At 41.6% G+C, this 72089-nt stretch overlaps 2 protein-coding genes and 1 long non-coding RNA gene across 4 annotated transcripts; 2 read left to right on the plus strand and 1 right to left on the minus strand.

Annotated features, from left to right (window-relative positions):
• Positions 1-5671: 5671 nt before the first annotated feature.
• topaz1 (testis and ovary specific PAZ domain containing 1) lies at positions 5672-20814 on the plus strand. Of its 2 annotated transcripts, none has more exons than XM_034892653.1 (20): positions 5672-6713; positions 7936-10705; positions 10815-10852; positions 11095-11189; positions 12158-12204; positions 12299-12366; positions 12524-12579; positions 12978-13070; positions 13357-13414; positions 13673-13824; positions 14007-14099; positions 14202-14308; positions 14467-14530; positions 14633-14804; positions 14955-15055; positions 16585-16750; positions 17993-18145; positions 19387-19590; positions 19745-19931; positions 20016-20814. In XM_034892653.1, exons 1-20 carry the CDS (start codon positions 5861-5863, stop codon positions 20212-20214), a joined length of 5676 nt encoding a protein of 1891 aa, XP_034748544.1. In that variant the 5' UTR covers positions 5672-5860; the 3' UTR covers positions 20215-20814. The 2 variants fall into 2 exon arrangements, with proteins under 2 accessions (XP_034748544.1, XP_034748546.1); XM_034892655.1 differs by having other exon boundaries at positions 5672-6155.
• Positions 20815-22400: 1586 nt separating this feature from the next.
• Positions 22401-54986, plus strand: trim71 (tripartite motif containing 71, E3 ubiquitin protein ligase). Its single transcript, XM_034892045.1, has 7 exons — positions 22401-24270; positions 38186-38353; positions 44550-44684; positions 47823-48065; positions 48276-48773; positions 49673-49813; positions 50375-54986. Exons 1-7 carry the CDS (start codon positions 23518-23520, stop codon positions 50945-50947), a joined length of 2511 nt encoding a protein of 836 aa, XP_034747936.1. The 5' UTR covers positions 22401-23517; the 3' UTR covers positions 50948-54986.
• On the minus strand, positions 27201-40800 carry LOC117956790. The gene is made up of 3 exons (XR_004659367.1): positions 40787-40800; positions 40288-40290; positions 27201-27297 (listed from the first exon to the last, which is right to left on the minus strand). It is a non-coding gene; the product is annotated as an uncharacterized LOC117956790 (long non-coding RNA).
• Positions 54987-72089: the final 17103 nt, after the last annotated feature.

Below are 72089 nucleotides of genomic sequence, written 5' to 3' on the forward strand. Positions count from 1 at the left end.
TGCTCATAATAATTACAAAACAAGACCATAAAAGAGAGAAGGTCAGAAATGCCAGGGTAGAGAATTTTTTTGTTGTTAACCTATTTAATTGGAAACATATTGATGTCCAGGGAACATGAGGACAGCGGTCTGCGTGCGTGCGTGTGTGTTAGACCTAAGTAAAGAGGAATTGGATGCTTGGCAAAAACTCAGCCAGTCTCTTTATCACTGCTGCTCTCAGAGCTGACCTCCACAGCTTCCCAATAATAGCGAACACAAAACACAAAGTAATTTCTATTCATGCCCTCCCTAACAACTCTCAGCCTCCCAGTGTGTCGCTACAGGTAATACTAATGCACAAAATAATGCATCCTGATCCTGGAGACTGTTCATTCAATTAACAGTCATTTATCATCTGATTAAAAGCCAGCGAAATAGGCGATGCGGCACACATCGAAAGGGGAAAAGTAAAACGAGAGACATTATTAAAGCTTCTGTCTTTCTCAGCATGATGCTGAATAAAGGAGAATAGTGATTTGACACAAGTGGCGGTCTGCTGGTTAATGGTGTGGGTCTAAAACACAGAGATGGGCAGGATGTTCCCCACAGCAAAAGCTTTTTGCCTCCCTGGCTTCCATCACGAGTGCAGACAACAGCCGTCGTTTTCCAACTCAATTTACAGACGCATTAGGAGATGCTGAGGCGCGCCCAACTCTCTCAAATGCAATCAGCCTGCCTGTGTGTTTTAAGAGGAAATTGAGGGTGCCATCTTTATCAACCTCTTTTCGACTTCTCGTCTTTTGTGGACTCCTCATCACTAAAATGAATTCAAAACATGAACCGCTGCATATGGATTTTTGTTCTTGACCACCCTTGTACTGATTTGTCTCCCTTTTAGGCTGCGTGAAAAAAAGAGAGAGGATCCCTGTGAGGACTGCAAACTAATGTCATCTAATACACATTTAGATAGATTTCCCGAGGTAAATTCAAAATATATCCGGCTACATATAGACTTTGTATTTAGACCTGTGTCTGCCTGGTTTGTTTATCTACTATATTGCTAAATGCGCATGGTCTCCAAGTGTGTGCAATTTCTTTATTTTTTTATTAAATTTAATGAAGTTTTATTTTTTGAAGCACCTTTATTTACAGATTATGCAGGTTTTAACATATTTGGATATCGGGTACTTTTTTATGAATTTATGGCATTATTTGACATAAATTAAAATAATGCTATTGATGGGATGGCAGTAGTTCCTGTAATTTTTGTCAATCAGAAATATCCCACTGTAGACAGTTCTTGTTCTATATTTGCTTGTTAAATTGATCTTCAATTCAGTTCCAGGCAGCATTAAAAAAGCTCTTTAAATACGTGGAACCTGCTGATACCGTCTGCCTCCGCCTCTCCCCCTCGAATTGATTCCACACCTTTAGGCCTAACAATAGTTTCCTAAGTGCACTTAGGGAAGAGATTCAGGACAAAGTCAGCTTGTGAGGTACATTCATGTACGTGCCGCCTACAATCCTGCACTCTTAAAGTCCCGTTTGACCCTCAGTTTAACATATGCTTGGGTAAAATCCGAAGAGAGAGAAGCAGCAGGACAAAGGATGGGGGGCTGGGAACGGCAGGAAAGAGAAGAGGAGATGGGAACGGGCTGGTAGAAAAAGTCAGGGCGATGGGCGTTATTAAGAAAAGAAAGACCTTTTTGACAAGATTGCCTTATGCTCTCCTATCTACAGCTTTCTTTCAATTCCTTTCATTAATTTCCCACATTCCCTCAAAAATGTCACGGATCATTCATCCTCTTTTTCACCCTTCATTTCTCTCTGTATCACTCCATTTCTCGTACCAGCTGTTCACTTCTCTGTTTCCCTTTTGATCTTGTCTCAGATTTTTTGCCTCATTTTCCTTCTCTACCTGCTTAACATTTTCTTCTTTCCTCCCTCATATCCTTCAAACAACATTTTTTTTCCAATAAGTGCATTGTTTCTTTCTTTCAATCACCCAATGAGCGAAGCCGCCACGACAGCCGATGCATAGCTCATATTATTGATTATTTCCCACACCGTGGACATGTAGACACACAAAACATTATTCATATGTGCCATTAAGTGGCTGCATCGCTTCGGCAAATCCCCCCCCCCCCCCCCCCCCCCCCCCCCGAGCAGCAGCGTGGCTCTATAGCATTCAGGTGGAGGAGGTGTCTCGAAGCATGTGGACGTTATCTTGAAACGAGGGGCTGGCTGCCATAGCAACCATATGATGAGGCAGGCAGGGCTATTTAAAGGAATTCAGTTGCTCGCGTTACTGTCAGCTTCACACCGGTCCAGCGAAAGACAAAGATGTAGACGTGAATGCAAGAAAATATAGGTCCTTATAGTTCCACCCCCACAATCTAATGCCTGGTATTAAGACTGGGTGACTGAAAAGACTGGGATGCAACAAATTCCTCAGTAAGGGTCTAAAAAAAGGGTTACTTACATTACACAAATGAACAATGCTTCACACGTTCTGCTTTATGCTTTGACAGGAGTCTGAATATTTAAACTGCCTCAACTCCTAATTTCATAAAGATGCACATTGATAGAATATTTCAATGCAACATAATATACTGTATATACATATAAATATATGCAAGTGTGACTTAGATAATGTAGCTAAAGCTTGCTTGCACAATTTCTTTTTTACAGTGATGTGCATATGCTTGAATTATCTGCAGAAGGGGCCACTGTAATGCAATGTCTAATATTATTCGTAATAAAATTAAACGTACTTTTTCTCTAGAGAGGCATTTCTCAGTGGACAGCAACACAGAAGGAGGCAAGTGTGCGAGGATGAACAACTGATGTGTTACATGCCAAACAGAAACAGAGGCAGAACACGCGAAGGAAAGCATGATGTCTTATTCATATCTTTTATAAACATATTTCTCTGTCAGGAAATTGACATTAATTTCCCATCACCTACTGAGTGCATAGTTGGATTTTAACTTACCTCCCCATGTGTCTCTGTCTAGCTCTGTTAATAATAAGCATTTCTTATTTCTCCTATTATTTTGTTTGACAGCTATTCACTATTTTTTCTTTTTAAAGATTATGTTTATGAGCATTTCCATCTTTTAATAGACAGGACAGCTAGATGAGACAGGGGGAAGACATGCAGAAAATCGTCCCAGGTCCGACTCAAACCCTGGACCACTGCGTCAAGCCATAAACCTCCTATGTAGGACTTTATGCTTCTCTTTGTCTTTTGTGACACATTGTTTTCTCTTTTTTTCTGACACTGTAGAGGCTAAATATGTAGATGATTAATGGAGAAAATAATCAAAAGAAGAACAGTTCATGATAATAGCCATTAGTGGCAGCCATTAACAGACTTCTAGCTAGTCTTCTGTCCCCGGACAGACACTGGAACCCTATACCTTACGTCAATGCTCCTGATTTATTTCTCTCCTTTCATCGTGCTGATATTCTACAACATTTTAATTTGAAGTGCACACTTATTGGGGAAACTGCCGGTGTTCTTTTATCCCTCAGTTGAGCCCAGTGTGCTATTGCAACGCCTGTGAGCGCAGTCAAGAAGATTTAAAGTGCTTCATAGACGCAGAATTATGAGTGACCTCTCTCGTTACGCTCCCTCTGCTCTTCACTCGACTCTTTATCTCATTCTAATCCCAACTCATTTCATATGTTAAGTAAAAGCTTATATCCCTCTTTACTGTACGTACACACACACACACATCCCTCATTGCTGTGGTGTGATTATAAAATTTGCATAAAGGATGTTGTTGGAGCCGCGGAGTGCAGAAGCACCGGGGAGCTGAAGCAGGGGCTTGTGGGTGATGGGTGGTCTAATGTCTTGTCAGGTGGAGAAGTGGGGCTCCCAAAATCCCCCACGTCTGGATGTAGGATGAGTACTCAACGTGAGGAACCCAGAGAAAGTTCCCACATGCCTCGGTGTCTCTCTCCTCCCCTCGAATGGTTTCCTCGTAATCTAATTTGCATGTTCTCTTTTCACAGTTGTCACAGATGTTGCGAAGATTAGGAGAGAGAGGAAGAGAGGGAGCAGACTCTGCCACCCCGAGGAGGACGCGATGAGATGGAACCACTTCTCTGCTTTCCAGTGGAAAACCTCTTCCTCCGTCAGGGTGACATCTGCTGGCTCGGTGGGGCGGGGCAGCTGGTGTTGTGAATCAGGCCGCTGCAATTCAGGGACCGGCTACTTCCCAACACCAGGGTCTCACCCTCACCCCTCACGTCCTCACATGCTTTTGCCGCTGGTTTGAAGGACTTAAATCTGTGCTTTATACTTTCTTATGTCTGATGTAACAGTGATTATTTACCTGTAATATTAGGACTTTGTCCAAATCTGTGTGAAATATATTTGTATTTGCATCATCATCCTTGTAAATTCAGACAAAAGGTACCACAAACAAAACTATATCACACCCCATAAAACACATAGACAACAAGGATGCTGGCATTTGTGATTAGAATAGTATTTTCCCCAAATAAATAAAAAGAATACTTCAAAAATATGTCTGTGGTTATTTAAATGACTTAGAAAATACTGTACATGTTAAAGGCTGATACTGTGACTCTCTGATAAAGTCTCTGCAAAAACTGAACCTCAGATTGAATTGCTTTTGCATGTATACGTATAAATTAGTATATTGCAAGTTGTTCTCCCTCCATAGACTCTGTTATTATTGGCTTCAGCTACAGATACTTAACGTTTGACTTTGAACACAATGCATAATGTCAAATATTCTCTTGTTTTACATTATTTTTATATTATAATTGAGTATTTCTATGTAAAGGAAATGTTCCCCCAGAAAAAATACCTTAATGCATCATATATACTGTATATACAGTATACACACACATACACACCATTTGCTAGCCCTGCTGCATAAACAGCTGTACAAACAGCCTGTGTGCGTGGTGTAGCAATGGTGTATGGTCAAATCATGCTCCGGGGCTACAGTCGCCATGATAAATCAACTCCAATAACTTCAGGATAATAATATTTGATTTACTTTGTTCAGTAGAACTGAATCCCAGGCTGACTCATTTGACTGTGCATCCATGTTTATTCACAAAATATTATATATATATATATATATATATATATATATATATATATATATATATATATATATATTATATCTAACAGGCTGCCCCTTACCGGTATGTGCAATGGTTTCATAATTCAAGTGTAGAACAGTCCTACATTTTGTGTTTCTTAATACAGTTTCAGATTTCTTTCAAATCTGTGATTAAATCTCTCTATAAATATTTAATGACAGGAATTAAAATAATCCATAAAATATACCATGATTTATACTTTTTGTGAAATATCTATATTTAGTTTATGTGCATGTTTTGTTTCCTATATCTGCATCTGTAAATACTTTTATTTTCACTTTAATTTCCTATGTCCCATGGTTTTATTTTCTACTTCTACAGCTTTATTCTAAAGAGTTATTTAGATTCTGTCTTTACGTCTTGTTTATTTATTTATGTAGTTAATGTATTTATTAGTCATACACTACAAACACACAGTGAAAGTATTGCAACATTACATCCATAATGTGCATGGGCTTTATGTATAGAAATAGAAAGAAATATCCTCACATGTAATAGCGTTTGACACCTCGCGCGTGCGCACAGTGACCATCACACCTTCGTTCCCTTGTCAATTTGTAGTTAATCAGAGCAGCAGGGAAAGATAAACGGTAGGGTCGCTCGAGACTAGTTTTGACGTCGTTACGCAGGTTTAATCACAGCGAGTTTGCCTTTTTCTTGAAAGCACTTTTTATTAAGCAAGTATTATTTTATTTTTTTTTAGCTTTCGATAGTCATTGTTTTAAATGACAGCATGTTATCATCTTCTAACAGAATAAAACTTAACCGAGTGGCGTTAAAAAACCCTGTTGGTCAGCCAGTGCCGCGACGGAGACGACTCTCAAAGTCGTTGAATAATTTTACAACTGACTCCAAAATACAAGTGGAAAACCAACAAGTTTCTGAACCAGTCCCGAAAAAAGACACGACATCCGTCCCTAGCAGCAGTGAACCTGTCCAAACCTCTAAAACAGAACAATTAGGCCCTGAAAATGTAACCGATACAACCGGTATTATCGCTGAAGGAGAGTCGGAGGAGAATTGCGTTGGTACGCAGAAGCCAAGGAGAAGAAATAATTATCAGCCATGCAAAGGGAATGGTAGTGTGGTGGTTGATACACAACAGGGGCCGTACACTAGAGGCAAGTATCAGCAGAGCAAACCAAACACCAGGAGCAAGTGTAGGTTGCACAGCCTCAAAACGTTCTGCAATCTCAGACTGAGGTTTACTTGTTGGCTGTGCACTGACTCTGCTTCAGACGGTGCTTTATTTAAACGGACAGAGATCCACCGCCGGGTAAAGCCGAGGCGCACAGTCTCCTCAATGTCTTGTCAAATGAAGTTAAGTAGCGGGGCCCCCTTGACCACAAGCAAGGTTACAAAGAACAAGACTCTAGTCGATCTAAAGGCTAATGTGGACACATCTTCTGGTAGTTGTAAATCCAGACAAGGGAATACTCGTGTTGCTGAAAGTGCCAGGGACAGAGGTGGAAAGGGTAGGAGCAAAGTGAAGGCCAGGCCCATTGGGTGTGATCCTCCTCAGCCTGCTGTTGCAAATGCAAGACGAGTGCCGACGGGAGCGCGGTCGATACCCACTGGACTGTCAAGTAAGGTGCACTTTAGCTTATGTCTTTAGCCGTGTTGTTTGCTTCTATTTGGTTAGTTGACTATCCATAAGGGTGTAAAATAACAGGCATAACTGTCCAGCTAAGTTTTCAATTGAGGATATTTTGGTTGTTAAAAGCTTTTAGCTAACTTTGGCTAATTGCGTGCTGGAACGTGTCAGATGCTAGCTAAGCTAACGACGCGGCTAAATCCTATCCTCACTTAAAACTACTTCACGTCAGTGGATAACGTAGGGATAATTTATAATAAGTGACTTAAAACATCAAAAAGAGCTAGGTACAGACCCCATATTCTTTTTTTGAATACTGAATTAAATAAGATACTAACTTGGCAGCAAATAGCAGTGGGGTAGCTAACCCCCTTCATGTTAACTCACATTAACTGCCATGTTCTGCTGAGATTCTCTGCTAGCTTAGACCCTTGGGGGTGTTTACTTCAAGTACTTTTGGTAACTGTGCTACATTGTTGGTTTGTTGTGTCACAGTCTGAGCTGGATTTACCAATTTGATTATATGGCTAGTCATTAAAAGGGTAGTTAGCCTAATTATTCCATATTTCCAATGGGATGGTGTCATTTTCTCCACTCACCAAAAAGCTGATTTAAAAACATGGTTTATTGGTGTTGCCCCATTTGGGATTGTCTTAGCCACTGTCCAGAAGACAGACCCAGATAATTGATTTGCTAAACCAACAAGTTGGGAAACTAAAACCTACATTTTGACGATGCCTCCAAGAAAGCATAAACCTCACCTGTTGTGTGGCTTGTCCAAGTTTGTTTTGGACTGTGGAAAGGGCTCATTGCTGCTCCTTGGTGAGGGGATGCGGGGAGAACAACCACTGCAGGTGGATGTTTTCCACGTTATAACACCTAATAGTGGAGAGTCAGGAACCCCATTACAGCTTGGCGGATCAGAATGAAGTGAACAAGCTGCTGCACTTGAAAAAAATGCCACACAAAGGGTGAAATATATGCTTTATCAATAGTGTTATACGAGGGAAAGGTCTTCACGTAGGCGGATTAATAGGTTGATTTGGCAAATCTGTGTCTTGGTAAGAAATGAGAAACAACTGATAAAAGCTGCTCCTCCAAGCTTTTCGTCTCATCTACTGTCTACCATAACCCCCAAAAAACACCTTTCTGTGCTGATAGATTACAGATAGGGACTGATGCTCTACCTAACAATTGTTTGTTTCCACTTGCAGACATCGATAGAAATATGCACCCAAACCCCACGGGAATTCCTGGTTCAGAAGGATCTTTGAGAAGAGCTGTAAGAGCCTCCAGCTGTGGTGACTGTAAATACATTTACTCTCAGCAGAAGACATTTGGTGAGCAAAGACTAGAAGGCAGTGGCCCAGGGCCAAAGCAGTCTACGGTTGATTTTAAGATCAAGAAAGCAAATGCATTCACTGAGACCTCCAGGAAGATTATCATATGGATAGACAAGTATCCAAAAGTGATGCTTTGTGACATAGCTAAAAAATGTGATGCTTTTAGTCATGATTGTGGCTTTGTGTTACCGGATGTTCTCAAAACCAAGGTTGTGCGTTGCTTCAAACGGGACATGAACGCTTGTCACAGAATTCAGTCTAAGAAGAGCGTCTGTCTGTCTCAGAGTCTGACTGAACACCAAAGACACCGGAAAAAATGCACAGATGTGCAGATGTTATCCAGTCAAACCACTTGTCATTCCCTCAACAGTTGGACAAGTGAAGGCTCTGCAACTCTATCTGGGTCTTTTTTATTAGGTGGACATATACAAAAGGGGGAGTGCAGGACTGGCATGTTTGACAGAGATGTTGAGGAGGATCCTGGGCCAGGATCTTGCCTAATGGGATCTGATATTCACAGAGACAAAAGAATAAAGCTTGGGGATAGTGTTAAAGATGGGATTTTACCATCCACTCCAAAGTTAGAAAGCATCCGTCACAAAGACCCAGGAAGAAGTGACCCTAGGCACAAAGAGAAAACACGCACTTGGATGTCTGATGACAGTCAGTCATGTTTAGAGCATGAGGTTGGGGGCAAAAGCTCTTTTGGCTCAGCTGTGAAAGAAAACTGTGTCCACAAGAAACCTTGTTGTGAGCTTGACAATCCCACAAAAAACGATGCAGCGCAAATGTCCTCAGAACTGTTCTGTCAGAGTGACAAGGTGGACACAGTTAACCTAGAGTCATTCACATGCCAAAGAGTAAGGGCCTATCTCGGAAAAATTACATTTTCATGTGCACGCACATACATGTCTTGGCCCTTCTCTAACAGTGGCCAGACCCTTACAGTGCCTACTAGTACCACAGTCTGTCCAGCCGATCCATCAGCTGGACATAACGGCAACTCCTCATTAGATCAAAATCAGCCATGTTCATCTAACAACCGAACCAGTGACTTGCTCCCAGATACACCTACAGACACCTCTTTAGGCAAAGCCCACCAGGTTTCTCATCAAAACGGAGAGAAGCGAGAAGAGGATGGAGAGAGCATTTTAGCAGGGAGGAATGGAAAAACACATGGTAATATGTCTTCATACTCTTTGGAGTTTGCACCTCACGTCATGGGGGAAAAAGAATCATTAGCAGGTCTTTCCTCAGATACTGCTGCTCTTTCCAACCCAAGTCAGCATGGAGGAGAGTCTGACACAGACACAGTCTCAGCCTCATCTTCACCAGTTAATGAACCTGAAAGTGACAGCTCCATGTCTACCCCTTCCCCCTCCGCACTTGGCCTGGTTGACTGGGAAACTGCCACTACTTTGTCTCCCATGTCATCTCCATTTACACATGGTTTTAGCAGCCTGACGGCCACACCATCCCCACTCCCAACTTCATCATTCCTACTGAAGAAAGTCGAAGGTGTTGAGTTGGCTGAAGCTCATTCTGCAAGCGCGTCACCCAAATGTATATTCAAAACTGTAGAAACAGCATTGTTCTACTGTGAAGAAACCCAAATGACTTCATGGACTCCTCCAAGCACCTCTGACGCCTTTGAATCATGTGATTCCTCTCTCCTGCTCCCTCAAGATGAGCAACAAAGTGACCAAGGGATTCTCACAGACACGAGTCCACCAACACTGGAGCCATATTATAATACAAGCCCCTTTAACCATGCTCTTTTAAAGGAGAGATCATTGCATAACATCCACACAGAAAAGTGTGTAGAAACAAGCTCAAGTGAGTTTATGCTTCCACCACTGCTCTCTCCTGTCACTTCACCACAAGGGTGCCCTAGAAAAAGCCTCCTGCCCCAAAGCTCAGACTATTCAGATGAAGAGAAGGAAATCAAAAACACCAGAAAACACAAAATATTACCTAGATGTCACATGCTCCAAATTGTGAGTAGCAATAATGAAAACTCATATTGCACAAATTATCTTAAACATGGTAGTGAAGAGATGGAAAGAGTCTCAACAAATTGCAATACTATTTTAAGGGATCCTCAGTCTTCTCTAAGCAGTGCCGAAGATGTGGATGATGGTGATATTGAAAAGGAAAGCCAGGCTGGAACTGGTAGTGAATATGATGTGGAACAGGGTAACAAAAAATCTGGACAAGTTCCATTCGACCCAAAAATAAAGGAAGCTCTTACCTCGGGTGCTCTGAAAAACCCCAGCTCTTCTCCCAGCAGTGATGACGATGATGGTGGAGCCTTCAGTGATGAGGGTCAGGCCTGTTCTTCTAGAGAAGAGGGATCTAGTCCATCTGAAAAAGAAGGTAGTGAAAGGGATGAAACAGCCTCTGCAGAGGCAGCTGGTGATACTCAGTGCGGCATTTTGGATGAGTTCACAGCTTACGAGCAGGATATCCTGCTTGTTGATGTGATCCAGGACGACCCAGAGCTGTTTGAAAACGTGCCCCAGGAAAGATTGCTGAAACTAGGTCCCATCAGAGTTACTGAGGCCCCTAAAACCAGACCTGTTGGAGTGGTGAAAACACTGTCACCCAAGAGAGGTGAAGCATTTCTACAGTTGGATCAAAGGTAAGCTCTCATATTTGATAGCATCTCCTTACACTTACAGATTAGTTATGTATTTAACAATTACAATTATTACAAATGGAATAAAAATGAAATCTTATTTGTGTTTCAGCTTAAGCCCAGTTTACTGCAAGAGTCCTGAAATCACAGGTATGACGAGTGCACCAGTAAGAAAAAACAGAGCAATGATGAGTAATTTTAGAGACAACACAACATGCAAAAAGTTATAAATCTCTTCAACAGAAGATGTATTTAGTGTACATTTCTGATGCTTAAATCTGCTTGCAGATATAGCTAATGTGCCTTCATCGTACATGTGCGCGTGTGTGATCTAATATATCCAAAGATCATCTCATGAGTTCCTTTTTTTTTTTTCGGTGTGCATTTTACAGATGAGAGCGACAGCCGACCATGGAGACCCCGGTGTAGCAGCACCTCTTCCGAAACGCTAAGCAACACATGGCCTGCAACGGACAAGAAACCCAAAGTAATGTAGTATAGATAGAATAGAATGCCTTTATTGTTATTATACACAAGTGCAGTACTTGTGCAACGAGATTGAAGCAACCCCTTTCACAGTGTCGACTCAAAATATAAAAATATAAAATATTAAGTAAAGGTAGTGGAGAACAAAGAGGGGGGGGACCTGGTGCACAGTCCCAAGAGCATATTTATACATATATAAAATAACTTTGGATACACATGATGCAAAAAAGTTTAGTATTTATAGTGGGTTTAAAGTTGTGTCATGTAGTGGACAAGTTCCCTGGGACTCTATTTCAGCATGTTAATGCAAGGCAGAACACATATAAACAGTGTCTTTTCTGCAAAAATGCTCCCTGTGCCTCCCCACATTAACATTACAAAACTAAATAACCAAGAGTGTTTGATACCATTCAAAATAAATGTCGTAGCTTAAAGCTTTAGTGCGTAGGTTTTTGATATTAATAAATGTCCGTTACATTAAAGTCGTTGCCAAATGAGTTGTTGATCTGTTCCACACAACTCTCTCTGGATTTCTCAGCGTAACTATGTTCAGAAGATTGTGTCGTCCGGTGACTTTCCTGCGCAGAAACCTGAATGAAGATGATTACTTCTTCTGAGGAGTCCATGTTTCTTTAATCCTCCGTATCTTCCTTGGCTACTAGCAACTGCATGGAAGAGGGATGGGGGAGTGGCGGTGCGCGTTCACGGGAGGCTGTATCATGTGGACTCGCCGACAGTTGTATTGTCGTTACTTAGAATTCCTCATGGGGACGGCAGAAACTATGCACAATAGATTTAATCAAAATAGGATTTTACAGGAAATTATAATACCCTGTACTTCTACAGTAACATTGGGACTACTGCATTAAGAGTAGATGTCCTGGAAGAAGTAATGAACATAATGCATGCAAGAGGATTGGTTACTACAACAACTTCTTCATGTTAAGTCTGTTATGTGTTTTTGAACAGTGTCAGCCTGATGCCAACAACAATCATGTCAACGGAGGACTGGAGAGGTAGCTGTTTGCACACGTCACACAATGAAGCATTTCTTCGGCCCACTTAATCGGTCTTTGTTTTGATAACCACTGTATCTATGTCCTGTAATAGGAGCCTGCCCATCCAGAATGTAAACTCCTTCCGTAAACACATCCCTCCTCTTATGACCACAAGAGATGGTGAGGGGTTTAAACTGGTTTCCCTTGTATCTTGTTTGCATGGATAACTCTTTTTGTGATTGTGTCATTCATTTGCAAATGTTCCCTCCAGAGTTCCTTATTTAAAACTTGAGTTGCTGGGTATGACTGTTCTTTTGCTCCACTGCTCTCTCCACAGCGCCATGGATCCCAAACCCAGTAAACATGACAGCATTCAAGAGACACAAATCTAATGTAAGTGTTCATCAAATAAAGAACAGTCACCAACTTTCCACAAGAAGTCCTGATTTATAAACGCATTTATTGGCTTTAGCATGGATTGTTTTTTCAAATTATTCCTAAGAATCTGACCAAAATGAATCGGTACTAGACATACTTAACATAAAAATCTTACTAAGTGCCTAAAAGAAGGCAGAATGATGGAATATAGTTTCTGTTGTATTACCTTGTTTAACAGTCATGTAGTTTTATCTAAAAAATGTGCATCGATGAAGGCAGGCTATGAGTGTCTACAAAGACGCTCAGGTTGTTAATATTATATTTAATAAAAACTTGTTGAATATTCTCCTGCCAGAAACTTTTAGTTTTAAATTTTATTTGAGTAATGTTACAACTTCTCTCCCTCTCTAAAGCCTCAATACTGCAGGCAGTACTTCAGCGAGACGCTTTCCTGCGGGTTCAAGAAGTGTCGCTTCCAGCATGTGCCTGTGGAGGGGGACGAGAAGGTACGCCCAAATAATATTTTCATAGCTTGCCAGAATCATGCCAAACACTGAACACATCGGAGCACTGTAAGGATCTTCACTCTACATTTTTCACTTTTGATTTATGAGTTATACTGTAGAACTGATGTGTAAAGCCACTGGCTGGAAAGAGGAGGTATTCTTTAATGCTAAAAGTTTGCAGTTGGGTGTTGATCACAAAGGAAAACCCATCCTCTGCTCTGCCATAGCTGTAATTCCACTCTTAATTTCAGAATTGTGGAGTCACCTCCCTTTTTCCCTCTTTCAGTTGTGCATTGAAACAGTGATACGGTTCACCAAAAATCTAAAGTGTCTTCAAAAAGCAGGTGAGTTTTCAATTCATCCAATAATTAAAATCTAAATGGGCACAGTTTTCACTGTGTTCATGGGGGAGTGTATGTATAGAGTGTGAATGTTACTCCTAAGCAAGTGCCTCTGTTTGAATGTCCGTAACATCTCATTCCCTAAACTCAATGTCCTAATTTACCTTTTTTTTTTTACTTTGCTGCATTATCTATCTGCTCTACCTGTCTGACGCCATGGGTATCTTTTACATGAGTCAACCCTTCGCCTTTTGTTTCCAGGAGCTGTTTTTACAGGCTACTACCGGAACAACCCACCCGGAGCGTACTTCTCCAAGCCGGTGCTTCTGACACTCCTCTGGGCTCTGCTCAAAAATGGCATGGTGTCTGAGGTCTTCTCAGTCCTCAGTGTCAGCTTGGATCACAAGATTGTGGTCAGTGTGGTTTTCATCTGTCTTTTCACAATGCCCTGCTGCAGTACACTGTGTATTCCAGTAGAGGGCTATTTGGTATGTGCAGAGAAGCACTCAATGGTTACATAGGGTTGCATGTATATTCAAATTAGCCATTTAATAGGCATTAAAATAATAATATGCCCCTCTTCCTCTCTTGCTAGCCTGGCCATGAGTTCTTGTTGGCCCTCTTTAACGTTGTGAGAGAAAAGGGTCTCATCGGTGTTGTACCTGAACTCATGCAGCTCACGTTCAAGGTATCTCGACTCCTACACTCGTAACTTACCGTAGGGCAGTAGGATCTTTATAGATTTTTGGAAAATTATGTGGAAAAATTGATTGTGCATATATGTTTACAGATGGCCGGTGCCGGCCTGGTGCTGAGTTTGGACTGTCTTGACTGTGTGAAAAACACTCCTGAGTTCCAGAAGACAGTCAGTCCAAACTCACTTACGTCTGGTAACAAGTAAGTGGATCTTCACCTCACATCGCTCTACAACAAAAGTAGTTAATTATCATCCATACTTATTTATAACTCTCATTTCTGAAATGCTGCATTATTTATCTTTTTGAATAACTGACTTACTTAACTTAATAACTCTATCTTTGTATGTATTATAAAAGGTTATCTACCAGTGCACGCTTTCCAGAGTACCTCAACTTGGCCCATTCCATTGTGGAAATAGAGGTTTGTTCTTCTCTCCAGAAGAGTACTTTTGTCAACTTAATCAAGGATTAAATGGTTTGTGTTCCATCTGTCATTGTAGTCAGACCTGCCTTTATGTTTTAGCTTTGTACCAAGCAGGAGGACTGGAGGCGGATGGGGGTGGTGTTCAGGTCCATTTGCCTATCCAGCAAACATCCCAACCAAGTGGGGAAAATCAGCGGTCGCATTGCTATAGCGCTCCTGTCTGAGAGCAAAGACAAGTTGTCACTGCCCTTTGTTACCTTTGCCGAGACAGGTTAAACTAATGACTTTATATTTATATGTATACTATTTTAATTAATATTTATTTTATTGCATTTGTTTCCAAAACATGCTTCTGTCTAATTGCTATTTTCCTAGAACATTACATAGTAATTGCTGATAATTTGATTATTCTGATTTTTAGTGTGTCAGAATGAAAGTGAGGACAGCCTGATCTCGAGCTTTTTAGGCAGAATTGGAGTCTCTCTGATGTTCAGATACCACAAAACGCATCAATGGGCTAAGGTAAATAAACCGTCTTGGTGTGTTTTCACACCCTTGTCTCTTATCAACATCTGGGCCTGTATTCACAAAACCTTTTATCTTAGCACTCGGAGGACTCCTAAATGGCACTGAAGGTTTCTAGCGTCACTGATTTAACATTAAAACAAAAAGTAATACACGCTACTGACTTGGCATATTTTTACTACAGTTTAAACTATAGTGTGTAGTTTCTCTTCCATGTGGAATTCTAAGTATAGGGATGCACCAAATCCAGTTTCTTGGGGTTTCAAATTCACCGGTGAAGATTCTGCCGTACACCAAATCCTACTCCTATCCTCAGTCCATTAACACAGTAAACAAATTAATGATGTAAACAACATCCACAGCCTCTAAAATAGTTAAATATAACAACTTAACGTTGAATGTCCCACTGTAGGGAGACTCATTATCCGAGAGAATGGCTGACAGACGGGAGTTTTCAGCTTGGACTGTCCTTCTCTTTGTGTATGTTTCATATGCAAATCTTAACAGTGGCGATGTTTTGTATTGTTTAGGGTCCTAGCCACCATGAGACAAATCTGCATTACAAATTGAACATCTAGCTAACTTGAATCACCTTTTGACTGAAAGTACTGCCAAACAACACTTTTTCTGCAAACTAGCTCCATTTTCACTGTCTTGCAGCCTACTGCGTTGAACAATCCACCTACGTTAACACCTTCCCGTAATCAGCGGCGATGTCGTTGAGTCGGCCAGCGTAGCTTGCGTAGGGTTTGGTGGTGTAAAAGATGGCAAGGTCTGACAGAAACCGAACCCTGGCAAAAAGCTAAACATTCGTCCAAACCCGAATCCTGGATTCGGTGCATTCCTAATTCTAAGTAATATCAACCAAACTGTAGCCACGTCCTCCATCGTCGTCCTCCACACAGTTGCTACTAGCCAAGGAGTTTAAAAAATTGTAATGGACTCTACAGAAAAGGTCACTATCGTCACTTGATTTTCAACACACCAGTTTCCGAACACAGCCATACTGAGAAATGCAGAGTGTGTTTTGTGGAGCTAATGGTCCTAATTAGCTTTGCATCAACCCATTTGGAATTGGCTTGAATGTAACGGTCGTTAGTTAATATAAAAAAAGACATGTGACCCATTTTCCTCCGACACGCTGTATTAACATTACTGTTAAAAACGCTTTCCAGGTTAGTGGGATGCATACTGTACCAAACCAACATTAAAAACGTAGTCTTCTTCCCTACGCGTTTGGTTTTGTTGCTAAGCTGTGTGTAAAATGAGCAGTGATGTTATATCATCGGTTTCAGGTAACACCTAGGTTACCGATCGATTATCTATTCAAAACATTATCTATGCAAAATAAAAAAAATTCTATTAAAGAAAAGATAGAAAATAAATATTTGTGTGTTGTGAATTAGTTAAAAATGAAATGGGAATTGGCTACAATCGGTATCGGCTGGTCAAACATCACATTTTTGAAAAGATGTTTCATTTAAGAAGCTATAATGTTGCTTTCTTGTGTGCGTGCATGCATGCAGGGTCGTAGGGTGGTGGAGGTGCTGTCCTTTTCCAAAGTCAACTACTCAACACTAAAGGGTTTGTTTGGGAATGAGGATGGAGCAACACGCTGCTACCTGGTCACTGTGGCTACTGAGCTCTTTCTCCTGAGTGGCAGCTTGGAGGGAGCTCTAAACACACTCCGAGGTAATGACTCTGACCCTGGAGTAAATGGGGAGCCACGGCTGGGCTGACCATATAACATGTAACCTGTGTTTCTACTTAGTGTAAGCACCCACCGTGTCAAAAACTCGATTGTGGTGAAAAATACGCAAGCCATACATAATTAATGCAACCGCACTCCTATTTTATTTACTTACAATTTTAAAATCCATAATAGCATTACTGCTGGTCAGAATTATATAACCATGGTAATTAAATCCACAATAACATTCTTTATTAATCCCACAAGGGGAAACTACACTTTACACTCTGTTGTTATTACACACATTACACACAGGCCTGAATTACACACACATGCTCAGTACCTTAACATGCACTAATGGAGAGATGTCCGAGTGAGGGGGCAGCCCATGGAAAGGCGCCCTGAGCAGTTGGGGGTTCGGTGCCTTGCTCAAGAGCACCTTGGCAGTGCCCAGGAGATGAACTGGCACCTCTCCAGCTACCAGTCCACCACCTTGCTTTGGTCCGTAAGGGGACATGAACCAGTGACCCTGCCAACTCCCAACCCAACTCCCCATGGGCTGAGCTACTGCCACCCTGATATGATTGTCAAAAGTAAATTCGAGATAGCTTTAAATCCTTAAAGAAAATTGGACGTTTTAACATTCAATAGCCGGACGGGATATTTATTGCAGTTATGCCTAAAGCCCGATTTGCACGGGATAAGTACCATCTGGGGACCTTGTGCACACAAAATCTGAATTTTGTTTGGCTCATTTGCACGGGATTAGGAGGCCTGGTTTTATTTGAAGTTACTGACATATGTAGTCTACCCCCGAGTTGGCTACCCAGAGGCACACTGAGGAAGGCCAGGGGGAGTGCTGCCGCACCGCACGTGGGTCAGGGTTCCATATCTTTTGGGGCCAGGCCCGGTAGGTTATCAGAGGCGCATAACCTCTCCCCCCATGGCAATATCCATACATCATCACAGTCAGCCCTCAGGCGAAGCCACAAGCAGTGTGTTGACTTGGGGGTGAAGGTCTCCGGTCGGGCAGTGGTCCAGACTAGGTTGGCCATGAAAGGCTGCATCTGCAGCCCCCCACGGTCCCCTAACCGTCTTCCCAAGAGCAATAAAAAGGCACAGGACACAAAAACCTGTATACTGTTTTTTGTTGGATTTGGATATAGCGTTTTGTAGATGAAACTTCTGTTAAAATGTGCCTTTTGAAAGTTGTTTACTTTTTGTTTATGCATCTCTTAATTCAGAAAACAAATGGTTCCTGAGTTCGAGCTTGTGGCCGTGTGAGCCTGCTGATCTGGAGAGCAGGAGTCGTGTGTTGATGCGTCTGGCTGAGAAAACCTCTCACAGAGACACGCTGGAGGTCCTCTGTAATCTCCCTGGGCTCCACGAGCCAAATGGTGAGAGGGAAAAATATTCTAATTGCCTGAAATGTTCAGAATCTCAGTTTAATCACTTTCAGTCAAATATGTCTTAATATACCTGTGCTTTAAGGTTGAGAAAACATGTATTAGACAGTACCAAGGCCATTTGATTGGGACCCAAACCTGTCACTTGTTTGACTCAGTTGTGAAAGACAGAAGTCAAACCTATGAGCTCAGTACACTTTCCAACCATTTCATAATGGCTCACAGTTAAGGGAAATCAACTTTTTTACTATACTCCTTGATACAAATTTCTATTGCGTTGCTTGCCTGTCAGCAAATTGGAATAGCAAAAATAAGGAGCATCAAACATTGTTAGCAATTGAAATGCAAGCAGAATCTGAGAAGCAATGTCTGTGGAGCACAGAGAATCTCTCGGTATCGGCATTGGCTTCCGTCTTAAGTCACCATCTGATTGGTTACCTGTCACAAGTAATAGCCAATCAACACCACAGACTCAAAGCTGCTCCGGTGAATGAGCACAGCTATGCGTTGAACCTAAAAGGCAAATATGTCAGAATGCTCAATGCAGAAGTTAAGTACAGAAAAAGAAAATCGCGAAAGGACAAACGGCAGTTACTGGATGTTCAGGTGAGCTGTTCAACATCCGCACAGCTTTCTACGTCACTAGCCGAGACGAGGTGGCTTACCATAGAACATGCTAGCTCGTTCTCAATGGCAAAACACTCCTCCAACACACACACTAGTTCACTATAATCTCCAAAAGCAAACTTCCTGTCCCTGTTCTGCAGGTAGTCCACAAGTGTACCTCATTTAGAAGAAGTCTCCCAGCGAATCCTGCCTTGGACTGACCAAAGCTGGAGACAGAGTTATCTAGCTGATGTGATCTTACCTAACTACTGAGCATGTGCAACTCCCAACAAAGATAGTATAGAAGTGATATGTCTCACTCTGTAGCTAAAACAGAGACCTAAACACACAGGGGGAAAACAGGATCTGCAACAATGTGCAGTACAACAAAAGTATGGTGTTTTCTGAAAATAAAACCATGAAAACCTATTCTGGTACAACCTCAATATACAATTATGAACCTGAAAATGAGCATAATATGGGCGCTCTAAAACAAATTTGCATTAATGCAACAATAAAGCGCTGACTTTGACAGCTCTAGTAGATGCGTAAAGCTAAAGAATAACTCCTAATGTGTTTCTGGCTCAATATAATTGAATGTAATTGTACATTTTGTTTTCCTTTAGACTTGGTCGATATCTCCAGGTATGGTCCTCTGTTTAACTCTCACCTGCAAGTGTGTGTGGACAGACAGATACTTCCTGTGGCTTCAGATACTGTGGACTTCATGCTCTCTAAAAACCTGGCAGTTGACCATGCTTTGCTGGAGACGCTTTTGCAAAAACTAGGCAAGCAAAACCTCTGGCTCCGGGCTCGGGAAGTCTTCAGACGTAAGTATAACCGTCTGGTTGGTTGGCTTCCCCACTTATATTAATACGGATCATAAACGCAATTTAGGAAAATCAGAAAGGTAAGAAACTTGAATGACTTTGACAGCTGTCAAACTTTTAATTTAACGGTTACACTGATGTGTATATTCATCAGACTCTCTGAGTATGGGTTACTACCCAGGCGTGTCGGCTCCTCCTGGTTCTATGGCGCTGATCGTCCCCTGTCGACTAGGCGAGGTGGAGCTGGCTCTCGCCTTTGAGATGTTCATCACCGTCAATGCAACGGGCATTTTCCACTATTCAGAGACCCCCACTTCCCCTCTCAGCATCACTCTCAAAAGGTAACGTGTGTGTTTATTCGGGGGAACACTGGATGCATTGTGTGATCTGTATGTAAATGATGGTCCTGCCTCCTCCTCTTCCAGGACTCAAAGCTGCGAGAGCGAGTACCTCTCCACTAGTAGCCGCATCCTCTCTGCAGCCTGCATCCCTCAGCCCAAACTAATTGTTCACTACACAGCAGTTAACTCGTCGCAGGATCAGGTGTTCACCCTTGACGTTTCCTCTGCTCGATGCTGGCTCCGGCACAATCATTTGTGGGCCAATGAGGTGTGGAATTACTGAATCAAACGGTTATTCCCCTGCAGTACCTGAAAGTACTTTCTCCCCTGGAAACCTCAGATGTTGCAGATACATCAGTTGACTCAACCAATGAAATCAGGAAAACAAGCGCATGAACATTCCTCTTGGTTGGACGTTTGTAACACTAATGGTCATAACTTTAATTTAGCCTTTTGACAAAGAAGCAGAAAATCACAGACACCAGAACTTTAAAATGTTTGTTTGTTTTAACAAAACATAACTTATTTTTGTTGAAATATGTTTACGGATTTATTTTTTAATTGTTTTCCTGAAGAGTTCTTCAAGCTGGTTTGTCTTTGCTCTATGTCACTCAGTGTTTGTGTGATTTACTATTGGAACAGAGTCCAGCATAATTTTGTAGGATTGTTATTGTTGTTACAAGTAGAAGATTTAGTTTACAATGTAAATAACATCTGAGTGTATATAGGTAAATATTTATAATGATGTTTAGTCTTTGACAGTATTATGTTTCTGTATTATCTTATTGATTGTCAAAACCTCTAGTGTTGCTTGTTCAAGAGCTGTGATTTACATTTTCTTTGTATGATGTTTTATATAAAAAAAAAAAAACATTGTTCTGAAGTTAGTTTTTTCGCAAAATGAAAAAGAATCCCAGAACAAATATTTTTGGGAAAATAAAATCTAACAGGAAGGTAGGTAGTTAGAATTACACTGCCATTATTTTGTTTGTTTTTTATATGGAAGGTATTACCAGCATTGTTGGTCAATTCCAATTGTTGGTTGGACTAATTACGGCTCTAATTGAAGACAAAAATCTTTTGCTTTGATGTCCAGCTGCCACGTGATTAGTCTATTGAGCCTTTGTCCCATATGATGGTAGCTGCATTTACATGGAGCCTCTCTGTCTGCACCATGGAATCAAATGGTAATTGAACCTAAATGACGTAAAATAATGTCCATAGGGCGCATGGCTGCTGTGACAGAGCCAATGACAATAGATAAACTGGTCAAGCAGAAGTCAGTTTGAGTTCCTGGTGATCCACCAGCCCTGTTTAATCAGTTTTATTGTCTATATTATTCAGACATACATGTTCGTCAGTGCCTTTTTTTAGTGAGAACACTTGTTTGTAGTAGCTACTTTCCAAGCCAACAACACATTTTATCATAAAAAATAAATAAAAATGTCTCATTGGCTTAAATGCAGTCTCTCATTTCCTATGGTCACAGGTGGAAGTCTAGGAACTGCATATGGCTGCACATCGTGGAAGCCTAGTGGGAAGCTGTCACGGATCAACTGAACCACCAGGGGGAAGTACTGGGCTGTAGTGTGAGGAGAGTAATGATGTAAGACAGGATTAAGTAATAAAAAAGAGGCTGGTGAAATTAGAAGTAAATAGACATCTACCTAGATAATTGAAGATAACTTGGAAAGCTCCTTTTCATCACTGAAGAGATACAGCATATATATATATATATGTGTATGTGTGTATGCATGTACTATATGTGTGTATGAATGTATGTTTGTGTATATGTGTGTGTATATATATGTGTGTGTATGTATATATATATATATATATATATATATATATATATATATATATATGTATGTATATATATATGTGTGTGTGTATATATATATGTACATATATGTGTATGTATGTATATCTGGGTGAAATTTCCTGCAACTATTTGTTCCTTCTTCATTCATGCAAATATTATTATCAATTTATTGTATTGTTCCAAACTTTCTGCAGATTCAAAACATTGTGTGTGTTTGGGGAGGTTTTTTCTCTTTAGGAAGTATGCATATCTTAACAACAAACATTTGCTTGCCACAGCATTTAACCTTGACTTTTATTATTTATCACGCTTATGGTTTATTTTCAAACTTCTTAATATCTATCTGAAACGTATTAGATTGTAGATGTATAGGATATTACTTACCAAAATAATATCTATTTACTTTACATGCACGTGAGAACCGATTACAAGAAAATGTGTGTATAGTACTACTTTCTAGGCCTATATCCTTCATTTAAAAACACAACGTCCAAATTTAATACATATACTGAGTCCCAATGGTGACGGAAGTTATTCCTTTAACTTTTCCTAGTGTGTTCTGCTTGAACGCACGCGCAAATATCCACACTCCCCTTGCTGTCGTGAACGAGCGTTGGGCGCACACCCCTTTCACCTCCCTAGGGCGGAAGTGGGTCCATTTTTTCCTCAATCGGATAAGAGCTGCTCGCGGAGATACAGCACGAGCAACACGCTGCAGTGAGAGCGCCCACCTTATGTTAACGTTCATTTTAATTCACCGAGAGTAAACAACGCCGACAACAACGAAGCAATGAACGGAATTCACGTCCATACGGTTGTCGGGCCGAGTTTTCCCCAGTTGTAGGGAACCATTTTCCACGCTGCGCATTCCTCCATGCAGAGAGCCAGAGAGGAAGGCAGAGCACCGACAGACTGAACGGGCAACGAGAGCTGGAAGCGGCCTCTTTACAAGGTGGACCGGTGAATTCTCCCGCAAAGGCTTGTGCTAGACGTCTTTTCTGTTGTTTGGGACGTGTCGGCGTCTCCCTGTGTTTGTTTTGATGACCAAAGACACCCTATGAGTCAGTTTCTTTAATGAATAATTTACGGTGCCTTGGTCCGAGGCTCGCGTTGCGACTATAACCCGACGTTGGCTGCGCCCGACGCCGCCTGAAAGGGCCCAGATGGTGGACTAGAAAGAAAAGCCTCCACGGGCCTTAATTGGAGCGTAGAAAATAAAACAAAATAAGAAATACTTCGATACTCGTCTGGGTGCTGGGTTTCGTAACGCAGAGCCCCGTAGTCATGTTGCTGAGTCGGTGGGGGAGGAGAGACGGAGACCCCAGTACTTCCACGCCAGTCCAATGTCACTCCAGTTTCGGGTTTATGTTATGAGCCTTAACGAAACACCATCGGACACTTTGTCTCGCTCATTGTAATCTTGCAGGTGTTATTTAAAAGTGTGACGCGGATGCTTCACTCACGCCTTACACCACTGAATTGATATGGTCTTAACAGCCTTAGTGTTTTTCTTTTTGTTACCTCAGAACAATCTTTGAAGAACTGCCTAGCTCCTTGTTCTGCATTAGGTCAGAGTTATACAATACAGAGACGTAACAGTAAGTTGATGGGCATCGTTCTCACTGTTGAACTTACTTTAATACCTCATGAATCTACCTCAAATACAACTTTTTTTTCTACACAACACAACGGGCCGATGTGTCCCCAAATAAATACCTCAACCTCATCGCAGCGGATGTTATAAACTGAGTCTGTATTTCGGTAATGCTGCAGATGGCTTCGTTCCCAGACACGGACCTGCAGACCTGCCCGCTCTGCAAGGAGCTGTGCGGCTCCTCTGCTCCTATTTCTTCCAGCTCTTCTACCTCTTCATCTTCCTCACATACCTCATCCTCATCCAGCCAGACCAACAGGAGGCTCCACGTCCTGCCCTGCCTCCATGCCTTCTGCAGGCAGTGTCTAGAGGGCCAGCGCAGTCCAGGGGACCCGCTGAAGCTGCGGTGCCCCACCTGTGACCAGAAGGTGTGCATCTCTGAGGCCGGCGTGGACTCCCTGCCTTCCTCCAACTTCCTCTTCAGCAATCTGTTGGACGTGGTGGTGAGCTCCGAGGAGCACATTCAGAACAAGAATGGCCACCACCACCACCAACGGGGAGGCTTAGGTGGAGGTTCCTCTGGCTTCCATCACCCTAATCATGGAGGCCTGCTGCATCCTAACCACCTGGGAGAGCCTCAGTGCAGTTCCTGTGACGAGGAGAACCCAGCCACCTCCCACTGCCTTGACTGCCAGGACTATCTGTGTGACAACTGTGTGCGGGCACATCAGAGGGTGCGGCTGACCAAGGACCACTTCATCGAGCGCCTGGGAGAGAACCTCCACCTGGGCCGCATCAATGTCAACAACAACCCGGGCCAGCCAGGGGTATCGGTGTCTCTCGCCCAGTCCTTGCAGAACAACTTTGCCCTGCTGTCCCTGTTCCAGGACCACATGAGCTTCTGCCAACACCATGATAATGAGGTGAGTGGAGCATCAGAACATAAATCTACTGCACCTAGGAAGACAGAAGACAAGCTGTATATGTTCATTCATATGAAAGAAAAAATACATTTTACAAATGGATGGCAAATATTTGCACATTTTACAGAAATAATGATCTTTTCTTGACACATTTAGGGGTATTTTGGCTCTGTGGGGTTGAATATATATATATATAACATTTATTACGCACACCTAGAGTGTTATGTTTATGGACTCTTCTTTTATAAATGGACTGTTCTTAAATAGCGCTTTTCTAGTCGACTACTCAAAGCGCTTTTACATAGTAATACAAAGAACATAACCATTCACACACATTCATACACTGGGTGTAAGGTGCCATCCGATCGCCTTCCGATTTGCAGGCGACAGCTCTACCACTGAGCCACAGCCGCCCTTAATGACTTCTATGTGTAGAGTAGAACCACACTGAGGGCCATATGGCCTTAGGTTCAAAGGGAGCTGAGTGGCTCTTCACCTAGTTCCCTGGAGACGAACAGACACGTGTACTGAGCTGGATTACACACACATACATACACACACGCACGCACACACTTATAAGCATAGACACATGCAGAGTCTGGTTAATCTGTACCACACCATCCATTCATTGAGGAGAGAGGCCCCTTTAGTAACTGCACACATGTTTCTATGACTGTAAGAAGTTCTGTCCATGGACATATTCTGAATATGTAGGGTTTCCCTCATAATGGGAAAGACAAGTTGGAACTCAGGGCCCAAAGGGCTTTTTTTCAGACCATGTGATCTAGGCAAAGTAAACTTCAAAGGCCTGTAAAACAGGAAAGCAGCTTTTTCTTGGTTTAGTCATATGGTCAGAAAGAATAACAAATAGCATTGGTAGGGGGTCTTGGAATGTCATTTTTGTACCACTTCTGGTTTCTGTTGAGAAGCTCAAAGAAGTTCTCCCTGCTTCTGGATAATACACTTTTTGCCCCAAACAAGCATCAATAAAAAATTATTGTCTGAGTATAAATATTTTATGGTCAGGTAAGTCAGCAATCAGTTAATTAGATTTTATTTTACTATTGCAAGAGTTAAAACAATGTTAACTTTCTCACATGAACAACTTGGCAGACTGTGGGTATACATTCATCTTTCAATTTACAGTCGCATGCGTACGCCTCGCTGCCTATCAAACAGCAAAACACTTGAGACACGACTGGATGCCATCCGTTGCCAACTAAACCTTGGATAACATGCTGGCACTGCCCACTCAAAAGACACAAATTATGTCCAGTGGATACAGTATGGGAGTTGAGAGAGGTTAGACTGAATGAAAATATTCTGTTGCACGGCCTTGTGACGAAACCAAAGCAATGGTTCTCTACTCTGCTTAACTATTTAAAGCTGAATGCAAACAAAAATGCAGCAATGTTAGTTAATGTCAAGTAATCCCGTCCGGGGGTCTCAAAAGTTTTAGCACCCACTCCCAAAAGCCCGGATCACATTTCCAATTAACTCTTTGCCACCCCTCCCCCCAAACCATTGCCAGTAAATAGGTAAGCCCAGTTTTCCAGTAAGGGCTGACTCACTCACTGTGCTTCAGCCCTGAGGGAGGGAACGACACAGGAGAAGGCTCGTCTTTCTTTGCCTATGAGCACTGAGCTGGCCGGGCCATTGTCCATCCCTCAGTTCCACACCCGTCGTATGATCGAGTGGATTCTCGTATATCCAGACATTCTGTCGAAAAGACCAATTTTGGCCCGTTTGCACTTTTAAGATTTTCATATTTGGGGAAGACCATTTGTCTTCATCTCCCTTTATATTTCTGTTCTGTTAAAACTAGCGATCGACCAATGTGGATACAGATTTGTTTTAGTGCTGATAAGGTTTTCTTTTTTATCAGCCTTAGCCGATGACCAATACAGGCTGGTGTGTGTGTCTTTCCGAGGTGCTCGCTGAAAAAACTCCCACAGAACAACGTCAGCATTTCTTAATCCTATGACCAGTGATCCTAACACCTACCGTAGGCTTACAGATAGCCTACAACTTTGCTATTTGCAGCTCCCTGAATACAATGGCAAGCAGTTTTATAGAGGAGGCATTTTCCATTTGGACCCACAGACTTGCTTAGCTATAGTTGCAAGCACATATTGGGCAATGTGTTTCCTCTTTCCACGTGTATGGTCATATTTCAGCTTAGTCAAAGAGTTAAAAGATGCTTTAAAAGTTTCAAACTTACATTTGTCTTGAAGAGCAGTCTTCCAGCCCAATGCTGTTGGGGGAGGGCTGTGCAGGGTCAGCACGTGAACTGCACAGCATCTCTCTAGCAACACAGAGCTGCCTCTGTGGACGCCTGTATGTAAATAACTCCGGGAAAACTGGCAAACGCAGCATCCTTGAACCGGCTGATACACGGCGAGTAAATCGGTTGATCACTAGTTAAAACTTGGTTTAATACAGATTTTACTTAACAAAGTTAGGTTGCCATTCCATAGTTTAAACAGCTATCATTATGAAGGCTTTTCACTCTGCCTTTGGAGTGTCGCTGTTCAGACTAAATATATACTGCGATGGTCGGGCAACGCGTCCTACGACTTAAATCTGACTGAGTCTACCCCAGCCCTGAAAGGGGTTGATTTGGCCTGAATGTTGATGTTGTCTCAAACCTTTGTGTGAGTCGTACGAAAAGACCTAATTATTTTGAACGCTATTGTCTAGGCAAAGCTCCAACCCGATATTTCTGTCATCTAGTTTTATGGCTTGTGGGAACTGGTTGCTGGAGAGGACAGCTGAGACATTTTGTGTAAGAAGTTTGTTGCCTGCAGCAAGGGATCTCATCAAAATGGTTGTATTTTATGGTTTTGGTGTGCAACATTGTCCTTTCTAATTTTATTTCTCATTTTTGCTATCCTGTCCTGTTGCATCAAGTGTTGGGCAAGTTAAATTTAAATGGACCAACAGATCCCGTTGTTCTCGATGGAGACCAGTGAAGGCTATTAGAAGCCCTTTTCCGGTGATGGCTGAGCGTCACTGCACAGCCTCCAACTCAACTTGACGACATAGATTTGACGTGAGGAACCCGTCTTTAAGTTGTAAGGCTTCTGGCAGCTGTGCCAAGAGAAATCTCAATCATTCCCAATCAGCAGAGACGGAGAGCGTAGTTATATGTCAGGAGTTAACATAGACACAGGCTAGTTATTGCCAACTAAAATGCTAGTTGACATTAGTAATTAAACCCAAACAGCTAATGTAAGTCCAAACTGTCTGCACTGCCTGTACTATACGGTTATTTCTCCACTGTGTGAAAGCAAGTCACGTGGTTGTGACACAATCGTTTGCCTATTTTTACATAAACGTCTGTTTTGTTTGAATATACCAAATTGTAATTATATAATTGGTTAGATTGTTGAGCCAAATGAATGTTCATAGCAACAAAAATGACAAGGGGGATACAGTTGTAAAAAAATGTTTAAGATAATAGAAGCGTGGTTTCCGTCATAGACTGTGTCATAAGCCAGGTCTGCGCAGAATCGATCACCGGTGGTCGGCGCCCATTGCATGCTGGGTGGATTTGTGTCCGACTTGATCCCGTCTTGCTCTGATGTAATGCACACTTAGGCAACAATAATCATAATTGTCATAAGTGTCATAATTGAAACTAGAGACTGTGTACCAGCTGATATGTGGGTCTGATTATATTTTATTAAATCGGAGTCGCACCACAGTGTTTGTGTCACTTCCTGTTCAGCCTGAAGGCGGCTGGAATCAGATGGAAACTGTCCGACTCTCGAACGAGTCTAGTATCTGGTTCACATAACCGTTTTATAACCAAAAGATGGATCTGGAATTCATTCATAACTTGAATTTGTTTAAAAAAAGTAATAGATACTGTGAATACTTCCATTGTTTTAAAATAAGACTGAAGGAGATAATATTGTTCACTGCAATTATTTCTGAGAGAAGTAATTGTACAGCATAATTTGGAATTGTCACAGCCATGGTCACCGCTCAGTGCACAAACTCCTTACAGAAATGTAATGGTTTGGTTATTTTGGAAGTGTTCAGTCCCTCAGGTCTAAAAGAAAAGGGTCGATTAAATGACTAATCACTTACTACTTTTATGAGGATTTTTGTTAGCCCATAAAAGAAAGTGTAAGGCAGTGGTCCTGATTTGGGAAAAGGGGTGCAATAAGAATAAATCTTGCACAGATGTAATTAATAACGGTAACAATGCTTTCATTACACTTAGATGTTCCAGTTACAGGGCCCTTTCAGAAAGTGGTTGTTGGGCATGAGTGCCTACCGGACACAGCTGTCCACCAATGCTCCTGGATCTCCTCGGGGACGGTTTTTGTCTTGGAATCTTATTGGAGTATGTCACACATTTCCACAATCCTACTTTTCTTTCCTACTTAACATTTAAAATGTTACGGAACTATTACCTAGTTCTGTAGGGGAAGACAATCACTTGAAACATATGCTGGGTTGGCTTTGTGTTCATCAGTTTTAGTCCCCCTCTCTGGAGCTCACTAGAAGATTTGTAAGGAAACCTAACCCTACACTGACGCTGATACAAGGCCAGAGGAATTCCTGTAACTTGAGTTTATACCTCCTGGGTACTCTTTACCCTCTCTTCCCCTCTCTCTCTCACACACACACACACAGGGTATTTCCTCTTCCTTTCTCATCAGCGCTCTCTGTCTGCTCTATATCAGAGACAATGGAAATTATGGATGCAGAAAGTCTCAACATGATTTAGCAGCTGTTGCTGTTGAGAGGCAAGTGACTACATTTCATCCCTCCTGGAAGTATCTGTGTGTGTTTGGCAGCAGCATTTTCCTTTTCTAAGAGCATCTCCCATCTGTAGGTAGTTATCCTCTGAAGAGGATTTTTGTGTGTGTGTGTGTGTGTGTTTCCACAAAGCCAGCAGATTATATGAAGTTGTACTTCCAGGTTTTTAATGCACAACATGTGCCCAGTAATTAGAGTGCATTCCCTGTTTCCTGTGTGTTGTGAATGTGTTTCATGTAGGCTAAGGGGGATTGTGGACCGGTGTGTCCGAGCTTTGATGTCCATATGAGGACTTTGGGCCATATAAATTTAATAGATAGAACGGTGGGCATTTATCACGTTCTCTTGGACAACAGGATTTAAAACCCATTCAAAAGCTGGAACCTGCTACTTCCTACTCTGTGGTTGGGCACAAATGGGGTTTTAATTGGCCATTATTTGACCTCACTCAAGGGGAATGCGCGGTTAACACGTTTGACGTTAAAACTCTCAACCTATTTAAGGGGACATTGCACAGCTTCCAGCCACGTTTTTTTAATATTAGCCCAAGATGCTTTGTGTTCTGTGCTTTAGCTTTTGCTATAGTTAATGAAGCCAGCAGATTTTAGCTCTACATTTTTTGTTAAGCCATTTATTTTGTTTATTTCTTCCTATTGTCCTAGGCAGCCATCAGTTTCCATTGGCTGTAGTTTGCAAATCATCTAGCAGACTCTTAAAACTTGGTTGATTTATGTATTATTTAAGGCACTGGGTAAAAAAAATGCAGCCACCTTCATTCATTAGATTGTCTCTGATGCTTTGACAAGGTGTGAATACTTCAATCTAAAAATAAAACCAAGAATCACAGCATCGTCCAGCAAAACAGTTGGCCGTGGCTGCAATGCAGAGCACTGTTATCGGGCAAAGGGCTGCATTGGCCCATCAAATATGTGGAAGTGCACATTCCTACCATATTACCTTGAAAACCAAAAGTCGTTATTCTTCCGTTCTTTATCACCGCGGTTGAGGATAAAATGATAGTTGGATCTATCACTCAAACCGGCTGCCCTGGATCAACACCAACTTACCTCATAATGATGATATATTACAGTGTTCAGTAAGCGCTGTTTTGTTTTGGCTGTTCCTTTTTATTGTTTTCACTTCAGAAATTAGCATTTTGAAAGGTTTTCACTTGGTTTTCGTTTATAATATGGTTACTGTTACATGTGACAGGCATTTGCTCATGATGTTTCATCTTAAGAGTCATGCTCTTTAGTGTGTATGTGAGCAACAAACCGGAGGAATATATGAGGCCTTTGGGATAGAGCGGTATGCAAAAACGTGTTTGTTTTCTTACAAACGTAGAATAATAGTTAGTTTTGCACCAAATCTAATATATGGTTATGTTTTGACATACGTGAGCTGAGCAGTGAAGACAACATAGAGAGCTTAATGTGTGAGTGTGGTAGAAAAGGACGGCGGTTTCATGGATTGCGGCTAATTAAGCATATGGGTTGTTTATTATGCAGTAACCAAGAATAACTGCTTTGTGACTGTAATACCACTCCACTGCTCAACATTTTATTCCCACAGCCTCTCCATTTTCCCCCCTTGTTTGGTCGAAGCTGTGATCCCCCCCCTCTCATCTTTCTCAGTCTCTTTCCTTTACTTTCTGCATTGTTGTAGTCTTGTTCTCTTTCCCTTGGTTTTTACCCACCCCCTTCTCTCCGACTCTTTCACTTCCTTTGCCCCTAAGGAAAAAAAGCCCCCGTTTTTTTTCACTGCTAAAGTGTTAAGCACAGGACAGTCAGTCATATGCTCGCTGGCTAAGGAGGCCAGCTGACTGCGGTTTGTTTTCCTTCTCCGCTGTGGGACTGTCCAATCAGGTTGCCGTCTTACAGCCACCGCCCCCCCCTGTCGTATCTGGCCGAGTTTCAAAACATCGGCAGGCATGTCTGTGTGCGTGTTGTGTCCGTGGCAACAAGCCAAGCCGTGAGAGGGCGTGGCAGCGGTGGAAGAAAGAAAATAGCAATGATAGAAGACTAATGTTGGGAAGAGAGAGGGTTGGAAAAACTGTATGTGAGCAAGACATGGAAGGAGATAAGAGTAGGTGTCTGTGAGTCCCATAAAAGGAGCTTTGTCCTGCAGATGGTGTTCCTGGGAACGCTGGGAATGTTGGGATTGGGAATTCCACAGATTATCAGCCTGGACATACTAGACTGGCTTTAGGCTGGGGCTATTTTCCCCTTCAAAATTAAAGTAACTTTGCTAATATTTCTCTTTCCCTAGTTCTTAACCCAAGTATAACAGATGCAGCATGTTGAAGCGCTCAATTTTCCTCACAAACCGATCATTCAGGAATGAAAATTGATTGTTTAACAACCCGCCTGATCTATTTTGCTATGCAGGAAATGCTGCACAATATGATCACCGTTATAGTTTCTTCATAGAGAAAGACAGTTTGTGTATTAGTGCTTAAGGCATCCTGAAACCGGGTTCTGCCTGATGTGCTGGAATTAAGCCTGTCGGAGTTATGTGTTTCTCATTAAAACTTTCAAATGCTCGGCAGTCTTATCTGACATGACTTTTGTTTGTGTGGGTGTGTGTGTTAGGAATCCCTACCATTTCAACATAGTGAATGACCTTTGACCACATGGTATGTGGAGGGTATAAAACCAGATTTAAATCTCTCAGATATAGATTCTTCAAAGAAATAAAGAAAAAAGTATTTACTCATTTGAAAATTGCTGGTTATTATTGTGGTATTAAAATGTTTTTTACTAAACCCTTAATTTTGTGTGCATAGTTATCATATGATAGCAATTGTATTTAAAATATAGTTAAGACTGCACAGAAATTGTTTTCACAAACTGCACTGATATCGTGGACTGGCGTGATTACAGGTGAGGTTATAAATCCTTCATTACTAACTTTAAAATGCCCTGAAGCAAGCCATAAAATAAAGGTTATCATTAGGAAACAGTCTAGAAGTAAATTTTGGTTTTACGCGGGATGTGTCCGTTTCTCAAATGGAAAACACATATTAAATGTTTTGTCTTAAAGCTAATAAACACACTGACCACACCTTTTCAGGTAATACAAGACAGTGTACATAGGCCTACAGCATTATGGAAAAACGGTTTGATGTCCACACAGTTATTCCCCTTATCTTGAAAATACACATTCTTAAAGTGGACATTATCGTTATGTTGGATTTTCATGTTAAATGTGGCCAAAACATTAGTGTAACGCAACTCTAAGGCGGCCTTCTGTGATTGGTCATCTACACCAGGTAGGCAGGACTGGAGTTTTTTTATTAGTTATTTTTTTATTTTTTGAGTTTGTCACGTGTATCTGCATGCTAACGGCAGTTAAATATGTCACCTTGGCTGCCAATGTTAAATTCTCCCCAATTCTCACATTACACAGGAGTCAGATTACTCCTGAAGCATTAAGGGATATTTAGTATTTGGTTTAAAGGCCTTTATCCTTGACTGTTTTTGACTGTAAAAAGTGCTGCTATATTCTATTAGTGTCCACTGCTGACCATAGTAGCTACATGGTAACTGCAGTAAAAGATGTCATCTTGGCTGTCAGTTCATTAAATTCTCCCCATTTTTGGGTCGCATCACTGCTGAAACATGTACGATTGAGTAGTATTTGGTTCAGAAGCCTTTTATCTGTGATTTCTAACGGTAGAAAGTGCTGTTCCACTACAATCGAACAGTTGCCTAGTGGTAAATATTAAGTAGCTGCATGCTAACGCAAATAGCTTTAGGCGGCCAATGCTGGCCATTTCTCCCCAATTTTGGGTAACTTTACTGCTGGGAGATGTCAGGTTGTGTAGGATTTGGTTTGGAAGCTCTTTTTTGGTGATTTTTCACGGTACAAAGTCCTGCTAATATACTTTGTTGCATAACTTCTAGCTTGTAGCTAAGCTAGCAGTCATTTCAAAAACGTTTTAGCTATGATTGTTTGAACGCCATTCAACTGGCAGCCTTTGGTGTGTTTGATTGCTAGCTTTGCTTCAAGCTAACAATTAAACAAACCAGTCATTTAAAAAAAAAAAAGCAGTTTGATTGCTAACGTTAGCTCAAAACACCAACTGACAGCCTTTGTTGTGTTTGATGCTAACTTCTAGCCAGCAGTGAACCAACTTGGTTATGTAGGTCCATTTTTATTGTATTGACATTACAGAAGTCTCTTGTTAGCATCTTGTATGCTACTTGTTGTAAAGTGAGGCATGTGCAAATCAAATTTCAGTGTGTATGTTTGTGCAAGTTATTTTTGAACACCGTTCAAAAGATGTTTTTCAGGGGATTTACTGTTGCACCTTTCTTTATGGTTTTGAACCAAAATGTGTTTAGTTTCGCTGGGTTAAAATAAAAAAGAATTCCAGAGTAAATTTCTTCACAGGTCAATCCCACCAACCTGAGCCCCTGTGCACTTTTGCTGGAAAAATAAAATCCCAGAGGAAAGAGTCTGATCTCATCTCTAAAAATATGCTCACATCTTTTCCTACTTACTTCAGAATGGGTTGTATGTTGAATATCGAGTTTCAAGCCATGGCATTGCAAACATTCTGCAGTACATGTGAAAGGCATTTTTACTACATGTACCAGAAAAGCTAAGAGGGGAAGCTGTTGAGGAATAGCATTTGAACATGGCCTTTTTTTTTCTTATGATCTGAGCATCTCACTGTCAGTGAAAAGTGGCTAAGTTCTTTGAGAGAATGGGCTTTTACAGTTCTCAAAGCAGCCCTGTTTTTTCCGGCACCACAGTGTGACATTACAGGGCCCTTGTCCCTTCCCCCCACTTGGCTTTGCACGTAGGCAGGGAGTGCTACACGGAGTGATTTTACTGGCTAGTTGAGCTTGTGCCCTCTCCCCCAGTTCCCAGTACCTCCAAGGGAGGGAGGAAAGGGGACTGCTCCTGATGCTGCCTGCCCACCGTGTGAGCAAAAGCCAGGCTCACAGCCATCATGCATTTAAGGATCTTTTACTCATGATTTCAGTATTTTGCTCCTGCTAAGATAGTGAGGTGTGATTCTTTCACACACACATAGATAGCCTATAAGTAGCAGACTTTCATGTGTATTATTATTATTATTATTATTATGTAAGCAGAGATACATTTCTCAAGTATTTTTTAGTACTCGGCTTGCTGGTACACAGTGCAGTGTTGGTCTATATTTGTATCTATGAATGCAACTAACAATTGTTTCCACTGTTGGTTTATCTTTTAGACTATATGTTTAATCTTTGAAATCAGTCAGTGTAAATATCCCCCATAACTTCCTATGGCCTAAGGTCCTCAAATTGCTTTGGGCAGCACAAAAACCAAAAGATGTATAATGGTTATGTAAATTTACAATGACAATGTTTTGGCTTTATTTAAAATTTTAATGGAAATAAGCAAAAACAATAACAATCCTTAACGTCTTTGATTTGTGAAGAAATTTGTTCAAAGTCACACACAAACACCGCAACATATGCAAGTGTATGAGTGTATTTGCATTAAGGAGCGTAATTGGATGAGAGGAAGAATGGGGAAACATCCGGTGCACTAATGAAACACAATAACTCACTTCCCCCAATATGGCCAAGCCCTGCTGCTGCCATAGCTGGTGATGGCATGTTTGTTCCAGCCCGTCCTCAACCTAAATGCCCAGCAGTGCACATCGAGTTTACTTTTCACTTGGTGTGTGTACCTGTTTTCCTGTGCATTCTGCACGCATCAACATGGATATTTTGGCAGATCATGTGACATGCCACTCTGCAAGTCTGTAGGTGTTTTACGGTTTCACATCTTTTCAAGTTTTTCACATTCTGAATCACATCCACACTGGTTTATTCTTGCAAGTGTGAGTGGATCTGGCATGTCAGTAAAATTCCTGGTCTGTTCAAGTACCACATGTGTAACCGAGCAGCTTTATTCGTAGCTTGCAAAGAGTTAGGCTTGTATGTTAAGCATTCTTGTTTCTCATAGCTTAAATATAAATGTGTTATGAATTACTTAAAGCGTATTAAAGATGGGTTTTAGTGAGAGGCAAACAAAGACTGGCAAGCAGAAAGGGAACAGCATCCTTCCATGAAGACCTCTGGGAAAAGACAGTATCCTGTGTAAGTCAATAATATTGACTGGCATTCCGAAAGGTTGATGTGTTATGTAATCTACAACCTTGTGTGTATGAGTGTGTTTCAACTCAAGGACTGATGAGCTGTTGATGGCACATAAGCAGCAGGTAGCATTAAAGAAATCTGGAGCCTGTTGCAGCTGTTTGTCAAAGGATCTTTTCCCCTAAATAAGCCAAAGCAGAAGTTTTATTTTCAACTGCAGGCTTCTGTTCTGCTGATTTCATCTTGCCATGTTTTCACATACACAAATGGTGACTATAAGAGATAATAATGAGAATTGCTTGCTCAGTTGTCCATAAAAAAATCTAATTGGTAGTTGTGACATATAAATGAATTTAGATTTATTTAAGTGGTCAGTTGTTTTATTTAATATTTTGTATGTCATATATGCTTTTAAAACGTGAGGTTCCTACACACAGCTAAAATGTTGCTTTTGTTGCATTTTCTATTAGCATTTCCTTTTATATAGGCCAATATCACAAATTAGCATCAAGAAGCTTTTCAATGTGTAAAGGCCATGCCACACCCAGCTAGCTTGCTTGCTAGGGGGTAAATGGGAAATGAGAGGGAGAGGTCTGTTACGGTCTTTATATTAAATATTACGGTATAGGTTTATTAACGTTTTGATTTTGTAATGTTAGGTATGTAGAGATATTCAAAGACATTGTTATTGTTTGAACAAATATGCCTGAACTAGTAGTTGTATCTTGTTGAAGGCTATGTTTGCCATTATATGGACATCATGTGCAAAAATAGTTATTACAATAGTTAGAATCTATGTGTTCTTAGAAGGAACATCCAAAAGGAATTTCGACCAATTTTCAAAATAAAAGGAGCCTCGGGTGGGCCTGTTTGTTTTCCTCACTCTTGTTTCCAAGCTAAACTGCCAATCAGATGAATTGGCTGCTCAGCTGATGGCAACCACTGAATCGGCATTGGAGGCCCCAAAAAACGGTTAGCGAAGGCTGACGGCCCATCGTTGCGCTCTTTGTGTCAGGGCCTTTCATCACGTATTTCATTACTTTGGGCTAATGTCTGAGGTTCTACCATGGACTCTGTATTTGTGGAAAAAATACCTTGGTTACCTTGTTTTAAGCCATTCTAGTGTGTTCTAGAAAGCCTGCAAGAAGACACAGCTCGATTTGTGCCAGCTTTTATTAATATTCAGCGAGTTGAGCTGCTTGACTCTGTGTGGCTAGCACAGCTAGCCAATGAGAGACTGACAGAGACCAACTGACCAGCTTTTTATCATTTGTCTGATTTCTCCACTTACTTCTTTTCAGTGGCTAAAGCTGACAGAGGAGGTAGCAGTTCATTTTGCACATTCACAATATAACAAAAACTCATATGGACCATATGGAAGTGAAAACGGTTTTGGAGTGCAGGACACCTTTTTAAAGCATATGATACCCTCTATATTCAAGGACTTGGTTTGGAGGGAAGGAAAAACTCTACTTAAAAACCTTTTAAATAATGCAAGGACCCTTTAGAAGAGAATTGGAAGCCTCCCCCGTGACTTACAGATGTTCAATAGATTATGTGATGAAAATGTATAGTTCATTTGACCACTCTTCATGTAATTATCAATATTGGAACGGCTTCATTTGATGGTATGAGTGCTGCATACCTCAGTCCTGTAGCTACTATGGGTCTATCATTTACCAGAGTCCATGCTCTCCTTGCACCATCAATCTGCCTGTCCCTCAGCCCCAACTGCCTGAGCCCTGTGTCCATTATAGTCTATCTCCACATTCTTCCTCCACTCATCTGCATTCCTTGCTTTTGTGTGTCCCGTCTCCTTGGAATTTAGGATATGTCGGTGGGGGTGAGGTAGGACAGGAGGGGATTGAGTGACAGTGTTGCAAAGACTGTAGGAGAGGACAAGGCTCAGCAGAAAGAGGGACAGCAAGAAAAGGACACGAGCTTAAGGAGGAGGAAGTAAAAAAGGGGGGAGGTGTGTGTGTGTGTGTGTGTCATTAGATTATGCCACTCCCTGGGGAAACGGCCATAATTTATGGATTGAGTGCAGGCCCCTCCCAATCTACTCAGGTCTCCTGCTATTGGAGGCCATTAATGTGGCGTCTCTTTGGGATACGATGGCTGGTGCATATTTAATTAGCCTTTCTATTCCAAACAATGAGCCTTCAGAGAAGGGGTTTAAAGCAAAGCTTAGGTTAACACAGGTTAAATGAAATTTGTCCTTATGTCATCCAAGATTAGGCCTAGTGCTGATTTTACTTTATCAGTTATGCATACTATATACCAAGCATCTCTGTTAAAAGTAAAGTGGTATATGGCATATTTCAATCAAAGAAAATGTAGGAAATAAGCCATAGATAATTCCTCATTATTAAGAAAATTTCAAAAAGCAAAAATACAAACTGAGAGAGCATGAGATTGTTGCCAATAGAGTAATGAAGGGTTTGAAAAAAATAAGACATCCTTTTACGGCCCTCTTCCACAGATGTTAAAAGATTGTTCAGAATGAGTATTGATCTGGTTTTTGTGGCCTTTAGTCCCTCTGGCTCTGTGTTTTGGAAGAGACAAACTCTCTGGGGTGTTGAGGCCTATATGAGTACCTCGAACGCATGCATTTGGATGACGTGTTTATTTTTATTATTATCGCATTGCCACAAGTCAAAATCATAACCGCAATTGTTGGGGGTCTAGCAAGTATAGAGAAAGGGATTGTGGCATGCACGGGAATGAGCAAGGCAATGCATTGTGGTTAAGGGCATTTAGCTATAGTAGAAAGGGAGTGACAGGCTAGGAAATACTGTTTTAAAAGGAAATAAAAATGGATAGCTGTCCCAGAGTTTATTTGTGAGTATAGCTTTGATACGGCAAGGCAAATGTATTTAAATAGCAGTTTTTATACCCAAAGTCTCATATCAGTCATATATGAAGTCCAACGGGATTTGTGGTCAGTTTTTGTTTGTTGTACGGCCATGACAGCTGGTGCTGATTCAGTTTGTACCATTTGGAACACAAAACTGATTTGTCTATCCCTCTCCCTTTTTCCCCAGGTGTTTCTGTTCTTCTGTGAATCCTGCTCGGTGCCTATCTGTAGGGAGTGCAGTGTTGGCCGGCATATGGGCCACACCTTTATTTATCTACAAGATGCTGTACAGGACTGCCGGGCCATCACCATCCAGCTGCTGGCAGATGCACAGCAGGGACGTCAGGCTGTGCAGGTGAGACAGGAATCCAGACAGACGCGTTGCCAGGCGATAAAAAGGAAATATCAGTCGTTTGTTTGTTTGTTTGTTTGCTTGTTTTACCCTGTCAAACCACACAAGTCCACGCACACTCGTCCATCTCCTAGAGAGACCAAGGAGAAGCTAAGAGCAGCTGTGTCTTTCCAGCGTCCCGCAGCACAGAGGAGACCAGCTTGTGTTTGAGAGTGACCAGACCTGGGCTGCTGGGAAGCCTGGGGTTAGAGGTGTCCAGCTGGCCCTGAAAGAAGAGGGGGAAGGGATGGCCTGAAGGTCAAAGGGGAGGAGTAGCTGAGAGGGGGATGGGGAAGGGTAGATGAGGTATTTAAAGGATTTCTGAGAATGGACAACTCCCCTTTTCTTTTGAAGAAGTGGAATACATTTCCCTCACTCACTTACTCACTAACTCGCTCACTCATTCACTCACTCGGCCTCTCACCGTCATTCCTACACAAACACACACACACTGCCTGTCTTCAATTACGTAATTATAGATTGGGTGGCAGCTTCATAGACCCCCCCCCCCCCCCTTAGATTTTGTGACAGTGACACGTACAAGTGAAGACTGATGATAGGTTTCAGTAACTGCCTAAACAGTCTACTTTTACAAAAGCACCAAATGAGTTGCATGTAGGGTATGGATCAAGTTGTGTGGAAATAACTGCTTAGTCATTTCATAAATGAAAGAAAATTTTAACAATTTTGGTCAGCAATTAGTTCAATTTAGTAACTTATCAAATAATGTATGGCTCTAAAGCAGAGCTGGATCTGTGAGTTTGTGATTAGGCACAGAAGTACTCTGAGCCATGCTGATGTTTAGCAGGAAATGTTTACCAATCTCACAATCGTAGTTTAGCATGTTGCTGCTAACATTAGCTAATTGGCACAAAACACGAAGTACATGCTGGACGAATTTTAATTTTGACCTTAAGGGATCACAAAAGTTATTTACGTTCATAGGGATGTAGACGTGAAATTGTGAGTTATGTGTTTAAACCCCACCTTAAAGTGTTAACAATAATAAATTCCTCAGACTAGGGTTGTCTAATGAGTAAGTTCACACACCATGACTTTAGCCCTGATTTTCCACTTCCAGATATCTAGAAGGCTAATTATTTTATCTCGACCGGATCTGTCGGAGGGCTAAAGCCAATGAGAATGCAAGTGTGTGTGTGTGCGCTACACCTGTGTTTTGAAACAAAATGTAATTATAGAGCAGCCTGCATCTCTTTTTCCTCCTGATAAGACTGTGTAGGGTTCGGGCCACTTTCGCCGGTCAATCATGTAGTGTGAAAACCACAACGACTTCCTGACTCTCGAATAAAAGACAGCAAGTTGTGTAGCATGAACAGTACAGTGATCTGATAACTTTATAAGTGTGAGCTTAGCTTAATGGATCTGGAAGGCGGGGCCAGTGTTTGGACCTCACCCGAAACATGAAAAACTAGCGGTTCCACTGAGGTGATGTCACACACTGGAATGTACTCTCCTTAACAGAGGTGTGTGTGTGTGTGTGTGTGTGTGACTAATGGAAATGCTACTATTGTCACTGGGTGTTACTCAAGTTCCAAGATATCACAACACGGCCACGTGTAGCAAAGTTTAAAACTGATACCAGGTACCAGGATAGCACGCTTATTCTGGAACACCCTGAAAGGCAAATCACCAACGCAAATAATGTAATTAAGGAAAACCCCCAGGATCTGTGCCACTGAGTCATTAGAAGCACGCCTACCATCTGGCAGTTTGGTGTGTGTTTGTCCATTTTGTCCCAGGTCACCATGGGAGTAAATGCTGACGCCAGGATAATATGTAAACACTCACACCACACGCGCTCCCGTCCCCTGAGGTAGGAAATTTCCGCCCACTCCACATCCATTATCTTTGCTGACCTCTGACCCTGGGCTTGTGACCTGCTGGTTGGTCAGAGCTCCTTCCCTCTGATTGGTCATTTTGGCCTCTTTGTGTTCCCAAGCGCTTCTGGAAATTTTGAGGGGAAAAGCCGCAAGTAGGAAAATTGCGCTTAAAGTCGGAGTTCTCATAATCCGGTTAGCAGACCTAGAGAACTCCTTTTGTAACCGCGGTATATCTGCATGTAACCACCTTTATTGGAGTAAGGTCGGGTTGGGCGTACATATAACTAATTAACATGGTACAACAAAACTAAACAGTGGTGCTTGGATCAGCAGCAGCAACTTACTGTCCATCTGCTTCAATCCCCTCTGAGTAGTTGCACCCGTAATTCTTCCCATAACCTGGTTGTTCTCTAAGATCATACCCCGGTTACTGCTCTTTATGTAAATGCACTGACAGACAGATAATAAGACTGAGGACAGAAACTTAGGTGTGGAAAAAAGAACCTGAGCAGGAGTGAAGGAAACCCAGGATAACAAGAGAATTTTGTATAAAGACAAAGAGACAACTGGAGGAAGTTGGTTGGCTTTATATTTCAGCCTGCCTCCTTCCTCACAATGTATTGATGCCACTCCCCCGATTCTTCCAGGATTCCCTCCTTGCTGTTCCTTCTCTGGGGGCTTGGTTTGATGGCCCTTTAGCTGCCCACCTCAAATGGCCAGGCGAAAGAGAAAGGGGTCCTGCTGCCAAGCTTTGTTCTTGCAGGGCTGCACTGGGGGTGGGTGGTATGTGTCTCAAGACAGGGATTGCAGATCATGACCTGTAGAGGTTTAGGTGACCTTTGATCCCTGCAACCAATATCACAAAGGAGGCCTTATGCCACCTCCTCATTCGTCCCTGTGAGGTCCGGTTCACCCTGTGACCTCCCAGAAAACGCCAGAAGAAAAGTCAGATAAAACACTTTGGGGGAAGGGAGGAAGACAAAGAGGCAAATGTGCATTTAGCCTGAATGTGGGTTTTAAAAGCTTACACCTTAAGTCTACGCCTGTATTTATCAAGGTAATGAAGAAACGTCATGTCCTCATGTCACTGTAAGGAAGCCCTGGTCAGATAATTCCATTTTGTGTAGTGAGAGGCATTGCGTAAAGAGCAGTTCATGTTCAGTACATACATTTTGATCTACTAAACTTACCTAAAGTATCATTTTTGCGTGTTGCTCTACAGGTCTACAAAAATGTTGGAAAAAATGTAATATGTGTGAGTTTTGATACCAAAACAATGCTGCTCAGTTTTAAATAAAGAATATTCGCTAAATAAAATAAATAGAAAAACTAAAATTTAGATTCAAATGAATGAAAAAATTAAGACGGTTAAAAAGATTGAAAAAGAATCAATAAATGTGTCCAGTGCCTACTTTCTATACTTTCAATTCTACGGACACTTCATAATGTTCAATACTGCACTATGAGTCACAATTAGGATTTTGGCTTCCCACTATCAAATTTGCACATTTGAGCAATAGTTTAAATGCGTCACTCCGTTCATAGAATACTCCGTTTTTTGTTTTTTTTTACTTTACAAATCCAATCTAACGCTCCGTAAACCACTGTCTGATCATAATCCTGTCAGAGTTCTCTGCACCGCGCAGCTTAGTTTTTAGTTGCAGACGGTCACAAAGGATAGAGCACTGTGAGGAAAACCCCACAACAGATAGCAGTCGGTCATATGTCGGTCACAAGGTTTACCAGTAAATGCAACATTTTGACTCGTCTGTGTTGTTTTTCAGACAACAGCAGGGACTGGTGCTAGCTAGTATCTGTTAGCTCACAGGGCTCTAATGTGCTAGTTAGTGTCTGTTAGCTCACAGGGCTGTAGGGGGCTAGTTAGTGTCTGTTAGCTCACAGGGCTGTAGGGGGCTAGTTAGTGACTGTCAGCTCACAGGGCTGTAGGGGGCTAGTTAGTGTATGTTAGCTCACAGGGCTGTAGGGTGCTAGTTAGTGTGTTAGCTCACAGGGCTCTAATGGGCTAGTTAGTGTCTGTTAGCTCACAGGGCTGTAGGGTGCTAGTTAGTGTCTGTTAGCTCACAGTGCTCTAGGGTGCTAGTTAGTATCTGTTAGCTCACAGGGCTCTAGAGTGCTAGTTAGTGTCTGTTAGCTCACAGGGCTGTAGGGTGCTAGTTAGTGTCTGTTAGCTCACAGGGCTCTAATGTGCTAGTTAGTGTCTGTTAGCTCACAGGGCTCTAGAGTGCTAGTTAGTGTCTGTTAGCTGACAGGGCTCTAGAGTGCTAGTTAGTGTCTGTTAGCTGACAGGGCTCTAGAGTGCTAGTTAGTGTCTGTTAGCTCACAGGGCTGTAGGGTGCTAGTTAGTGTCTGTTAGCTGACAGGGTTCTAGGGTGCATCTAACATTTTTCCTAGGTTGCACCGGTGCACCTAATGTCCTCACATCCGCTGCCTCTCCACAAACAAAGCAATGTTGTTTATATAGATATGGTTTAATTTTGCGTTACATGACTCATTTCTTCTGTAAAGCCGTGCCTGCGTTTGTATCTCTCCTCTACTCTCTCCTCTTACTTTCAGCACAGCTCCCAGCAACATGGAGAGACACAGTGGCAACAGCGCCGGTCCACACTTCTGACATTTGTCCACAGTTTTAATTATTATTAACACAGCTATATATTGTTAAGCATGAGAGGCCGACCTGTATTTCTACCAGCGTTTCCACTGGGAACTCTGCAACCGCGGTCGCCACGGCGAAAAACACAGAAGAAGTTATTGAATGCAACTAGCTTCAGTTGGTCGAGTAATAGCGTGTGAGACGGAGCCTGCTGGACCTGGGCAAGAGATGTGACCCATGGCCAGAATATCATAGTTCATTAAAATGCAGCACAGTGACGATACAGACATTTAACACACACCACGTGTGTAACTGTGTGTATACGTCCAAGGAGCTTTCCCAGAGATGCATTTAAAAAAACATGTATCGCCTAGGCTTTTTATTTCAGATAATTTTAATTTCTTATATGTGGTTTATCTGTAAGGATGTACAACATATAACTTCAACATCAGAGGAATAAGGATATGAAAACAGTTATAAATAGCCCATGTGTGTTAAAATCAACAAATAATTGTGATAATTAATCGTGATCTCAATATTGATCAAAATAATCGGGATTATCATTTCGGCCATAATTCTGCAGCCCTAATCAGGACTGAGTAGGTTATCAGCCCAGCAGGAAGTTGTGTCATTTGTGCTGGGTGAAGTGACTTCCTATTCCTGAACCATGTTTCCCTTTCAGCCTCTAAAGGCCAAACGTGGGAAAAGAATAGATCACAAAATAACTGAGCAGGTCTTTGTGCAGTCCCTTGCCAGGAAGATGTCAAATACAGTGTCCTTTCTTTTAATGTTTCTTTAGTCCTCTGCATCCTGTTTCTGGGGCTCATCTGAATCCCATTTGAGTAATAAAACAGACCAGGTGGTGCTGTGTTTGACCATTTAGACATTCCTGTCTGGTCCTTTGTCACACTGCAGAGTGAGAGCTATCTTTGCTTGACCCCACCCCACATCTAGACTCTTTGGCCCATTATCAGTGGCAATATGGCTAGGAAGCTCTTGGCACCTTACAATTCTGAATCAGAGGCCAACAATTCAATTCTGAACTCATTGTTATTATGCATCTCAATGCAACAATTATTTTATGTACATTTCCATGCGTGATTTAAAAAACAGATGTATAGGTATATAACATTTACATCTAAGTTTGTTAGATTTTGACCTATACAGTATTTTCTCACACAAGTTTTTTCGATAAAATGTTTTGTCTACTGAAGTTTTAGTGTGGAGTCATTCCATGCTTAAGCCTTAAAGAGGCCCAGTCATGTTTAAAGTTGGAGAATTGGCTTCCCAGAGCATGAAACATGAGATGGTCAGATGTTATCGGATAAAGTAGATGAAAAGTCTACATATATTTTGCCTAATTATTTTATGTGTTACTAGATCATGTGTTTTTCTACACTAAATTTCATTTTTTTCTCCCTTCTGGCCATTTTTTTTATTTTGTCTTCCTGCACTCTAAACTTTAAGTTGTCGTCCATTATCCCATCTTCTTACATTCAATGTTTTCTGATTTGTACAAGGTGTATAAAAAAAAATATAGTTTTAGAGAGAATCGTGATGCATCTAAGAATTTAGTAATTTCCCCCACCCCTATTTGGAAGTGATCATTCATTAAATTTGGAAATCGGTGGTTCAGGTAATAGTCAAATAAGGCGGACACAGTGTTATGGCACATCAGTGAGATAACATGGCTGTTTTTTCCCCCCAGCTAAGCATGGAGAAGGTCCAGGCCATGGCAGAGCAGGTGGAGATCAAAGCCAAGGTGGTGCAGACTGAAGTGAAGGCCCTTGTGCTCAAACACAAGAAAGCGCTGGAGGAGAGGGAGTGTGAACTACTGTGGAAGGTGAGCTGCTATCTTCATGCTCATTAGCGTCCAATCAGGTCCTAGATGGGGAAGTGTTGTTTCGTTTGGAGACATTCAGGTCAACTCTCTCTGTCACACTGTTTTCTTTACTTTTCACCCAGGTGCTAATGAAATAGCCTATCTGCATTAGGACCCTTGAATACAATACTGCTATTGTGCCTTGCACGTTGTACAGCGTGTTGTGATTATTACAATGACCGTGTTCAATGTATTACCACCTGTAACAGACGCATTAAAAAAGCAAACAAATACCTTTGCTGTGTTTAGAGCCTTTCTCAAAATAGAAATAAAATTTCAACATTTCTAAAGAATGCTTTCAGCACCTTGTTGAATCAATGCCACGTAGAATTAAGGCAGTTCTAAAGGCAAAAGGGGGTCGAACACAGTATTGGTATGGTGTTCCTAATAATCCTATAGGTGAGTGTACACCACAACACACATAATGCAAGCCAATCACTGGTAGACTAAGCTCAGATCTTTGAACTGATGTGTGGTTTCAAATTGCATTAGTTTAAACCCCAAACTGTCTATCTTAACTGTGTATCATGGTACACAGAGCTACGCAAAGGGAATAAGAATGTATGCCTTGAACGTAGCATTTGGTGTGTTCTCTATACTGGTTTAAGCTAAACAAAACCAAGATCCTGTTTTTAAGTTGGCAGTTTAGCCTGCACTCTGTGCTTCAGGAACCCTCTGCAAGGGCCTCCCAGGTTTAAGGTTACCCAGCAAATGAGTGGGGTTTTGGGTAAAGAAAGAACCTTCATCCCTGACCCCCCCTCACCCCTGGCTAAGCCAAATCCCTAACCCTTTGGTAATAAATAAATTACCACATAAAAAGGAGACTGTACATGCACGGCATTGTACGCCAAGTTAGGTCTCTAACACCCAAAATTTGCATCATATCAATTATAACTGAAACCAGGTAGTAAAATGTATTTGTGCATTTATGTACATGTGCAAATGTGTTTCTTTGGGCCTGACGCAACATAGTCAATGATTTACCTCAACACCCACCAGTCTACCAAACTCTCATTTCTCTTCTTCTCCTGAGAGCAGGCTCGGTGACATTGTAAAAAGTGACCTGTGTCTTACTCACTCAGATCTTAGTGTGTGTGTGGGTGTGGGGGGTTGTGTGGGTGTGGGTGTGTGTGGGTGGGTGGGTGGGTCAGTCAAAGTGTCAGCATGAAGGTTTTAACTTACCAGTGTTCCCGCTTTAATCCTTTTTACACCACAAAGGGACTCCCTTTTTATCCCTGACCTGATAAAGCCATTACAGGCAACCATAGCAGGTGTAGAGACAAGTGTACTAATCTTTTAGATCCCTTGTTCAATTTAAAACGCTTTGGTTATTTCAACCCAATAAAAGTGCCACACTGGTGTCATGTTATCAGTATGCTGCACTCTCTTTACCTGCCAGCTTAAATGCAAAAAGCTTTCAAGTTGAGCTGTAAAACTCCCAAATCATGCAAGGTATAGGATTTGTGAGATGACATCAAAAGCCCCGTAATTTGACTCACGGGTAAAACATTTTACTTAAAGAAGGCTGGGTGTGTCAGGCATAAATTAGATTGTGAGGTCGTAACTTAGTTTTTACATCAAAGAACATCAATGTCTCCCCTTCTCTGTGTTTCTGGGTTTTCCTCTGTAATGCATACCAATACTACCAATGAGTGTTTTCAACTGAGGAATTAAAACTATATGTCTGTCTGTCCATTAGAAAGCCTGACTTTGAGTCTTTGTCCTCAGTTACTATAAAGTATAACTTGAGTCTCACATATGTGAGACTCAAGTCTTGCATATGCAAATTGGAGTTCACTTATTAACAAAAGACCCCTCTCTTTTGGATCCTTTGTGTCGTTCAAAGATCCTCCCTACTATCAAGTCATTCTATCCATAGAGGCAGTCAGGCTATTGTGTTATTCTCTTTTTGTTAGGTGACAGTAAGTAAGAGCCCAATCGGTGCCTCTCAGGTTCTACCACCCTCATCCATGCTCTATTCCCACTGACTATAACTTTATCTGGTTTCTCACGGTAACAGAAATGTGTCGGGGCTAAGTGACGGTCAAATTTCCTTTTTACACTTAGCTGAATAAGTCACCCCAGTAAAACCTTTGTACCCATTTTTTTTGTTTTATCAGCCCAAGACCCCAGTAACTTTTTAAATAGTATTCTTTGTACTATGTTATGTTCTACATTGTTTTCTTCTTCTTGCAACATTTGATTTTAAATAGTTTAAAAGAGGTTATCAGTGATGCAAAGTGGACTAACCGCAACCCTCTAGCTTTTATGAAATATACATAAATGATGCCCTTCCATTTAAGGAATATTGCATTACAATTAAAATATGTAATACGTCTTAATCTATAGTAAAAGTAATACATTTTGCAGGGTGGAATTTCTGCTCAAAGAAAGCAACAACACACGAGCAAACGCATCGTTGGTGTGTTTTTCAATTCAACAAACTCCCCAGTAATCAGTCAACCGCCTTCCTCTGAAATTCACTGAGTCCTTAACACTTATTACACAGGAATAAATATGTGAGGTTCTAGAAGTTAATGACTTATCCATTATTTACATTTTGTTAATCGACTACAATTTAAATTCAAAACTGGAATCAATAATGCACTTTATCTCCACCATGCCCTTCAACTTTAAGTCAACTTCAAATACATTTCATCATATATCTTGCAACTACCTCTGCTACCTCACATCTCTTTGCTTAACCTGCATTCTACCCGACTGGTTAATATTGACACACTGGTGCTCGCTAGCTGCATGTCACCCACATTTTAACCTCCTCCTGCAAGACCATCTGACAGACTTGGCATGGTCAGCACATTGCTGCCATCCTGTGGGGAGACTTGCTAGTAACAGGCTGGTGTATGGAGGTACCAGGAGACTTAAATTCACATTCAATTTTACAGGAAAACCTTAGTATGAGAATTTATGTCTCTGTGTTTTGGCTGCCTGCGTTACCTGTGCATATTAAACATATTTTACAACAGAATAATTCAATTGATCGATAAAGTGGCTCCGTCATGTGCTTTCTATGCTGTTTGAACAATTAGAAAAAACCTTTTGTTTAACATTTTGCACTCTGGTTGTGTTTCCTTTCAGGTGGAGAAAATCCGTCAGGTGAAGGCTAAGTCGCTGTACCTGCAGGTGGAGAAACTGCACCAGAGTCTGACCAAGTTAGACAGCACCATCGCGGCCGTCAGCCAGGTGCTGGATGAGGGCCGCCACCTCGACGTGCTGCTGGCCAGAGAGCGAATGCTCACCCAGATCCATGAACTCAAGGCTTTGAGGAGCCTGCTGCAGGCGCAAGAGGATGACCGCTTCATGTTCACTCCTCCAGACCAGGTAGGCACTGGGACCCTGCAGATCATAGCCAAGTGGTCAGCGCCTAAAGTTTGGATAGGTTTTAATATTATGACACCATTTCCATGTTTACCGAACCTGTGGTAATATTAGAGGTGCTATGTCTGGTTAACTTTGGGTATCACATACATGTATTCTTCTTCTTCTAAGTAAACCTTTAAAATCCAATGTGTTCCATCATTGTTCCCACAGGCTCTGTACATAGCTATCCAGTCAATGGGCCTAATCAGCAGTGGAGCCTTTGCCCCAGTCACCAAAGCCCATGGTGAGGGTCTGAAAAGTGCGCTACGTGGCAAGCCCGCATCCTTCACTGTGATTGGATATGACCATGATGGCGAGCCACGTCTTTCCGGCGGGGACACGGTGTCTGCGATAGTCATGTCAGTCCCAGACAATAACCTGTCTGCAGCGGATGTAACGGACCACCAGAATGGCTCCTACACCGTCAGCTACCTGCCCAAAACTGAGGGGGAGCACCTTGTGTCGGTGTTGGTCTGTAACCAGCACATCCAGGGCAGCCCCTTCAAGGTGACCGTGAAGTCAGGGAGGAGCTACGGCTCCCTGGGCTCCCAGGTTTCTTCCTTCGGGTGCGAGGGGGAGGGAGATGGTCAGCTGTGTCGTCCCTGGGGCATCAGCGTGGACAAGGAGGGATACGTGGTGGTGGCCGACCGCAGCAACAACCGCATACAGGTAGAGCATAATCTTCTTTGTTTTTCTCTCGTAATCGCACTGTCAAAAGTATGTTGAGTTGGTTGTTATAACCTTTTTTCTCTATACCTGGCCAGATTCACACATCATTTTTATTTGTGACACGTAAGGAAATAATAATACAATGAAGCCAATGAATGTGGGTAAAGCAAATGTGAAAGAGCATTTTTTGCATCTAGGTGCTCTGTCCCTTTTTTTTTTATTCTAAGGGCTACACAATTAATTGCAATTTCATCAAAGTCGCAATATGGACTAGTACAATATCCAAATCACGTGGGGGTGCAAAATATGTGTCAAACCATTCTTAAGTATTGTGGTGCTGTGGCTTCAAGAATCTGTATCCTACAGACTAAAGAAAAAATCATATTTTGTACAAATCCTACTCAATTAAATTGTAGTTATATGTAGTTTCTGATGATTCACTCACAAGCTGTGCTACCTTAACGGTTTATTGTGCCGAAATGTTTAGATAGCAGTCTGCTTAGCAAACTTTGTTCATTACACACACAAATACACACATACACCCCACTATCACTCCGATGTCTTGTCATTAAAAGGTTTTTTAAGTGATAAACGCTGAAAATAGGATAACTAAATATAGGACTGTATGTACTAGAACAAATGGCCTCAATGTTGAGGAAGGCCCTAAAAAGTTACCGTACACTCTTACATGCTTGAGTGGTTCCACATGGGTATTGCTTTGCAAATTAGCTGGGTATACATTGGAGTGCTTCCAAAAAGCCAGAGGAGAGTCTACAGTCTGTAAAACCTACCCAAAAACATGGCCACATTTGAACATTACTTAGACATGCTGGATAATGTGAGAGCTTGAACATTGAAGTGGAATCAATAAGCAATGTATTTGGTGCTGCCCTCTCCAGATCTTCAAGCCTTGCGGTGCCTTCCACCATAAGTTTGGCTCTCTGGGTTCTCGGCCTGGTCAGTTTGATCGTCCAGCAGGGGTCGCGTGTGACAGTCAGAGGCGAATCATTGTGGCTGATAAAGACAATCACCGTGTGCAGGTATGAACATAACACATTCCTACTTGCCAATTTTTATAATTGCTGTAATTCTGTTGTATTTAAATGTGACTCAAAAAGTCCAAAAGCCACAGAAAAGATGTAGCATGTTAGCGTTTGAAAACTTGTAAACCCACATACATGTACACTACTGGTCAAAAGTTTGGGTTCACTTACACATTTCCATACCACTCCATTATAGACAGAATACCAGCTGATCTGAGTGGGTGGCTAATCTTTAATGCAATATCTACATAGTCCATTATCAGCGACCATTCATCCAATGTTCCAAAGGCTCATTCTGTTCACTAATCTGATATCATTTTAAAAACATTGGAGAACCCTTTTGCAATTATGTAAGCACATATTGGAATCTGCCCCAGTTACTAAAACAATACAACTGATCTCAGCTGGTATTCTGTCTATAATGGAGCGCTATGTAAAATTCTAAGTGACCCCAAACTTGTCACCGGTAGTGTATGTAAATACACAGCTCCTCATGCTCACTCTCTCTACTGCAGATGTAAACATGTTGGGCCCTAAGACATTTGCTTTGTCTGACAGGTGTTTACTTTTGAGGGCCAGTTCCTGCTGAAGTTTGGGGAAAAGGGTACTAAGAATGGGCAGTTTAACTATCCCTGGGATGTGGCTGTGAACTCTGAGGGTAAGATCCTGGTCTCAGACACCCGGAACCACCGTGTGCAGCTCTTTGCCCCCGACGGCTCTTTCCTCAACAAGTATGGCTTTGAGGGGGCCCTGTGGAAACACTTTGACTCGCCCAGAGGAGTGGCCTTCAATCACGAAGACCACCTGGTGGTGACCGACTTCAACAACCACAGGCTCCTTGTCATCCGACCGGACTGCCAGTCAGCTCGCTTTCTGGGCTCCGAGGGCACCGGGAACGGGCAGTTTCTGCGCCCCCAGGGCGTCGCGGTGGACCAGGAGAACCGGATCATTGTGGCCGACTCCCGCAACCACCGTGTGCAAGTGTTTGAGCCCAATGGAAACTTCTTATGCAAATTTGGCACACAGGGGAGTAGCTTTGGACACATGGATCGCCCCTCCGGTGTGGCAGTGACGCCTGACGGGGTCATCGTAGTGGTTGACTTTGGAAATAATCGCATCCTCAAGTTCTAACAAAGTTTATCTTTGCATCCTCTCTCTCCGTTTGCCCTTTTGCAGTTTTCTCGATGAAGGAAATGGAGGCGAGAGAATGAATCAACAGACACAACAGGAGGCAAGCTCAGAGGATCGAGAGCATGCTGAAGCAAAGGGAAATTAAAACTATGGCTCGTTTTTTCAGTTACACTACTATATTCCCAATGAGCTATCTGTGGTATGTAAGACGAAGGGGACCTCTACAAATTGATAATCAGTAGAACAAGCCATGTTTTCCTTCCTCTGTCTCAGCTGCTCTGAATTCTCTCTGTGAGCGCTCCTTAATATCATCTCAGGGATTTTTTCACTTTTCTTGAAATCTTGTACCCTCTGCTCCACACCTACCTCATTTAGCTCTTTATGAATGTACTCATAGTCACCGAGCAGAGGTTTTAGTCCGTGAAGTTTTACAAAGCAGAAAAGCCTACCTCTGTACTTTATTTAAGAGAATAGACTGTTCAGTTGATATTTGCACAGGATTAAATGAATTCTTGCTGTGCATTTTGAATTTGAGTTAAAGTGAACCTCCTGAATGTTGTTGCTGAGACAATGCTCAGACGGCAGTAGAGGCTGCGGGATTTATTCTCATTAGAGGACTTTGCTCAGAGAGGACACTAGGGTACAGGAGTGTCCTTTTTCATGTTTTTAGGCTAGTACATTTTTTGCTTTCTTTGGGGCTCTGTGAAGTTCGTAGTGTCATAACAACCTCAGCAGAGTGCGCGAAGCGAAGCCAAAACGGATAGAATCAAAATTAGTTCAGGTCGCGTTAGGACTGATTGAAATTTGTCATTACTTTTCCGGCTCTCTCCCTCTAGCTTGCCTAGCTAATGCTGAATTGATGAATTTATTGACAAATATCAAGTTTAGGAAATCATCTCCAAAATGATCCCTGGAATAAGTTATAACTAAGTTTCCCTGTGAGAAAATAATCAAAAATGTTTGATCATGCTTACACCCCCGCCCCCAATCTGGACTCCTAAAACCAGATGAACTCATGTCTTTGATCAAATAAGAGAACGTGTGTCGGTTGCATAAATAAATAAGATGCAAAGACAAGTATCCAAGGAGAGCAGCGTCTCCTCTAAAAGGGAGTCCCCACCGCAGGATTTTGGTGCTGAATTTTCTGAATCGTAGAGCAGAGATTTAATCATTTAATTGAATGACACCTTTTTGATGAGGCATGCTGTGTGACAAAAGCCTCACAGGTAGACCCTAATGTGGCCGTCCAGAGGATGTGGATGACCTCAAGTAAAGGCCAAACATTACAATCCTTTGGATTTAGATTGGGATTGAAAGCCACCCCCCATGGCTCCTGGGGCCAGGGATTTAGTCCAATGAGAGGGTGTGATCACAAAGCACCGCCCTATTTATTGATCCTCTGAGTGGAAGAGACCTCTCCAGATTGAGAGCTAGTAGACGATTCCTCTAAAGATGGAGGTCTGTAGACCAACTACTGGAGTCAACCAAAGTCAGAGTTTCTGCATAATGGCCAACTGTACATTTGGCAGTTTAAAGAAACCTGAAAAAAAAAATCCCCTTTAAAAAATATTTTCTTAAATAATCATTGTAAAGTTGATACAACCCATGGAGTTGAGTTCATGGCACTGTCCATGTTAGGCTTAAAGAGCGCATTGGTCACGGTTTGCGTCCTTCCACAGCCTGCTACGACCTGTTGCTGTGTGAGGCAGGTTTTGAAAGAAGATCCTTTTTGTCTCTCTGAAGAGATGTTCGCGTAGAGAACAGAAGACACCTGCACCAAAGAGAACCGCATTGTCCCCCTTGCAGTTATCGCCTCGGCCCATCAAACGATGCCCCAGTTTTATCATTATTAGACAGCCCAGTGGCTTAAAGTTACATCTGAGATTAGCTTTTGTATCCCAATATAATGGCATAGCATTGTGGGGTTTTGAATCCTCTTGCCCTTTTTCAATCGGTGTTCCAGCACTAGACAATTATGGTTCTGTTAGTCCTTAGCCTAGCAACGAATCTTGGGACCTATGAAAAGATTCACCGACCGGCCCTCGCCTCTGAGGAGAGGGCCAGGATCTACATCGTCATATCTCAGATATTCTGGACCGTTTTACCTCCTTTCTTGTTTACCTCAACTCCTGAATACCTCAAGTGTGTATTTCATAACTACTGTGCATTTAAACATTCAAATACCTCAACTTGTTACACATTCTGAATACCTCATTTTTACTCTTTAATTTAAGCATACCTCATTAAATATTTATGCATTACAAATATACCTCATTATTTTGTATCCTCCTGTTACAGTTATTGTCCCTCAGCTCTAGGACCAAAGATCATGGTACTGTCTTGAGTTGAACTAAAATGTGTATCATGGTTATCGCTCCATCTTGCATCCCTGAGCAGCTTTTGGTTCGTTGAATCTACTGTAAAACGCCTGGTCCAACTGCCAACATCAAGAAACTATTTTCAGATGAAAGCATTGTGCCAAAAATGATCGGTGAGAGTTCTGTGCCAAACAGGGTTGGCACTGGGACCACGCTGTTGTAGACGACAAATGTCACTGGACCATTAGATCAAAGATACAAATGTTAACTCCGAGCACCCAAGGATAAATTCTCTCTCTTTCTCTTGCTATCTTGCTCTCTCTTGCTCTCTCTCTCTCTCTGATTGGATGCACTTAGGAGGGCTGGGCCCAACTTATCTTTATCTCATAATGATGATAAACACTCAACTGGTAGTTTGGTACTTTGTGCAAGGGGTAAGGGAATGAGAATGTGGCCTCTTTTAAAGAGTTAAGAACTTCACACATCCGCCTTTCAATGCACAAAAATTGCCTCCTAATTTCTGCACAATTTACCAACATTTCCGTGTGGATTTTACAACGGTTGATGTTGGTTGTGGAGGACCTTGAGTCTAAACTCAACCATTCTGTGGCGGAACAAACGCATCAGAGGATTACGCCTAATGCGTTTCATCAGCCAGGTTCATTATTGAGTGGAGCGATTGGCACATTGATGGCGAGCCAGTTTGATTCCACAGACCCAGCTGCTTTGAACTCAACATCTAGTTACACCAATAAGATTATTATTATTATTATATTATTTTTTTTGCTTTTCAGTATTACTTGTGAAATGTTCATTCATGTTGCAGCCGTTTTAATTTAAACTACAGAATTCTATCTTTAGATCCTTAGGTCTTCACTCTTAAAGAGGAAACATGTATTTTAAACTTTTTTTAATTTGTTTGTCATTTTGTTGCATGCTTTAAAAAGTCCTTGTATTATATTGACGTCTCTCAGATAGGTGTTGAAAAACTCAGACGGGGTGGGTAGCTGACTATTGGGATGGTTTTACCAAAATATATACCCAAAGATGTGTATGTGTGTGTTAGGATTGTGTTGGATGGGATTAACCTTTTTGACCTTTGCGATTGTATTTCCTGTTCTAAAGAGGCTCTGCAGAGCACAACCTGTTCAGCCAGCCAAGCCTTGATTCCTAAAAACAATGGAGACAGAGTTTTTAGATTAATGCCGGCGCTCCCATGGCCATTAGTGCTTCATTTACTTTAACTCCCTCAAGTATGCCTAACATGGGCAAACATATTGTTCTTTTCTGTAACTTTAGGGAGCAAAGCTGTAAAAGCTTCCTCCTGAGGATGGATTTGCCTTCCAAACCATGATGAAGCCAGAAGGCGGCCATTTTGTGTTTGACCAAGTAATGGGGACTCTCTCACTGTCATGTGAGAAGCAGCTAGGTTTCTCCAGCACAAACTAGCAATCCGTGTCTTTGTTCTAAGAATCCATGAAGTGTGGTGATGGCTGCTGAGCATGTGATCGGTTGACTGCACTCCTTTTTCGGTGTTTTGTTTTTATTTTTATTGGGCCCCTGTGGTTTTTTTTGTCCACCATTTTATTGCTGGCCTATTACGGCTTAAAGAGATAAAAAGCAAAGCTGCACCAGGTGACGTGTGCAAGGTCGTAGACGTCCTTGTAATGATTGTATACTAGACAAAAAGACAAAAAAAAAAAGGTTGGAAAATTTAGAAAGGAAAAAAAATAAAACTCAGGTAGTTCTCAGCAGCCCTGCTCTGCAGGTGTCTCATTGTAATGTGTCCCTTAGTGATGATGTAGTAACCTTTTCCCTATTATGACTCTCAGTAGTAGTCTAATTCTTTTGTGTGGCCATTTACATAAAAAAAACATTATTTCTAAATCTGAAACAATAACACTTTTGATTAGTATCCCCTGATTTATCTTTGGTTATGTTTTTTTAATTTCCTTTTACAAAAAGTACAAATACTTGACACCACTTGATGTTCATTGGCCCTTTTAGAATGTATTTTGTGAAGAAAAGGGTTCAATGGGATCTTGTTGATGCTCATTTGCTTTGACCAGCTGCTGGTAGCATCATAAGACAGAACACAGAACACAGAACGCTCAGTTTTCCTCTAACATTCGGTGCTAAATGTTCACACCAGCCATACTTTGAGTATGAGCTGGAATCATGTGGTTGCATTGGAACATGCAGCACCGTGTTCATTTATAAACCAGCTTCCCTAGTGGGTGTTTGGCCCAGCTCATCTTGTCCAAAAGTAATCTTGTTTGCATCGTGTCCTGTGTTCTCCAGCAGCTGGATGTGTGTGAAGTGGATATTTTGTTTGCGCGCCGAATCTATGTTGTGTAAGCAGAAATCCACTGAATGTATCCTCCTTACAGTCCAAGAGGCAGGGTGAGCCAGTGTGGCCAGCTGAGTTTAGATGGTTGCTGCTGGCACTTCCTCATCCGTGTGTGTGCGTGTGCGTGTGTGTGCGTGCACGTCTGTTTGTCCCCTCCCTTCCTCTTTGCATACACTCACAGATCGTGGTGAGTTTAAGTGCCGATGTCAGGTCTTCAGTCTAAATAAGGCAGAGGAGACTATAATATATTGGCCACCTGCTTGCTTTGTACTCTGCGGACTTTAAACATTTCCTATGCAGTTTTTTTTGTTTACACTTAAATAAAGTTGTATTTCTTTGCCTCAAAATGTGACTCTTTCTTTCCTCAACAGTTTTGTTCAGAATAGTAGTGTTAAAAAAAAAGTGAATAACGTTCAAAAATCCTTAGAATAGCTTTTAATTAAAAAAATATCAATGCATTGGGAACACTGCCCATTCAATTCCAAATCAACATGACCAACATTGATCATGTTTGTGTTCTACCTTTACAGAAAGGGAAGAAAAAGAGAGTCTAACAACTTATAATTTGCCGCACTTCTTTATATAATTTGCCTTCTTCAATCAACTTTATAATCAACGTCCGCTATTCTGTGTCTGGAACGACCCATTTTGCTGAGTATTTAGTGTGAGATCCACTATAACCAGCTTGTACAATTACATTTTATTTATAGTATCAATTCATAACAAGTTATATCGAGACCCTTTACAGATAGAGTAGGTCTACAGCACACTAGACCACATGATTAACAAGGGCCCAACAGTTCTAGTAGTTTCAACATTTGCTTCCTTCCTTAAATATGAGCCATAATTGACACCTTTTTCTTCAGAATCAATCACCTCACTAATTGAAATACAGATTCAGTTGTACAGAACGAGCAACATGCATGTCATGACTGTTGGTTATCCATGACTCTACTATATAACGCGTATTACTTACTACTGTATAACACTTACTAGTACATCATTTACCATGTAGACGGATCACTTCTACCAAAAAGTATGATTTATGAGGTTAGTGAAGTTGGACTGCTGTATGCATTGTTGTGACTGTGACTTACATAATGACACATATGGTTTATTACACTAGTAGTTATGTCTTCCACTGATTCATAGCCTCATCAAGGGTTAAAAAAACAATACAGAAAACTTATGGTGAAAATACTCAGATGGGGGAGATTTTTTTTCTTCTTTGTCTTTAAAAGGGAAAGTATCATTTTAAATGCGCACAGATTGTTTTTGTTAACCTTCAATGTAATTTCCATAATCCAGCAAAACAATAAAATTTAACATAGGATGGTGTGACATGATGAGCTAAAGTTCAAGTGGTAATTTAAACCTGAAAAACTTCAGAATCAGAAAAGGTTTTTTTGCCAAAAGAAAGTTACACTGAAGAGGAATCTGCTTTGCTTGGTGCATACATAAACAAACATATTGAACATTAAAATGAAATAAACAACAAATACAGAAACAGAAATGTAGAAATAAATCTGTTTCATCATATTCTGAAAATAAAAAGCCATTGAATTTCTAGGACAAACTATTAATGCATTCAAATGAAGTATCTGCATTTTTTGCCTTTGAAGTTCACTTAACCAATTTTCATAAATTCTGAACCACAGATTCAAAATCAAAAAATAAATATAACAAATTCAGATGCAAAATACAATATTTAAAATTCCACTAATATTTTCATCTTCAAATAAAAAAAAAAAAAAAAACAATAATCAAAGAACTTCTATAAGGGAAGAAGTTCCACAATCTCGATTTTTCTCAGTCTGTAGGGAGTCGGGTTGGGAACCGGAGGGTTGCTGGTTCAAGTCCTCATGCGGACCAAAAATATGGAGTGTGGATTGGTGGTTGGAGAGAAACCACCTCCCCTCCTGGGCACAGCAAGGTGCCCGTGAGCAAGGCACCGTGCCCCACCAACCGCTCAGGGTGCTGTACCAGCTGGCAGCCCACTCACTCGGACATCTCTCCATTAGTGCATGAATAGGTCCTGAGCATGTGTGTTTATTTCATGCCTGTGTGTAGTGATTCTAACAAAGTGTACACAGAGTGTAAATTGTACTTTCCCCAATGGGGATCAATAAATAGTCTAAATTATTATTTCCGGCTTCTGAAATGGTTGCAGTTCCACCAGAGTTCCACTTGGGGCGCTCAAATGGAGCTAGAATTGTTTCTTTTATGCATGAAAAAAAAAAAAAATGATGTGAGAGAAAAAATGTTTGAGAGAAAAGCTTATCACACTGATGCCTTTTAATTATCTAAACACTTTTTGAGAGCTAAACTGAAACATCCGTTTGTGAGTGAGCTCCAGGACGCCTGCCGAGTTTTGCATCCCTGCCGAGACTTGCATCCACAAGCTAAAATAATGATTTTATAAGACAAAGCAGCTACTGTTTAAAAGCTAGGGTATATACATGTCTGTCATGTTCATCAACGATGATTATAATTTTAGAACGTTTAGAAACATTAATGGTGCTGCCTGGATGGCTGCATCGAGGGTTAAGAGATCATTATTCAGCAGAAATTAGGCTACTGTTGCTGCCCAAGAGGGTGTAATTTTTGGCAGGGATGCAAAATGTGACCACAACATCAGCAAAGTAAGCTCTGGTCATGGCCGGGGGATGTGACGTTGCTACCGGGTGTGGGGCTGGTTGGTTAGATCGCTAACGCTAGCTTGCTATTCCACCAAAACTGGCGGTGAGCTCAAAGTCAAAGTCAAAGTCAAAGTCTGCTTTATTGTCAATTTCTTCACATGTCAAAACATACAATAGACAGTCAATATAATATAATAGTGCAAAAAGTCAGGCAGTAGCATAGTGGTGCCAGTTATGTAAGAGCAGCAGAAATGTGTTCCGAAGTGTTTTCAGGACAAGCTCCAGGGGGGGATGTGCCGCTGCTACCGGGTCTGGAGCTCTCCGGGTCTGGAGCTCTCCGTGTCGCTGGAGGTCAGCAGCGAAGCTTTCTAGCAATTTCCACGCTGGCCGAGCCCCACTACGGGCGGTCCACCGTCTGCGGCTGCAGGACCTGGAGTTCACCGCCGGTGCTTCAGTTGGGCTGTTATAAAGTGTTGAGATAATTAAAATGTATTTATTTAGAGGTGGACGGGACGTTAGTTATCTAGCTATGATGGGAACGATGGTGTAATGATTCAGATGGACTCCCAAGACAAGACGGTGCTCACCCAACTGGCCAATAGGAACGTGGCCCCATCCAACTGGCCAACAGAAATGTGGCCCCGCCCATAACACTATTTTCCCACTACGAGAAAGATTCTGAGATGAGAGCAAAAAACTGATTTGAATTGAATTTTTTAGATAATGTTTTTTTATCACACTGATAGCAAAAAAATATTTGAGAGTTTAAAAAAGTATTTTAAGAAATATTTTACATTTTGAGAGAAATGCTTTTTTTGAGAGACTTCTTTTCACACTGATAGCAAAAATATATATTTGAGAGTTTAAAAAAGTATTTTGAGAGAGATCTTTTTTGCTATTGGTATCTTTTTTTGCAACTTTTTTGCTACCAGTGTGATAACATTTTTTCTCAATTCTTTTTTATTTATCAACATTTATTTTCTTGCATGTCATAAAGAGACAATTCTAGCTCCATACGCTCACAGGCCAGTGCAGAATGAATGGGACTTCATCGAGCTACAGTAGGGTTCGAAGGTTTGGGCACCCCAGGTTAATTTTTTTATTAATGTGCACAAAGAAGCCAAGACAAGATGGAAAACTATCCAAAAGGCATCAAATGACAGATTAGACATTTTTATTATATGTCACGAAAAAGTTTTGATTTTTATTTCCATCATTTACACTTTCAAAATAACAGAAAACTAAAAATGGCGTCTACAAAAGTTTGGGCACCCTGCAGAGCTGATAACTTGTACTGCCCCTTTGGCAAGTATCACAGCTTGGAAACGCTTCTTGTAGCCGGCCAAGAATCTTTCAATTCTTGTTTGAGGTATCTTTGTAATTATGTAAAGGTCAGGAGATTGTGAAGGCCATGGCAAAACCTTCAGTTTACGCCTCTTGATGTAATCCACCGTGGATTTTGAGGTGTGTTTAGGACCATTATCCATTTGTAGAAGCCATCCTCTCTTTAACTTCAGCTTTTTCACAGATGGCATCAAGTTATCGTCCAAAATTTGCTGAAATTTTATTGAATACATTTTTCCTTCTACTCGTGAAATGTTCCCTGTGCCACTGGCTGCAATACAACCCCAAAGCATGATTGTTCTCCCCCCCCCCCCCCCATTCTTAACAGTTGGACAGAGGTTCTTTTCATTAAATTATGTGCCCTTTCTTCTCCAAGCATACCTTTGCTCATTCCGGGCAAAAAGTTTAATTTAACCTCATCGGTCCACAGAACTTGTTCCCGCAATGCATCAGGCTTGTCAATATGTTCATTTGCAAATTTCAAATGCGGCTTTTTGTGGTGAAGGCGTAGAAGAGGTTTTCTTCTGTTGACTCTTCCATGAAGACCATATTTATACAAGTATGTCTTTATAGTGGAATGGTGTACCACAACTCCAGTGTCTGCCAGGTCTTTCTGGATGGATCGTGCAGTCAAACGTGGGTTTGAACTTGCTTTTCTCACAATCCTGCGAGCTGTTCTGTCTGATATTTTTCTTGGTCTTCCAAATCTTGCTTTAACGTCTACTGTTCCTGATGACGGCCATTTCTTAATTACATTCCAAACAGAGGATATTGGCATCTGAAAACGCATTGCTATGTTCTAATAGCCTTTTCCTGCTTTGTGAGTGTCAACTATTTTCAGTTTTCTAGACAACTGTTTAGAAGAACCCATGGTGCTGATTGTTGAGGCAAGGTCAGATGAATCTGGGCATTTAAAACCTTAAGATTGACATCACTTGGTCTTTCCAGACGATGATTGAGAACAATCCATGACACTGTCAGGTCTCAGCTTTCCAAAGGGGGCGGTGCTTGATAGAAACTCTGCAGGGTGCCCAAACTTTTGCAGACGCCATTTTTTTTGTTTTCTGTTATTTAGAAAATTTCTGTTAAAAGTCTGTTAAAATCTAACTTTTTGTGACATATAACATGAATGTCTAATCTGTCATTTGATACCTTTAGGAGATTTTTCCATCTTTTTTGGGCTTCTTTATGCACATCAATACAATCGATTACCTGGGGTGAAAACTTTCGAACCCTACTGTATACCCCTCAACATCCCCTTTTCTCAGGAAATAATTTTTTGTCTAGTAATTTGAATGTTGCATTCAAAAGGGGAGGCTTACACAATACACCCTGCTGGGTGCTGGGTTTTTTAAAGTGGCTATTTTTTTTTAAGATCTAAATGCTGTCATACACGTCATACGGCTAGAGATACTGCTTTACGACGAGCTCTGAGTAACTTCCTTTTTTGTGTCGAGGCTAGCGTGTTATGGGCAACAACGACTCAACCTGTAAGAAATCGAATAAGTATAACTACTCGTTTATTCAACTTCCGACCTATAATCCATGTTGAACTTGCAAAAACTACAATCAGATCTGAGATTTTTCAACAAATATGAGGCGAAAGAGACACATTTAGCCGGCTAGCTCTATAGACTCCCATTCATTTAATTGTCTAGCTCCATAGACACCCATTCATTTAACCGTCCAGTTCCATAGACACCCATTTATTTTCCACTGGACCGCGATCACCCCCAGTGGAATTCTGTTGGAACTGCAAGCAAATTTGGTAAAATTGGGCCTAATATGGCAAGAATGTATAGCTGCATCCTGGAGCATCCCATGTCATGCCGTCCCGTATCATGCCGTACCGCCTGGTGCAAACCCTGAGCTTCTACCTTTCAAAATAAAAGCTTTCATCTGGAAAAAAATAAACTTGCATCGACTATGATTTTATAAAAAAAATACATACGATAATATTCAATTCAATTCAATTCAATTTTATTTATAGTATTAATTCATAACAAGAGTTATCTCAAGACACTATACAGATAGACCACACTCCAGAATTTACAGTAACCCAACAGTTCTAGTAGTTTCCTCCAGAGCAAGCATCAGTGCGACAGTGGCGAGGAAAAACTTCCTTTTAGGCAGAAACCTCGGTCAGACCCAGGCTCTTGGTAGGCGGTGTCTGACGAGCCGGTTGGGGTTAGAATTTTGTTATGTCTGTCTATAAAATAAATGCAAATTAAAAGAAATTCTTCTGCCATTCCACCTGGTGCCGTCCCTGAGCTTTTACTTTTCAAAATAAAATACTTAAAAAAACATCTTTCTTAGCCTACTTTTAAAAGCGCACGTCAACTGTTATGCTAATGAATAAAATACTTCCATAAAAACAATAGTTCCATACAATTATATACAAATAGCTGCGTAACATAAAAAGGGGCTGAGTAAATTGATGAAATTGATCAGAATGTGCAAAAATATGTAGTATGTGCAATGTTTTTGTGGAAAATTGCTGCGCCGTGCTTTGTACAGCATAACACTGGGGTGGTTTCCTCCTGTTACAACATGGATTCATTTAATAATAATAATAATCAAAATAATAATAAAGTATCCTTTACTATTCCCACAAGGGGAAATTACAATTTACACTCCTATACATACAAAACTAACCTAAAACATGTAACCTCATATTTATGTTCTACACATGAACACATGAACAAGTGAGCCATGGGCAGTCACCCCCCCCCCCCCAGTGGAGGCATGGTTCAGCCATTTTGACAGGAAAAGTGCAGGTCCACTCCTCAGCCATTGTTTGTGTAATGTTACATCTGTGCTTTTCTAACGGTAACATGTCAAAATGCAAAATGTGTTAGAATACAAAATGCCAAGTTTCTTTTTGAGTATTAGAACAATCGGACTGTTGTAGTTCCCTATCCCCACAACTTGATGTCAGCAGTGCTACGTTTCAGATTCACCCTGGGAGCAACGCTGTGGCCTGCTGTCGCAGCAGATTTGTGGTACAGTATGTCAAGGAATGATGTTATTCCAATCAAGAAGATGACTGGATAACAGCTGTGTGAAATGTTCAGTGGAGCGACCATGTGATTGAGATCTCTTGGTGTGATGCAGTGTTGTAGTCAAGACCACCTAAACCGAGACCAAGTCATTTCCAAAACCAGAGTGTATCAAGGCCGAAATCAAACCAAACAACTTAAACATACCGTATATACACAATGGTGATTGGTGAAGAGATTTCTTAAGAGTTTTGAGGCAGATTGATTTTCTTTGCAGTTAAAAAAGGAAGGGGGTCCCAGCTGTGTTGGTTAGCATTACATTGCAGAATGTACACACTGCTGTGTGTTTTCTTTTAGTTGTTGATTTGCAAATAAACTCTAAAAACGATTTAATAAATAATAAGTTATGATGACGATTTGTCTGACATCTCCCAGACAGGCGGAGATTCTTCTCCTGTCACCTACATTCACTTTGGATGTGTGTGTTAAGCGTGCAGGGAACTGGGTTAACAGTAACACATTTCAAGCGACGAGTCAAGTGATTGATTGAATTTGAAGTAGGAACTTTTACATCCAATCCCATTGCGGAACTTTGTTTTTTATATTAATGAGCGTCTGTTACATTTAAGCCATTGATAAATGAGTTGCTACAAAGCTAATTGACTAACAGCTTCACAAAAACTGGCCATCGAACAGGTGTTGTCTGGCACCTTTACACCCAGAAGCTTGAGTGAAGATAATTACCTTTTCTGAAGGGTCCATCATGTTTTTTTAATCCTCTGTGTTGTCCTTGGCTCCTAGCAACTGCATGGAGAAGGGGTGGGGGCGCGTGCTCTATCACTGAAGGCTTGTGTCACGTGGATGCAACAACAGTGGTGTTGTCATTACTTCATTAGAATTCCTCATGGGGGCAACATAAACAACTATAGCTTTAACACAAATCTGACAGGCAATTTAGGGATACCCTTGAAGTTGTGGTCTTGACCGGTCTTAAAATAAAATCCAGAGTCCTCTTCATCCAAGACCACGTAAAAATGTGGTCAATTTCGAGACGAGACAGAGACATTGGAAAAGTGGTCTTAAATCCAGTCTGGAACACAACAACACTGCTGTGAAGCATGCCTTTTCTCAAGTCCGGTAGCAGTTAGGAGGTGGACTGCAGTGGGAGAAGTGGCTGTTTGGATGGAGATGAGCTGTGAACGGCAGAAAGACACAACACAGCGTCTCTGATCAAACACAACAGCAGGCTGGTGGGACTTCAAACACCCCTCCTGAGCACTGACTTAGTAATGCAGGAGCAGAGGAGCACCTGTATGTACAAGTCCCCAACAGATGGCTTGGAGGTCCTGGGTTGGTGTGTGTTTGCGAGGATGTCTGTGTGTGTACAAGTGGCTATACGTGGCTCTCAGAGGAGCCAATTAGCTGGAGCAGACTGAGAAGGCGCCACAGAGCACGGAGATCCAGATTGTCAGCTTTGGTGGTGGCACAAACTCAGCTGCTTTGTCAGAGTCAGCCATGAGCATCAGTCATATGAATGAATAGTGTATTTAATTTAATTTATTTATTTTATTTAACCTTAGCATAAGCATGCAAGACAACATACAGTTTCACATACACAATGCAAGAATACAGAATACAATGGGCTACATAAAGTGCAGTTTAAGTAGGCATTACAATGCTGATGCAAAGTGAAGGGGAAAGTTAACAAATGCATCCGATGTAAAATAAATTTAGCAATTATTAAAAGACAAACCCATTATTGTGAATTACTTCCTCATTTTTACTTCCATGAACTTTGCTCATGGTCTGACCACAGAGAAACACTGTCCTACAGTGGTGACTCTGTAATAGCCAGCTGGCTGCTAACATTACCAACAAAGCTAGCTTGTTAGCTGGTTAAGGTATGTGCAGCCGTGTTACACGTTCAGTAATTTGTTTTGGCCACTTGAGGCAGTGGAAAGAAATTCTGAATGCAAACCTGATTCGTTATTATCAAGACAATTAAAGAAGTGGACCAACAGATCGCTGTCAAAGTGGCGCCAAAATGAATGGCAGTCAATGGGATTCTAACGGATGATGAAGGGGATAAAATAGCGCCCTAGGAGCTACGCTTAGAGAGGAGATGCTTGCCCCTTTGCTATTGGCTTATGCAAGGTAACGTAACCCGATTTGTTCAGGTCCTATCTCCTGACCAATCGGCTATCCTAACCTAAACCCCCGGAGGTCAGTGCCTAACCCAACAAACCAATTGTGCTGCTTCATAGCTTGCCCAGAAGTTCCGTCGGATCCATAATAACGCAACAATGACGTGAAAGTTGATATTGCGAACATTTTAGCAAACAGTTGCTAACGTTCATTTACACATCCAGCAGTCATTTGAAGACTTTATTTTAGACGGGTGGTATCACTCTCTTTTATACAGATGAGTAAGTCTTTAACTTTAGAACAAACATGTGCCATGTTTTTCTGATAATTATCTTGGAAATTCTGAGATAAATGTTCATAAAGAAAAAAATTGTGTTCTGTTTTTGAACTTAAGGAGATACCTTAAAATCTACATGGAGTATTCTGGTTGCTGCTTCAGCAGTGCAATGGATATATAGATTATTTCAAGATATGATTCATTTAAAAACATATATTGTACACATTTCTTTTAATATATTTTTTTCATTGTAATGTTGTCTATATATTCATGTTTCTTGACTTTTGCAGGAGGCATACTTGTTGTGGCCAGCCTAAGGTACACCTGTTCAATAATTTTAATACAATTAATTTAAAATAATTTAAATTATCAATAATCAAAATAATTTAAAAAAAAACATAAGTGTTGCATTTATAATTATGGATTCAAAATTACATGTTTAATGGCTGCATAAGAAGCATCTCGGAATCTTTCCCTCCAAATAAAAAGTAGTTTTCAGTCGTCATCATTGTTTTCCACTGCAAGTGTGTTTTTTCTTTATTGAAAAGATTACTTCTTCTGGAATAGCAATTCCTTTTTGAGAACGTATGAGGCAGGACCTTGATGGTAGTTTTACTGAGGGACTGAGTCATGGACAGATCTAACCACCCGTCCAGTGCAGAGCAGAGCGAGCCGCTGACATGGTATTTACGTTGAGTTGACGTAGGACGTGACGTGGTCAAGAATGTGATCCCCCTGAGGTGCCTTCATATCCAATTCCACCGATGCTGAGGAGAGTCGTTCCTCCGACTCGAGGAGGTGTCGGGAAGGAGGAAGGGGCAGAGGGAGGGAAACAGAAGTAGAGATAGACATTGATTTTGTCTTGTATTTCACACTCTTCAAAGACTTTTCAAGCATTCTAACTCACAATCAAGACATGGTTGCGCTCTGTCTCATCATGTAGACAACCAGAAGACAATTTCAGAAAATGAGCCTTTTCACAAAGGAGAATAACAACATACACAAAGTGAAAACATTGAAAACAACTTGGATGTTGGGATTTTAGAAAAACAGTTAATGCCCGGTTGAGTTTCTGTCATTTAATTTCACATTGCATGCTTTTCTCCTCTTATATCAGCTAACACTCATTCTGTGTCATGTTGTCTCCATGTCTGTGTGTACTGCTCTGTTGCCTGTTGAGCTGTGGACAGAAACATACAGATTAAGCTCTGTTAAAAAAAAAAAAAGTGTTAAAATCATCCTTATGTTGTTTATTGCTGCTGCTGATCTGATTTGCTGCACGCCAAGAAATGATGTCATCTACTGTACGTTTACCATCATATCCACTTTTCAAATGTATTCTGTTTCTGTGTTGTCAAATTACAATGGAAACCTCCTTGTATCAGAAGTAGAAATGATCACCCTCTTTTAAGACAATCCAGTAGTCTCTCACATTTCTCCACATCAGCAACAATGATAGCGTACTCAATGAAGGAAATTGACTACTAAACTCAAAAAGATGATGCCCACTTTTCTACAAAGCTCGAGGTGACACGCTGAGTGGCTCGTTATCCCATTTTCCACTCGGCATGATATTTTTTTGGTGAACCCCTTAAATGAAGATGGGGCAAATGACACTGTCATTTATTTATATTTATTTTTGTAGCCGTTGCATTACCTGATGTCCTCTGATTGTTTTCTTCCACAGACAAATTCGATATCTATCCTCCTCCCCTCCTGTGAGTCAAGGCAACCCCACTATGGCAGAGTTGTCGGGCAGAATGTGATTGAATGTGAATACTATGATGGTTCGTAGACTCACCGCAACCTTGTAACCTCAAGTTTTGTCTAGGCTGACCACTACTCTCCCTAGTCATCATGCATCAGAGCCGGTTAGGCTATTAGGCATAAACACACTCGTGCGCGTACACCTGACCAAGCCACTATAGCAGGCAGTGGACTGATATCCATACAAAGCGACAGATGCAAGATGGAGCCATGTAAGAGCCCATTGACCTCTGCCATGTTCTGGGCGCTGTGTTCGCTGGTGCAAATTACCCATCCATCCAACTCCATGCATTCTCCCAGCAAAATGAGGCCAACTGTGAATCACTGCCTCTCCTGCGCAGATAGGCCTATGGCATGCTCCTGTCCAGAAATTGGAGTCCTTGTGTACTGGACATGCTGACAAAGAGAGGAGTGTTTTTAGAGTTTTGCTGCTCTGTTGTGTCCTCTCTAGGAACTTTTATTTGTGACAAAATTTAATTAAATTCAATTTTATTTATAGTATCAATTCATAACATCTCGAAACAATTCATAGTTATCTCGAGACACTTTACAGACAGAGTAGGTCTAGACCACACTAGACCACAAAATTAACAAGGACCCAACGGTTCTACCTCTCCGAGAACCATCACCTTACCGGGGTGGAGAGGTTTGTGTGTCCCTATGAACCTGAAGGCTGTGTTTTCTGGAGCTTTGTGCTCCTGGTAGGGTCTCCCATGGCGAAGTGGTCTCACGGGGAGGGGAGAGACAGGCCTAGACGGCGGGCTTGTAAGCGAGCGCCTGGTGGCTGGGTTTGCCACGCAGCCCGGCCGGGCACAGCCCGGAAAAGCTACATGGCGCCTCCCTCTCCAGCCCATTGGCCCACCACCTGTGTGAAGAACAAATGTGGTCGGGTGCGCTGCCACATGGGTGGAAGCGAAGGTCAGGGGCTTTGACAGACCAGACCCGGGCGGCAGAGGCTGGCTTTGGGGACGTAGAATGTCACCTCTCTGTGGGGGAAGGAGTCGGAACTTGTGTGGGAGGTGGAGCGCTACCAGTTAGATCTGGTAGGGCTTACCTCTATGCACAGTCTTGGTTCTGGAACTACTCCAGTCTACTCCTGGATAGGGATTGGACTCTGTCCTACTCTGGAGTTGCCCAGGATGTGAGGTGCCGGACGGGTGTGGGGATACTCACAAGCCCCCGGCTGAGCGCCGCTGCGTTGGAGTTTACCCTGGTGATCGAGAGTGTCGCCTCCCTATGCCTGTGGGTGATGGGGGGGGGAAACTCTGAGTTTTGTTTGTGCATATGCACCAAACAAGAGTTTGGAGTAGTCTGCCTTCTTGGAGACCTTGAGTGGAGTCCTGTATGGGGACAAACTTTCAATATCCCCGTGGAGGCTAGGGGCATTGAACCTGAGTGGACAATGTTAAAAGTTTCCATTGCTAAAGCTGCGCACTTCTCATCCTCTGCCGTGACAGAGACAAAGCAGCAGGTGTGAGAGAGGACATTGAGAAGGACTTTCTGTCAGCACTAAGGTGCTTTTGGATAACCTCAGGAGGGGGAAGCGAGGAATCATCCAAGCTGTGTACAGTAAGGATAAGATGTTGTTGACCTCAACTGAGGAGGTAACAAAGCGGTGGTAGGAGCACTTTGATGTCCTCTGTAGTAGAGGCAGAGCTGGAGGATGATGGGGGCTTGTTGTCAATTTCCCTGGTGGAATTCGCTGAGGTAGTTAAACAACTCCACCGTGGCAAAGCCCCAGGGATTGATGAGTTCCTTCCAGAAATGCTGAAAGCTCTGGGTGTGGAAGGGCTGTCTTGGTTGACACGTCTCTTTATCATTGTGTGGAAGTCTGGGAAAGTGCCTAAGGAGTGGAAGACCGGGGTGGTGGTTCCCCTCTTCAAAAAGGGGGACCAGAGGATGGGTGCCAATTACAGGGGTATCAAACTTCTCAGCCTCCCTGGTAAAGTCTACTCCAAGGTGCTGGAAAGGAGCGTATAGCCGATAGTCAAAGCTCGGATTGAAGAGCAACAATGCGGATTCCGTCCTGGTTGTGGAACAACGGATCACATCTTTACTATTGCAAGGATCTTGGAGGGAGCCTGGGAGTATGCCCAACCAGTCTGCATGTGTTTTTTGGAGCAGGAAACCGATGGAGTGCCTTCTTCAGGAAGGGAGTAAGGAGTTTAAATGCCCTGGGGTCTGGTTTGCTAGTGAGGGGACCATGGAGCGTGAGATTAGTCAAAGATTCGGAGCAGCGGGTGCGGTATTACATTCCATTTATCGCACCGTTGTGACGAAAAAGAGAGCTGATTCAGAAGGCAAAGGTCTCGATCTACCGGTCAGTTTTTGTTCCTACCCTCACCTATGGTCATGAAGGTAGGGTCATGACCGAAAGAACAAGATCCAGTACAAGTGGCCAAAATGGGTTTCCTCAGGAGGGTGACTGGCGTCTCCCTTAGAGATAGGGTGAGAAGCTCAGTCATCCAAAAGGAGCTCAGAATGGAGCCGCTGCTCTTTTGTGTCGAAAGGAGCCAGTTGAGGTGGTTTGGGCATCTGGTAAGGATGTCTCCTGGGTGCCTCCCTAAGGGGCAGTTCCAGGCACGTCCATCTATGAGGAGGCCTCTGGGAAGACCCAGGTCTAGGTGGAGAGATTGTATCTCCAACCTGGCATGGGAACGCCTCGGGATCCCCCAGTCGGAGCTGGTTGATGTGGCTCGGGAAAGGGAAGATTGAGGTCCCCTGCTGGAGCTGCTGCCCCCGCGACCCAATATTGGATAATAATAATAATATATATATAATAATAAGCGGATTAAGATGGATGGATGGAACAGTTCTAGTAGTTCCCTCCAGAGTAAGCAACAGTGCGACAGTAGCGAGGAAAAACTCCCTTTTAGGAAGAAACCTGGGACAGACCCAGGCTCTTGATAGGCGGTGTCTGACGGGCCGGTTGGGGTTAAAGTGGGATCAAGCAGAGATCTGGATGGTGTAGTTTTATGAAGATAATCTTCATTTTGTCAGCTTCACAAAAAAAAGATAGGAAAAAGACACCTTGCCCAATTTGTTTACTGCAACAGCTTAGCCATAAAAAAGACCTTGTGGAGAAAATGTGCTTTAATTTAAAGTATAAATATTTACCTATCGATTTATTGTTTTTTTGGCATTTGTCTTGCCCCAAGAAAATCTATCGGTCTCTCCAGGGTGCATCTTAATTTCACAGTGTCTGTATTTTTTATAGTTTAACCAGCTAATTTGGCATTCCCTAACTCCTCTTGCTTACACACCCCTCCTAGAAGTCAGTCAAGCATAAATATGTGTGCTGCTGTCAATATATTAAGTTTATTTTGTATTAATTTAGCATTTCTGTCTCTCTTACTATTGTTCCTGACAAGTGTGTCTCAAATGGAAACACCCATCCAGAACTTCTCTTAACATATCAAACAACAGATTTCCCAGGTTACCACAATACGAAAGGATCAGCACAAAGGTCATCAAATGCACAGAGATCAGCGTACGGTACATCACCCAGGATCCTGCAACACCCCCATTTTTTTTTCGTGTCTCTAACCCTTGTGTTCTTATCTGTCTGTTTGCTTTATCTCCCACTCATTCATAGATTTTTCTGTTTGAACAAAAGGTTTTTTCTTACTCTGACGACAGCAGAAGACTCAGTGGTGAAGTGCATCAAAGCTTGTTTCATGTTGGGGTGCATGGCTTTTATTCCAAAGCTCTGATTGGCCTTATAGGAATTTACTGGGTATTTGAAAGACTGGCCTATTTTAGTCAACTTACTTCTTAAGTCAGGAGTTTACCAAAGTCAAAAGGCTTCATGCTCTCGGCACAAAAAAAAACAACACATGGCGATCCATAGCTCAATCAATAGTGGTGGGTCGACAGTTGGACATCGCCATAAAAGCAAACTGGAACTTAATATTTCACAGTGGCTTTTCAAAACGATTTTCCACACCCTGACACAACCCAATCATTTTTCTTATCAGTGCTCATAATGCACTAGTGATGATTCATTAACCAATAATGTATCAGTTAGTTACTACTTGCATTCTAAAGGGTCTGCAATCTTATTAGATCTTCCTGTTGAGCACATGGTTCCATGTGTATCCTGAAGTATTGGCATGGAGCAGCAGTGTTAATCAACTGCAAACATGTGGGCAAGTTTCAAGTCTTGTTCACGGCCCAGACAAACAGCACATTGAGCTGAATGATATGTGCACAACATTTAAAAATCATCTGATAGCAAGATAAGAGGCTGGAAACGGCGTTGTTGCTTCTCCTGGGATAATGATTAAGTCAACATCAATTTAGTACAGCAAACACGGTGCTATTGGCATAACATGTCACGGATCGATGAAGTGGCACACCACCAGCTACTTATTCCAAATCAAATAGGTGAAGGATTATTATTATATTTATTATTATTATTAGGTATTGACAGTTATATGTCCTCTTAAAGGTGAATTTGTTTGGTCTATTTCAGGGGTTTTCAACATGTTTTAGGCCAAGGACCCCTTAGCTGATAGAGAGAAGGAGCAGGAACACATATATACATATTACATATACACACAATACATATTATATGAAATTGAGTTGCATATTAAACTTGACCTACAATAATATGTAGGGTGGCCTAAAGCCTTTACACATACCTTGTTGTGGTGCATACTATACAAAGCTAATTAAATAATTACTGACATTCATATATTTAAATTTCATGTTTTCTTGTTAAACATACATGTAGCACAGTAAATCCTTAAGCTTAACTGTGGATGTATCTTTGGATGGCTACCGTAGTGGTTACCTAGGTAACCTTACCTACAGGCCAAAATGCCTGTCGTCAATGTGTAAATTTAAGAACAAATCAATAATAGGCCATTTAATCTAAATATTTGACCTTTCTTGAAAAAAATTAAACAATGACTTGGGGCCCCTGCAGTAACTCTGAGGACCCTTTAAGTGTCCCGGACCCCATGTTAAAGATCTCTGGTCTGTTTAATTAGAAGAAAAACGGAATGAAATTCAATTCTTAAGCACTTTGAGTGAAAAGAAACAATAAACGTAGATATTTAAAGCTGCTATTAGAGCACTTTCTGCCGAGCATCAAACGACATAATCTGCAACTAGCTGGTGATCATAATGAAGCATTTAGCCGCTGAAGATACAAATTTTTAGTGCAGACCAAAACAGCTAAAAAGGAAAGTGAACATTAGACTTGATTTGTTTGATGGACACAATCCCCAAACTTTAAATGAATGTGAATGTTGTTTTGTGTCTGTTTTACAGCTTAAGGCTTTGCCCACAGGTGGCCA

This window comes from Etheostoma cragini, chromosome 14, assembly GCF_013103735.1.
Source record: "Etheostoma cragini isolate CJK2018 chromosome 14, CSU_Ecrag_1.0, whole genome shotgun sequence".
In the NCBI taxonomy this organism is placed as follows: Eukaryota; Metazoa; Chordata; class Actinopteri; order Perciformes; family Percidae; genus Etheostoma; species Etheostoma cragini.

What these genes read in the sequence shown, in the direction of transcription:
- topaz1 (XM_034892653.1), top strand. Translation starts at nt 5,861, where the DNA reads ATGTTATCATCTTCTAACAGAATAAAACTTAACCGAGTGGCGTTAAAA. An exon ending in TTTCTACAGTTGGATCAAAG is followed by an intron (nt 10,706 to 10,814) that starts GTAAGCTCTCAT and finishes TTTGTGTTTCAG; the next exon opens with CTTAAGCCCAGTTTACTGCA. An exon ending in TCTTATGACCACAAGAGATG is followed by an intron (nt 12,367 to 12,523) that starts GTGAGGGGTTTA and finishes CTCTCTCCACAG; the next exon opens with CGCCATGGATCCCAAACCCA.
- trim71 (XM_034892045.1), top strand. Translation starts at nt 23,518, where the DNA reads ATGCTGCAGATGGCTTCGTTCCCAGACACGGACCTGCAGACCTGCCCG. An exon ending in GCCAACACCATGATAATGAG is followed by an intron (nt 24,271 to 38,185) that starts GTGAGTGGAGCA and finishes CTTTTTCCCCAG; the next exon opens with GTGTTTCTGTTCTTCTGTGA. An exon ending in GCAGCAACAACCGCATACAG is followed by an intron (nt 48,774 to 49,672) that starts GTAGAGCATAAT and finishes TGCCCTCTCCAG; the next exon opens with ATCTTCAAGCCTTGCGGTGC.